Raw genomic sequence first — 72,089 nt, 5'->3', positions numbered from 1 at the left:
CAGCCACTAGCAAATAATTAGAGCATTATATTTTCACATGTCTATTGGGGTAGGAAAATTTTACACTTCAAGACAACTGAATCCTGCAGAGGGCTAGTCAAATGTTCCTCATTAAGTAGGCAACTAGCAAATTCTCAGCTAAGCCTCAACCATCGGCTGCAATATTTTTTTAAAAAAAGGAATAGTACATCTTGATCTCTTCTCCACCCCCCCCCAAAAAATGCAATGCAGTAAATGTGATTTGAAATTGTATCAGTGCAAAGAGGAAATGAAACCACAACTTTTTAGCCTTTTCCTAAAATGTGGAAATTAATAGAGAATTAGCATTTTTCTTTTAAAAGAAAAAGAAAAAGAAACTTTGATAACTTGACAGTTCCTCACTCAGCATACATTCAAGGTGACAAGGATTTGAGAAGCCCTCTTCCCTTGAAAAAAAAAACCGTGTACCTGAAGAACAGGATGCTTTGTCACCGAGGATTATTGAATATTCTGTTCAAATCTTCAAGCCCACATCCCCTCCCACGTGTCTTTAGTTGCTTCTGCAAAACCCAAGTCCTATTTCCGAGATTCCCACACTTCTGAAAGTTCAGTTTTTATCCCCACGGCGCTGGCTGTTTTCTTCTCAGCTATGGCATTTTCTCCCGTTTCCCTCCTCCTCTTCTTTTTTTTAAAGTTGTCACATCTAAATTAACACAGCTGCTTCCAACTGCCCTCTCCTCACCTGACAGCAGGGTAAAATAAAAGGATCTTGGAGATGACAGATCAGTTTGGTTTCATGCCACAACAACAGCCACTTGATGACTAGAGGGATGTTTTCAAGTATTGACTCTCCTTTGCCCCTCGCTTTTCTTCTTGCCCTAGTTCTCTAAGGCTTTGCACACTGCCCAACTGCTTTTCTGTGGAATAAACCTTCACCTTGGTGAATGAACAACCCTTCAGGCCTCCTGTCAGAATAATACACAGAAAAAAGCTGCTGCTTTGGATGAAGAGTTGAACCGTAGGCCGAGTTGAAACCCAAGTTATCCTCTTTGGGGTTTCAGTCCCTCCTCTTGAGTTGAGAAGTCTCCAGCACTGACAGTTTTACTCACATGAAATCTCCGTCAAACAAAGTTGGTGTATTCCCAAGAAGCTGACATGTGGAAAACAGCAATAGATGAAGGAACTTGGGGTGAGGCAGGTCAGGGAAATCAAGTGTGAAATACTGACAAAAGACCAGACTTTCCAAAACAGAGTGCCACAATCAAACTTTCTCTCTGTTTCTTCTTCTCTTGTTTACTGTTAGTATTCAATCCAATGGAAAAGCAGTGTCTTTTAAGGAAAGAGAAGGTGGTTGAAGAATGAATGATGTAGGGAATTCCCTGTACCAGTTTCCTGCTCTTGTTGGCTACATTTTCCTGGACAATAACTGATCATTTAAGAGAAAACTTTTAAAATAAGGTTGATTCCTTTGGGGCTTTCAGATGAGATGATCACAATTCCTTAAATTTTTATACCACAAATTTAGAATAGAATAGCAGAGTTGGAAGGGACCTTGAAGGTCTTGTAGTCCATCCCCCTGCTCAGACAGGAAACCTTACACCACTTCAGACAAATGGTTATCCAACATCTTCTTAAAAACTTCCAGTGTTGGAGCATTCACAACTTCTGGAGGCAAACTGTTCCACTGATGAATTGTTCTCACTGTCAGGAACTTTCTCCTTACTTCTAAGTTGAATCTCTCCTTGATTAGTTTCTACTCATTGCTTTTTGTTCTACCCTTAGGAGCTTTGGATAATAGTTGACTCCCTCTTCTTTGTGGCAGCCCCTGAGATATTGGAACACTGCTATCATGTCTCCCCTTGTCCTTCTTTTCATTTGAAGTTTTATAATTTTTATTTGGGTGGTAAGGGCATTGTTTTCAATGAAAATGTCAATTAAATGTGCATAGCAGGAGAAAGTTATTCTTCCACTTTGTAATAAGGAACCTTGTGTGAATATCTTGTCTCTCAGTATCATCAGTCTGCAACTTCCCAGGTTTTCAAACACTCAGTTTAATTTGAAGGAAAGACTTCAGGAGGAGAGTTTACTCATGGATCACAAAATGGAAGAAGGCTGGAGTGAAATGATAGATTCCTGCATTGGCTTGCAGCTTTATCTGAAAGAAAATTAGAAAGTAACATCAGGATGGAGAGCAGAATCGAGGGGGGGCATTAAGGTAATTGGAGAATAGTTCCCATATCACTTTCCCATTTTTCTGTTTAAATTAAGAATTAATACATGCTAAAAGCAGCATTACATTATGTTAGGACAGAGAATATTGTTTAATTTGGTTAAGCGACCTGAAACCCCCAAGATAAGTGTTTCTCTACTGCTGAAAATTAATATTAAGTATTTAAATTGAACTTTATTGAATTTTACTCTAAGAGAGAGATCACTGTTGATCTTAATTTTTCACAAACTTGTGTGCAAAATGTTTGACAAATATATGAGGCATCCTTTTTCATTTAACCAAGAACTTAATGACCCCATACTCCCTTTTGAAGTGGAGTCCGGACAATTGAATGGAGCTAGCAGAGTGTTGTAATGGTCGGATGCCCTTCCTGTCACCAATGCAGTTTTGTTCAGCAAATATATTCTCAGTGTACTAAGAGAGAGAAATATCTGCCTCAACCTAGGATCGAACTCACAGCCTCCTGATTGTGAGGTGAGACCTCTACCTCTAGGCTACCACACAACTCCTTTCATTTAACCAAGAATGTAGCCTTAAATTGGAACTAAAGTGGATTGTTAGATGGGATTCCTTCAATCTTGATTTCTAGTTCACTGAGATGATGATGTTAGAAAAAAAATCAAAACAAAACACAACAGTATAATATTACAGTAGATTTTTTTAAGTACAAAATCTGGCAAGCACACATATTTATCTTTTAATTATTTAAATGGTTTATATGGTTACTCAGCTCACAACAATGAACCTGGCCAACATTCCTAGATTAATGTCTGTCAGTAACAAAGGATCAGGACCATCCATTAGGTTGCAGCATAGAAAATTTATTCAAGCCAATACAAAAGAACCTAGTCAACTACAGTTCAATGCTAAATTGCTACCAGTAAAGCATCAAGAGCAGTTGGATTTTGATCGCTTGTAGGAACCCAATGATTTGAAGATGATGACATGTTTAACTCTGCCTCCCAGTTCTGCATATTCTTTTCCAATGTGACAGAGAAGGCACAACTCCAACCAGATGACATTGATTCATGGAAGGGACCTAGAGCATGCCCTCTCTACTAGATCTGGTAGACTGAAGAGAGGCAGTTGAGAAAGAGGCAGTCCTACAGATAGCCTGGCCCTATATCTTGTAGGACTTTTCTGTCACCAATCAATTAAAAAAGGTAGTGAGATAAGAATCAACAAAGTGATCTATTTTGTCAATGTAGATCAGGATGTAGATCAATGTAGATCTGTTGAGTTGGAAATGTGAGATCAAGGGGGGGAAATAGTTTAAATCTTGGAGCATAGACTTATATAAATACCTATGTAGTATAGTGGGAAATGCATCTTTGCATCTTTGGCTTCATTTTCGTTGGCAATCAGTCACTTGACAGTGAGATAGGCAGCATAGAAAATGAGTAAACATATAAATAAAAATTAAGAGTTCCTGTCCAGCTGAGTCATATCTGAAATCTACTACTGAGTAAGCCAAATCCTGAGTAAGGACTAAAGTTTACCACTTGATTTTCACTAGTATGAAACTTGACATATAAATTGTAACACTGAATTTAGCATCCTCCATAGAAGTTAGTTTAATGCTAATTACTGTGCCTTGGTAACTGATATTTGCATTTACCCTGAGAAAAGCTTAATAGGCAATTGACCTTGAATCATGAATATTCATCAAATGATTATAATTATTCTATGCCAAGTGAAAAGTGAAACACAAATTACAAGTTAAAAGCAAGTTTTAAAATGGGTGGTCTTTTGGTAGGTTTAATGAGAAGCCAAATGGTATGTCCAGATCATCAGAAGGTGAAAACATCTGCATTTCGTATTTGCATTATCTCATCTTGCATCCATACAAACTGGTACTCAAATGGGAGAGAAGTAATGGGATAGTGTAAAAATAAAGGTTTAATTAAATAAAAATTTAATAAACAAATAAACAGCAAAATGTAAGTTTTCTGTGCAAGTTCCCAAGGAATTGCATCAAAATGCATTACCATCACATAAATAGATTTTAAACAGCTCTCAGTTACAGGAGTATTTCAGGCATAGTTTCCGTGAAATCCAGAGGTGGGGCTCCCCGTTTGGCTTGGCTTGGCTGAACCGGTAGTGGAATTCAGGCCTGGGTCACAGAACCAGCAGCGACCCAGTCTTGCCACGCCCCCTGAACTGGTTCCCTCGCCACTGCTGGCCCGCCACCATTTGGGTCTTTAGTGACTGCGCATGCATAGTTCACTATAAATTGTTCTGCACATGCGTGAAGAACCATTTACATTGAATAGCGCACACGCGTGCAGCCATTACACACGAGTTGGAAACTGATAGTAAAACCGGCAGCAACCTATCCCTGATGTAATCAAAACTGTACATAGAAGCAGAATGAGGCTATTTAGTTTTCTCCAACCTCCAGATAAGTACGACTGCAACTCCCACAAAGGAGTTCACACCGTCATAAATTCACAGCACAGAGTGAATAGGAGTGAAAGTGGCCAGAGCTGAGTTCATTTTGTTGAAGCCTGGCCTTTGTGTAATCTTTTTTTTTTACTTGTTACAATCACTGTATGATGATATCATAACCAGCATGGTTCTCTACTAGGAGAAGAAGGTGTTAGAGCATGAAAGTTTTGATTTTGGAGTTCCTACTTTAATTAATGGCCTGGATTGGAGACTGGAAAATTGGACAAAATCTAATCCTTTTCATTTCAACAACCATGGATCCTCTTTCTTTGTAGCTCTTACTCAACATCATCAGAATATAAGATTTCACAGCCACCATTGGGGAGGGAGGAAAGGGGGGGGGTCCCATACTGTGGAAAGGGCTCTTTTGCATTAATAACAATTTAGAATTAGTTGAATTAATGAATTAATTCTAACTCTGGAAGAACCCTCGGAATTTAAACTTTGTCTCTGAAGACAATGTTGAAAATAGCCAACTCTGCTTCCACCCTCAAAAGCCTCACCTTTGCATCACTCACATTTCATATAATTGGTATAATTATTATTATTTTTTTAAAAAAAGATTTTACATCAAGTTGACTAACCACAGAAACATCACAAGTAAACAGAGAAATATGGAAGAATGAAAGTGAAATGTGTAAAAGAATGAAAAAAGAAAAAAAAAGATATCTAAAGCAACTTCTGATCATCTTTGCAACACTTACAAAGGTGAATAACAATTTCTCCCTCCCAAATAACTTGTGGTGGTTCCCTTCTTCTCATAAATAATTATTTTGTCACTCAGATTTCTTAACGCTCAGCCATTTTCAACCTGGAACCTGGGGTGGGCTTCAAAAATTTTAGTAAGGGGTTCTCTGCACGGTTGCTGGCTGGGCTTGGCCATGGTGGGCGTGGCCTACTTGGCCTCCTGCCCATGGCGGCAGGAGCATTTTTGCCATCCCTGAGCTCCAGAGGTTTTCCTCAAGCCTCCGGGAGTATGAAATCGGCCTCCTGAGGCTCCGGAGGCCGGAAATGGGCCCTTTTCTTGTCCTCCCAAACTTCCTGTAGGCCCATTTTTCACCCTCCCCAAGCATGCACTTTCCTGCATCCAAAAGAGGCCGCATGGGGACTCCTGGGAGGGGAGGGGTGGTGGGTGGGACCAACCAGGAGTTGGATTTGGAGGTTCTCTGAACTGCACAGAATCTTAGGTAGAGGTTCTCCTGAACCCCAGCAGTCCACCCTTGCCTGGAACTGAATTATTATTTTGTCATTCTGTCAAGTCTTACTGCATGTCTCAGCCCAATTCCCCTCTCCTGCTCCTTCCCAGTTTGTGAGACACAACATGTGCTCTCCAAGCATTCCTGGAGCACTTAAGACATTGATTTGGCGCATAAAGAATTAAATTTGACTTCTGCTTGGTAAGAATAGGGTTGCGAGCTACTTAATTTAGAAGCATCCCAACAGGTAAAACAAATAAATAGCAAAATTTTACCTTGGTAAGAGGTTAAAATTGTAGTGGGGGAAAAAAGATTTTTTCTAATGTAGTTTTAATGAAGTGATATAGGGGATTTATGCCTGATTTATCACTGTTGAATTAATCTCTGAGAGGTCTTCTCGATTAATTTTAGCAGAATGTAAGAATTCAACCTGATTGATGTGTTAGCATGGGGCCAAAATGAGATCAGAACGTATGGAGAAGAAACAACATGTACTTAACCCTGAATATTAGGCGATCAATAAAAGGAGATATTTAGGGGGAAAATATAGTTGATGTTCTTTTAGTGATGATATATTTGCAATAGAAACCACCACCATCATCCTCTCGCTTCTCATTTTAAGAAAATAGCCTTAAATCAGCAGCCTTGTTTCTTTCCTTGCAAATCACTTAGCTATGTAATACATGTTAGAACAAATCCTATGTTAGTATAAAGAGTGAAGATGGTCCTGAAGCAGTACACAAAATCTCACTGATTTGTTCCTGAAGACAGGTGTAAAAATGAAGAATCAGAGAAGCGATCAAGCATAAAGCATCAAGATCTGTAACACAGTTGTGTTTTTAATCCATTTATTCACTTGCGATCCACAGCCTTCACTGGCTGCTAGTGCTGGAAAAAAACCAGATGAATGCTGTTCACAGTGGATGAAAACCCAAACCTTTTTTTTTCAGAAATCACCTGGTTGAGGTTATGTTTTAAGCTTATGGTGAAATTAGGACCTTGATCACATACCAATATGTGCTTTACCATGGCATGGAACATTTAGAAAAAATTAAGCAGATGGACATCTGTCGAAGTGTTGATGACAATTATTTTCTGAAAATAACTCTGGGGACTATTTGGAACCCATTCTAACAGTTGTAAATAAGGGTGATATTGGATACTAGCTGTCATTGTTTCGAGTAATGAACTCTGGAAAGCCAGGACTCTGACAGTTGGTTCAGGTTCAAGAGATCCTTTATTGAGTTCATCATATTGGCACTTAGAAAGGTGAAGCTAGCTCTAAATTATACCCATGCTTAAAGGTAAAGTTTCCCCTTGCGCAGATATGCTTGTCATTCCCAACTCTAGGTGGCTGGCATGACTAAATGCCAAAGGCACACAGAGCACTGTTACCTTCCCACCAAAGGTGCTTCCTATTTCTCTATTTGCATTTTTTACATGCTTTCAAACTGCTAGTTTGGCAGACAAGTAATGGACGCTCACTCCATTACGTGGTGCTAGGGATTCAAACTGCTGAACTGCTGACCTTTCTGATCAACAAGCTCAGAGTCTTAGCCACTCAACCACCATGTTTCTTGCTTAGGGATAGTTAAAAGAATGAAACCTCCCCACCTCCTTTTGTCTCTCAGATCTGGGCCAATCAGCCCAGATGTAGGTTCCCGCTCAACTTCAACAAGTGTCCGTTGACATGACCTTGGTACTCACACCCACTAGTAGATGTTATAGCTAGCCAGCTGAGGCACCACATTCCTGAGTCCCTCCATTCTCCCCCCTCCCACTTGAATGGCAACCCAGAAACGAAGCAGAAGTAAGTATGGCTTTAGCTGAAATCATTTTGCAAGTTGACACTAGCACTATCTGGATAGTCAGGTTACAGACTGAAAATCCCATTCATAAGAAGGAGCTTAGATCATTTGCATTTACTTAGCCCGCTATCTCATATCTGTGGATAAAATGAAATGCAAGGTAGAGAAAAATTCCAAGCCATAAGCAATTTGCAGGAAAGTGGATGACAGTGTTGATGGGGAAACTATTTAGCTAAAATCCTGGGCTTAGTGCACCTGACTCATTTTCACCATGGTGAAAATTAGGTGCCGGGTGTGGTTTGCTCTTTTCTCTGCCACTTTCACTCTCGTTTCAGTTGATCTGCATGATTCTCACCCTACTTCTGGCAACATGTGATCATGCGAAAGGAACAAATGCTTTGCCATATAAATGCACATATTTTGAGTAGGTGGGCTGAAATGTTTTGGAGCCTGTTTCAATCCATTAAGATTTGCCAATTCTCGAGTTACAATTTGTACTTACGAGCTGTGCTGGAATTTGGCATAAATGGACCTTGACGCCTTTTGTTCACCAAATGCGATTTCCCCCCCCACAGCTGTTAGAAATAAAGGGTTTCCCGGAGGTGAGCACAATTTACCTCCTACAACAAATAATGGAGGCTGTTTAACAGGACTTTAGAACACCATGCCTCCTACTTAGGTCTGTGTTTACTTATACTATTTAACAAGTGAGTAAGTAAGTTCCTCCCACCAAACAACTGATGCAAAATAAATGCAAGCAGAGTTAAAAGTAGATTTCTTGCCAGGCTCAACACTTAGCATAATATGAGGTTGAATCCTTAGATCTGTAACAGTGTGAACCAATCATAGGTTGTTGCAATTATAAATGAACTAAATGTATAACAGACAATTTTAAGCTGTAAGAAAGTCGTTCTATACTATTAATGGTACTATTACCATTGCAAGAAGTTTTGTTGAAAATTTAAAGAGAATTGTAGAGATTCCTATTTAAACAATCATTTGTCGGAATTTGGATGAAAGTGATTGAGTGTTATGAACAGAAGGTACAGATATGAGCAGACAGAAGGTTTGTTAAAAAAATACAGTTGGATACAGAGAGAGTCAGAGGACAAGAAACTAACTGAATATTCACATTGCGCTAAGCATTGTGATTTTGTTTTGTTGTAAATGCAGATATTTTATGAAGTATAAATTGTGAATTATCCTGATATTTGAACCCAGTTAATTGTGGCTCATTCCGCAAATTATAATTAAAATAAATCTGATTCAGGATATTACGTTGGCCAATTGCTAATATGGAAAGAGAACTTACTGAAAGCATTATTTGTACTTTATTCCATAGACTGTGATATATCAACCCAGATAGTGCCTCTTTAGGTTTGATTTAAAAAAGATGTTTTCTTAAAAGAAAGTCCTGCTTCTTTGAACCAGACAAAAATAAAGCAGTTTTATTTCCATGTCAGTCTATCCTGGACCAGATGATTATAGGTCACCTGTTCTTTCAGCTTCAGAGCAGCTACATGCCCAGGACCTATATCTACCATTGAAAAATCAGAAGACTTGCCTATGGCTTAGTTGTGTAATGAGAAGAAGGAAAAACCTTGAGGAACAGAAGCAAGTGACTTGCAAGACTGATGTTGATTCTCGAAGATAGACCAGACCTGAACCAAAGACACAAAAGCTAATAGTGTTGTTATAAAGTTTATATGTGCTCCTCTTTTTTCATCTCTTTGTTTTCCTGATGTCATATCTGAGATGCTTTGTCAAATTGCATTTCTGTCCTAGGCTCACATTTCTTTTATCTGACTTGGTTACACTTTTCCTCCTGTCCTACAAAGTTATTCCTTCTCCAAGGTTATATAACTCGTTATATTCGTACAATAAGGCTGAGAAAGAATCCTCCTCCTCTTGCTCCATAAGGAATTTCATGTATTAGAAACAAAATAAAAAAAGTCCTACCTCGTCATCTCAAACCCTCTCAGGTTCAATCTCAAACTGTCTACTGTGGACCTCACCCCATTCTTAAGAGGTCCGTAAAGGGGGCGTGCATAAGTGCACCAGCGTGCCTACTGTCCCTGTCTTACTGTCCCTATATATCTGTATCTACTTACTTTGTTCATGTTTATGTTTTACCTATACCTGTTATTTTGTACATGTTTGACAAACAAACAAATAAATAAATTTGTGTCCAGGTCTCCTGGAGCAGTGGCAAATGAAGATGGGTGGTTGATACTTCCCCTCATCCTTTCTGGTAGTTCCCCCCAAAATACTGGATAAAAGTTTTTAAAAAGCAGTAGAGCAGTAAGTGCGCTTATGCATACCCTTATTGACCTCTTAGGAATGGGGTGAGGTCAACAGTAGACAGTTTAAGGTTAAAGTTATGGGGGTTTGAGGATGTAACAACAGTGTCAGGTAGAGCATTCCAGGCATTGACCACTCTTGCTGAAGTTGTATTTTCTGCAATCAAGTTTGGAGCAGTTTAGCTTGAGTTTGCATCTATTGTGTGCCCATGTATTATTGTGGTTGAAGCTGAAGTAGTCATTGACAAGTAGGACATTGTAGCAGATAGTTTTGTGTACTATGCTTAGGTCAGACCATAGGGGGCATAGTTCTAGGTTGTCCAAGCCCAAAATTTCAAGCCTGGTGGCATAAGGTACTGTGTTGCAAGTAGAGGAGTGGAAGACTCTTCTCGTGAAATAGTTCATTGTTAAATAATTAACATTTCACACAAATGTTTTTCCATTTTGAAAACTGGGGATTTTTTAAACTGCAAAAAAATGTTGGTATCAATCAACAAGAGAGATGATGGCACTGTATTTATTTAGCTGGCACCTATCTCACAGGACATGACATGACTACAGGCAACCACTAAAATTCAGCATTGGTTTGGGAATACTAGATCTACTGAATGTTAACTCCGATCATCCCCATTTTTCCTTAAGAAGTAAATTAACTCTCTGCATTAACCACAATTAGCAATGTAACACGAATTCATTCCATCTGGTACTCTTAAGACATTTTCCTTTTCTTTCTTTTTTTAATGAAGAAGCTACAGAAGGTGACACATCTAGCATATTGTTCTTTTCCTCCTCCAGATTACAAAATAACATAGCTGCCTCACCAGCTCTGAAGAGCCAATGAAAGTTGCATTGGTTTTCTTACTGAATACAAAATGTCTTTCTGTATCATCTCTTGGGCGGGGGGTTATATCCGAGTATAAGACGCATTGGAGTATAAGACACACCTTAATTTTTGGGGAGGAAAATAGGGGGGGAAATTCTGCCTACCAGGTATTCATCTGGCTAGAGTCCTTACTCTGGTCAGCTACAGCATAAAGGCTTGCTGGTTTTATCCCCTGGTTGAGCATAGAAAACAGCTTCTAAAGCTCAGCTGATCATCAGTGAAAGAAGCAATGAAAAAAGCAGGCAAAGCATAGAAGATCGCTTCACTCGTTACTGCCTCATTAGGGCTGAAAAAAATCTTTGAAAAAGCTACATTTGGAGTATAAGATGTACCCCACTTTTAGGGGGGGGGGAGTGCATCTTATAGTCCGAAAAATGCGGTAATCTGTTTTATATAGCACTTTATATATGCTATATAAAACAGATTTAAATTTGATGACAAATACACTTCCATGCATTCTTCCATTTTTCCCTTTTCGTGCAGAATTCGGAGCAGTGCTGTAAGTGATAAGAACCTTTCAAGCATTAGAAAATTAAATGGGAAGGAATTTGCATTTCTTCATGATTGGTGTTCTCTGTCTCTAATAGAGAAATTGCCCATTTCCCAAAAGCGATGCTTTCCAAATTCCTAGAGAAAAGTGTTTTTATGTGTATATGTAGATAACATACATAGAAGTCAGTCCCCAAAGATTGTGACTCATATTAGTGTATATCTCTTACAGAAAAAGCAAAATTATTTCAGTTGAGAAAAAGTTGTTCTCAAAAATTCTTCGCCTTGGTTTCTTCTGCCTCCCAATCTTTAAAAAAAAACAAGGATTTGTTAGCAAACTAGAAACATGTTTTAAATTTAAAAATGGAGGAGAAACTCTGAAATATGAATAGAATGATCCATTAGATTACTTCCCAATTCATTTGTGGGTGAAAGAGAAATGGGCATATTTAATCCTGCCTCCTACTTCACTTGTGCTTTGGGATACTTTGATAAAGTCTACTACTGTATCAGAAAGAATGCTTTCCTTTCAGCTAATTCATTTTTTTAAAAAGGGGGAGGAAATGAAATGAGAAAAAAATACAGAGGAATTTTACTGCATGTGGGTGATAGTCTTTGAATTACATTGTGACTGAGGGTATGTGCCCATTTTTTTTATTGTACAATGATTTTACCTAAATCCTTTCTAGTTTAAGTAAAGGTAAAGGTTCCCCTTGCACATGCATGCCAGCACTGTCAGAAGATGTCTCTGTGGTCATGTGCCCAGCATGACTAAATGCCAATGGTGCACGGAATGCTGTTACCTTCCCATCAAAGGTGGTCCCTATTTTTTCTACTTGCATTTTTACATGCTTTCGAACTGCTAGGATGGCAGAAGCTGGGACAAGTAATGGGAGCTCACTCCATTATGTGGCGCTAGAGATTTGAGCTGCCAAACTGCCAAATCTCTGATCAACAAGCTCAGCATCTTAGCCACTGAGCCACCCCATCCCTTTCTAATTTACTGGTCCTCAATTAACACCTTTCATTCAAATGATGACATAAGAGAGCTAGTTTGGTCTAGTGGTGAAGGCACCAGGCTTACAAATCAGGAGACTGGGAGTTCTAGTCCTGCTTTAGACATGAAAGCTGGCTTAGTGATCTTGGTCCAGTCACTCTCTCTCAGCCCATGATATCAGGATTGGCAACAAGTGAGTTGGTTAGTACTCGTCACAACCAAATGGATCAACACTCAGTTGATTAAAAAAAAAGGGGGGGGGCTGCACTAGTGGGAAAATGCTAGGAAGGTGGGGGGGGACTCCTAATGATGATCCAAAAAAGTATTCTACTGTGTTTTTCCAGATCAAAGGAATTGGGGATGGGGACATGACTGCCTTCACTTTAACAAAATAACAAAATACATTCTAAAGCAATATGGAAATTCACATTTTAATTGGAGGCGGTGGGAGTGGAAAGAGCTAGGAAAGTGGAAGATATCAACACAGTATTGATCCATGTTCTGTAAGATTAAGACTATGGTGAGAATATGTCTTTGTTTTGATGATACATTCCCCCCACTTAAAAAAAAATCTGAACTTTATTTATTACGTTAATATCTTTTCCTCAGGAAGCTTAGGGTGTATACATAGTGAACTCTACTTTATCATGGTCCTTTGAGATAGATTAGGCTGCAATATAATTGAAATTTCTTATAGCAATCTAGTTTCATTGCCTCAATTAATAGTTATGGACAATCCCATGAAGCAAAAGTAGACGGCTAGATTTTTATTGAACTATAGACATGTATTACATGAACACGAACTAATTGCAAGGTGTAAGTTGCATTAAAGGTCATTTGTTGTATCCTCATTTTTTACAATTGGAAATTATGTTCCTTTTTAAATTGCAATTAAACTGTCCGTGTTTTATGCATGAAAATCTCTTGCCCGTTTAGACTGAGGTCTCCTTGCCTTTCACACTTGATATTCCAGCAAGGAATTGATGCTAGCGCATAGAAAATAAAAAATGCATCATGTCAACAGGCCACATCCCTCTGTGTTGTGTTGAAAGAATCTAAATGCTTTAGCAATGGCCAGTGATAGTCACCTTGTGTCCAATCAATGTCACACTCTGCTGCCCATTTTGCCAGTTGGAGCATGAGTGTGATCATGTCAAATACTCCATTTCAACTTATATATGATTTCAGGTTTTCTAATATCACCGTTTTGGTGTTGACTTTTGCTCAGTTCTACTGCTGGCTAGAACTCAAAGCTCAGTCACCACCTGCAGAGATCTTTAGAGTGACTACACACATTTATTCCCATTTACAGCCAACTTCTGGAAGAATGATCTTCAGAAGCAGTATTAAGAGGGCAGCATTCAGGGCAACACTTCAGCTGTAGGACTGGTTGATTGAAAGGGTGTCTCCAACAGTTCTGTCTGAATATAACATTTTAAGGCAAGCTCTTTCTTAGTCTGGTTTATTCTGAGCCCAGTTAATATAATTACTGCTTGTGTTCCAAACAGGATCAGATGCTAAATCATTTCATATCTTCTCAGTCAAAGCAGTTATTATTTTACCCTCAGTTTGAATAGACGGCAATATATCTAGCGCTACAGCTCACAGAAAAGAGTAAGTTACAATCCCAGTGATATTTCTGGCTGAAAAACCTTTACAAAATGTAATGGAATATGTTGTTTTAATTCCATGCTTCCTTGATAGCTGTTTATATAGAGCTAAGTAAAAATTATTAGCAGATCAATCAATTAACCAACCAATTTACAGACCCCTCGTATCCAGGACATAAATTGTTTCAACTCTTACCCTCAAAATGATGCTATAGAGTTCTGCACACCAAGATAACTAGACACAAGAACAGTTTTTCTCCAAACGCCATCACTCTGCTAAACAAATAATTCCCCCACCAGTCTCAAACTATTCACTAAGGCTGCATTGCTATTACTATTAGTCTTCTCATTGTTCCTATCACCCATCCCCTCCCACTTATGACTGCAGCACTGTAACATCGTTGCGTGTATCCTTATGATTTATATTGATTGTTTCCTGATTGCTTATTTGTACCCTATGATTATCATTAAGTGTTGTATCTTATGATTGTTGATGAATGTATTGTGTCTTTTTATGTACACTGAAAGCATATGCATCAAAGACAAATTTCTTCTGTGTCCAATCACACTTGGCCAATAAAAAATTCTATTCTATTCTATTCTATATTATTTCAGACATAGACCAATTTAGAACTAATAACATAACAATGATATTTATGTAAATTTGTTGCGTAATGGAGTGAGCTCCCATTACTTGTCTCAGCTTCTGCCAACCTAACAGTTTGAAAGCACGTAAAAATGCAAGTAGAAAAATAGGAACCACCTTTGGTGGGAAGTAATGGGAGCTCACTCCATTATGCGGCACTAGGGATTCAAACCACCTTTCTGCTTGACAAGCTCAGTGCCTTTGCCACTGAGCCACCGCGTCCCTTCTAGCTCATAATATGTGAGCTACATATAGTCTCTTCTATAAGGCAGGTAACCTTTCTCTGTTTTTTCTAGAAAAAAAATATGGTCCCTCCTATTTGCTTATTTGTTTGGTTTACAAATGCTGAAATTCTTATTCTTAGCTAGTGCAGACAAAGCAATCATTTGCAACAGAATGCAGAAATCACTAACCAAGGAATGCTTAATTAAAGGGTCAGCTAAAAGAGATAATTTGTCTCTTATCAAAGCCTTTTACATTACTTATTGGTCTCAGAGAAACACGTGCATTTCTAAGCATTCTCAGCTTGAGCTTTGAGAAAATGTATTGTAGAATGCTCAGTTTTGTGTTTGTTTGTTTTTCTATATGAAGTAGCTCTTTGCATTGTATGCCTGCCCTACACTCATTCCATATTTGCCCCATTAAAATCAATCTCTTTCAAAGTTAGCAGAAAATCCCCTTTTAGAAAAGAAATGGGAAAAAGAAAAAAAAAGATGAAAGGTATTACATATATTTACCTTATATATAATACAAAGTATGACATGCATATACCTTACCTATGTTTAAGGTAACTGATAAAAGTTTAATTAACTTAAAATTAAATCAAATATAGTTTTTGTTTAGCATCACTTGAGGCTTAACGAATGTAGCCCCTAGAATACCATAAATACATTTAGCCCTCAAACACAAGAAAATACAAGTCATTTATGTAGTTTTGATACTATTATTTAAAAGACTTGAAGCCAAATTGTTCTGTTAAACTAATTTAAGAAAATAAAAAAAACTGTACTTGTTTTGCTCAACTTTAAATGCACACGCATATATATATATATATATATATATATATATATATATATGTGTGTGTGTGTGTGTGTGTGTGTGTGTGTGTGTGTGTGTGTGTGTGTATGTATTTGTGTTACAACCCCTGGTATGCCCAAATATGGGAGGAAGCTCACTACTCCCTCTTTCTGTCCTTCGGCTCATTACAGAAAACCATCCAGGCAGAAAACCATATTTTTATTTTTAATGTTGCCTTTACACAAATACACACACACACACAAATACAACACACACACACGTGTGTGTGTGTGTGTGTGTATTTGTGTTACAACCCCTGGTATGCCCAAATATCCCAGTAAGGCTATGGCTAGCTGATGAGAGCTAATTAGCTCGAAATAGATCTATACTAGTCTCCCTTTATTTATTTATCAACACACACACACACACACACACACACATAATGTATGTATGTATGTATGTATGTATGTATGTATATGTATATGTATATGTATATGTATATGTATATGTATAATGTATATGTATAATGTATATGTATAATGTATATGTATATGTATATCTTCTTTCCAATTGTTTGAAGCCATTTCTCAATCTTTGGCATGTTGGAAAAGTAACAATGAATCTACTGATGTTTTTTTAATCCCTCCTTTACACACACATGAAGTATTGTCCTTTAAAGTTTTTGATATTAAAGAATAGAAAAATGTATGCAAGCTGTTTTTTTTTAAAATAAAAAATGAAATAAACATACTAACAAAACAAAACCTGCTGTGTTCAGCTGGGCTCTGTGACTTATCTACCTGAACAATCAAAGTGAGGCTATAAACTTTATGAAAATCCAAAGGTTTCACCTTTCTTTGCTAAAGAATCTCTCCTTTTGGTGCTGAAACAACTTTCTATCTTACCACTGCTTTTTTAAAAAAAACCTTAAAGTTATTACAAGGGTGCCTCTAAATGGCAGTGTCAACGTAGAGTAATCATCGGTGTAATCCTTTTAAAACTTTCTCAGTCATTTCATTTCATAGACGCTCAGCATCTCTTCAAAGACTTGAGTTTTAGAATCCACTTTCATTTTCTAATCCAGCCAGGGCTTGAGAAAAAAAAAGAATCCAGTGTGTTATTGGGACTTTCTCATGCTCGTCTTAGAAAGTTAACAACAAGCATCCCTGGGGTGTTTTTTTTCTTCCTTTCATCATTCTGAATTTTAACTTTGGTTACCATCAGCAAGCAAAATGGACCGAAAAAAGATTAAACTGTATAAATTAATTTCCATAATAGATGTCTCCAGTTGCAGTGATGGCAGCTGATTTAGGACACTTTAAAAAGGATTAGAAAATTCGTTGGACTACAGGCTGTGTTAATGTCATTCACATACAAAACACAAAACAAGTTCTTGAATTAATTCGATTTCTGATTCTGGAAGTTGTTCTTTCCAGAATTAGTGGTTTTTCATCATCATCATCATCATCATCATCATCATCATCATCATCATCATCATCAATCATCTCAAGTTGTATTCCATCATCTTCTAGGACCTTGCCTGCCTTGATTGCCATTGTTGCACATTTGTCAATTCCAAACTGCATACTAATGTCTTGGCTAAATTCTTTTGTGCTTTCAATTAATAAATTCACTTCAGCTTTTGCTTTACCAAACAGCTTCAAATCATCCATGTACACCAAGTGTGAAATTTTCAGTCCTTTCTTTGCAAGTTCGTCTCCAAAGTTCACCTTCTTCAAAATGGTTGTCAATGGTAGCATTGAGAGTATAAAGAGTAGGGGTGAAAGGGAATCACCCTGGAAAATGCCTCATTTAATTTCAACTTCACCCAGTTCTTCTCCATTAGCCATAAGCTTCATTTTCAAGAGGTTCATTGAAGTTCCCATGAATTTTTGTATGTTGCTGCTGATGCCAAAGATTTTCAGGCATTTCTTGATCTAGCTGTGGGGAACTGAATCAAATGCTTTCTTATAGTCTATCCAAGCCATGAACAGCTTGGTTCGTCTTTTCTTTGAATTCTTTAGGATTAGCTTGTCAATCAGCAGTTGGTCCTTTGTTCCTCTTGAATTTTTGATGCATCCTTTCTGCTCTACAGGAAGCAAGTCATTTCTTTCCAAGTATCTGTAAATTTGGTTTGCAATGATACTAGTAAAGAGCTTGTATGTTGTTGGCAAACAGGTGATTAGCCTATAGTTTCCAGGGTCCTTTCCTTTTCCCTTATCTTTTTGGATCAAAAACGTCCTTCCAGTTGTCATCCATTATTGTTGTTGTTGTTGTTGTTGTTGTTGTTTTATTACTATCATTATTATTGTTGTTGTTTTGTTATTGTTGTTTTGTTGTTGTTGATTCATGCTTCAGATTAAGATTTACATTTATACATTTGTCAATTCAGATTTCATAAAACCATTATAAATAACTGCATTCATGATATTATATATTCATGATAATGAACAGTTGTGGCACAGTGGTTAGAATGCTGTATTGCAGACAAACTCTGCCCATAGTCAGGAGTTTGATCCTGACTGCCTCAAGATTGACTCAGCCTTTGATCCTATCAAAGTCATTAAAATAAGGGCCCAGATTGTTGGGGACCCTATGCTGACACTGTAAACAACTCAGAGAGTGCTGTAAAGCACTATGGAGTGGTATATAAGTCAAAGTTCTATTGCTATTGCATAGGAATGTAAGAAAAGCTCGGCTGGATTAGTCCAACTGCCTCCAGCTTCCCTTGAGGCTAAAGCCAGATGCCTCAGGGAAAACTACAAGCAAGATATAATGAAATGCTCCTGTTCATGTTCCTAACAGTTTTCCCGTGTCTGCTTAAAACAAAGAATAAAGACAACATGTAACTGAATCTTAATTTGCAAAGAGATTTGAAGGAGAAATACACTTAGTCACAATAATTATAGTGATATTCATATTCTGCCTTTCCCTGGAGAGTTCCAAACTGCTGTTCATGGATGCTCTCCTTGTATCCTCCCAATAATAGCCCTTTGCAGTAGATTAGACTCTGAGGTAAACTTGTACAATGAGCTTCATAGAAGTGGAGACTATGTACCAGTTCCTTATACCATTTTTAAGCACAATATATTTACTGCCTTCTTTAAGCAGATAACAAACAATGAAGAACAGAACTCAGAGCTTTATGAAAAACAAGCACAATTACTTAAGAATAAATTCTTGGTCTACCCCTTCAAACTCTCCTTGACACTTTGGGCTAGTTAATAGAAGGGATGCCCACACTGGTCACATCTGAAAACAGTGGTGGGATTCAAGTTTTTTTACTACTGGTTCTGTGGGTGTGGCTTTGTGGGCGTGGCAGGGGGAGGTTACTGCAAAAACCCCATTCCCTCCCCACCCCACTAACCTGCTTTCCAGCTCCGTTCTCCTGTTCAGGGCAACAAAAGAAGATCAGCTGGGAGGCTAGGAGGCAGCAGGGGCGGGGCCAGCCTATTTGCCGGTTCTCTGAACTACTCAAAATTTCCGCTACCGGTTCTCCAGAACCTGTCAGAACTAGCTGAATGCCACCTCTGCTGAAAACAAATAGAAAGATGGACAGAACAGAAAAAGCACTGTCTTTCCTTGCCGAGCCTTAGGTGGATAATCCAGCACTAACACCATGGTGAGGAAAGCTGAATATATTTAATAGTGTCACTGGGGAGATACAGGTCATGAAGAACAGACCTGCAAATTGAACAGAATGGCTTTCCAGAGTACTGCACGGTGATTGGCAGTGTATTACTCAAGAAAGCTGTAGTATTTATGAGTGAACATGGCTATAACTTAGTTCTTAGCCTCTTTGGCCTTTTAAGCTCCTTTATCTTTGTGGTCAGAAAGCCACTGCAAGATTGCTTTAAGTACTTGAGAAGGGAATTCTCATCCAACTAGGAACTACTCAGAATCATACATCCATTTGGAATGTAGCAGGACTGAAACATTTTTGCCTTGATTTTTAAAATTCTATTTTTGAAGGCCATCTTATATAAATAGTTAGATGTTGGATAGCTGAAACGGTATAGGGTTTCCTGCCAAGGCAGGGGTTTGGACTAGAAGACCTCCAAGGTCCCTTCCAACTCTATTGTAATACTCTATTGTATTCCAACTCTATTGTATTGTATTATTGTAAATAAGACTTCTTTTGACCCGGTGAGTTTTGGCTGTCTAAATTTGTTTTGAGTATGAAGGCTGGGTTCTTTTAAAATAAATCTAATGCTCAGGTGCATAAAATCCACCTCCCTTTGTGGTGGTCTTAGACTTGTTGCTGCTAGCAGTGGTAGGATTTTAATTTTTTTACTATCGGATCTAAAGGCATGGCTTGGTGGGTGTAACATGGCTTGGAGGGCATGGCAGGGGAAGGCTGAGCTTGGTATTTCCTCCAGGGGGCTGGGCGTGGCTTGGTGGGAGTGGCAGGGGAAAGTTTCGTCCTCCACAGGCTCCAGGAAAGCCTCCAGAGCCTGGGGAGGATGAAAAGCGGGCCCAATGTGGCCCGTTTGGTCTGTTTTTCACCCTCCCCAGGCTCCGGAGGCTTTCTTGAAGCCCGGGGAGGGTGAAAACGGCATGGTGTGGTTTGATGGGCATGGCTTGATGGGAGTGGCTTGGTGGGAGTGGCAGGGGAAAGTTACTGCAAAATCCCCATTTCCTCCCAATCAGCTGGGACTCAGGAGGCAGAAAATGGATGGGGACAGGGCCAGTCAGAGATAGTCATTTACCGGTTCTCTGAACTACTCAAAATTTATGCTACCAGTTCTCCAGAACTGGTCAGAACCTGAATACCACCTCTGGTTGCTAGCCAAAAAAAATGTTCCTTCTTCATCCAACTAGTTGAGGAAAAGTTCTGCAAATGTGTTGTGTCTGAGAAAAATAATGGAAAATCCCCTTGAATATTTCATTAGAAGGCGGTGGGCGGGCGAGATATCATAAAGCCTCTTGTTGAAATGTAGTGGTTTAGGTTATTTCTGATATTTATCAAGGCATGACATTTGAAGAAAATTAGAAAAGGCTCCCCGTGAGTTGAAATTAGCAGAAATAAAAACCCTCCTTGTTCAGATGTGATAACGGCACAGTTTTGAGTGGCTTCAAAGGGAACTAGAGGAATTGATAAAATATAGAGCTGTAGTTTGTTGCTCTCTCTCTCTCTCTCTCTCTCTCTCTCTCTCTCTCTCTCTCTCTCTCTCTCTCTCTCTCTCTCTCTCTCTCTCTCTCTCTCTCTCACACACACACACACACACACACACACGGAGACACACGGAGACACAGAGAGAGAGAGAGAGAGAGTGTTTTTTGCTAGCAATTTCAGAATAACAGTCTGGGGGAAAACACCCAGCAGTTAAATCTACAGCCTGGAGCATGAAATCTTTCTCCCACCTAAAGAGTTAGTTCACCAAGCGGGAAACTGAATGACAGAAGAGATGGGTTTCTGGTTTCAGCCTGTAGAACTCCTACTCTAAGTTCTTGAGCATCCAATCACAGAAGATGACCTTTGGAAAGGTTATACAACTGGAAGACAAGATATGTAATTAACAATAGGAAAATGTCACAAATTAAGAGGACTTAACTGATCAACTTTGGATTGTTCTGCTGCTAATCATGTGATTGGAAAGGAAACTCTAGCATGTCGCATCGATCTTGCTGGTAAAGCCCTCAGAATCTGAGATTAGCTTACTTTTATAATTAATCACTCTTATGTTATCTTCCTGGTCTTTGCGTATTTCTGTGACCTTCAATCGCTTTGCTTCCCGTGTTTGAAATGTTCAAAACTCTTTATTCTGTTTTACTTTCCGATCCTAAATTATGTATTGCGCTTCAGGTTCGGGGACTCTAGTTCATAGACATTCATCTTCTCACTCACAAAGGCACGTGTGTAGTTATTGACAAATTTGATTGATCTAAGGAAGTGTAAAGCTAATGTAGTTGTCCTCTCTTTGGTTTAGCATAAATTATTTAGTAGGGCTGGAGTTGAACAATTACAGCATTTTGGGCCTGAAGGTATGTATAGGATAGTCAGATACAGGATAGTCACAATTTTTCTGGGATGGGTCTGATAGATCCTGAACGGACATTATTCAAGATCTATCAGCATAATGTGATATCACAGCAGTGGCTAACCTTTTTGTTGTTGGGTGCCAAAAATGCGAGGGTGTGTGCGTGATAGTGCGTGCCGGCACCCATGATGCAAAGTGCGCCTCCATATGTGCATGCGTGCACAACCCCCCCCATGCTCCCCCCTTACGTGCCGCACTACTTGCCTCCAAGTTGAGTTTGGTATTTCCTCCAGGGGGCTAGGAGAGGCCACTTTGGCGCTCCACAGGCCCCAGGAAAGCCTCCAGAGAGTGGGGAGGATGAAAAGTGGGTCCAATGTGGCCCATTGGGCCCGTTTTTCACCCTCCCCAGGCTCCGGAGACTTTCCTGAAGTCTGGGGAGGGTGAAAACGGCCTCACTTGGCCCTCCAGAAGGCCAAAGATCAGCTGGCCAGTGTGCGCATGCGTGCTGGATCTGACTGCTTGTGTGCCGACAGATATGGCTGCATGTGCCGCCTGTGGCACACGTGCCATAGGTTCACCATCAAGGTGATATCACATTTTGAAACATGCAACCCTTGTGAGGTTCCTGTGAAAATTTTAAAGTAGTTAGTTTTGTTTTTTCATTAGCAAAAATTAGGAGACAGATTGAAATCCTTTATTTACTGCTTCTACAGCTACTTGGAATATGAAGTTCATAAATGCTAATGAGTAGGTATCACCAGCCCAGTAACTCAGCAGGCAGAAGCATGATAAATTAAGGTGTTGCATATTGTATACTGTAGCAATTAGAGTAGTTTAGAGAGAAAACTGCTGAAATATACTTTCCTCCTACACATCCTCCCAGTGGGATGGATATCTGAAAGAAAACCGAGCAGATCCTTTCAACTTATAATACGTAAGTGTCTCTGAACGGGGAAATGGACAAAAATAGAACTACCTTTGTTTAATGATGATTAATATCAAAATCAAAAAGCCCCTTGATTCCCAGACAGAAACATGTGATTAAACAATAGGGCTAAGCAAGGATTCCCCGTCTATTTTAAGTCTTATAATAACCCATTTTGCTCTTAGTTACTCCAAGGACAGTCTGTTTCTACGTTGGTAGCTGTACGATCACATTATTTACTGGACAAAATGTTAGATTAATATATGAAGAACTCAATGTGTTAATTCCACCAGCCATAGAAACTTAAAGGATGACTTTGGACTAGTCATTATTTCTCAGCCCTCCTCATCAGTAGCGGTGAGGTTAGGACAATATCCATATTTAATAAGAATGTTGTGAATTTAGTATAAAAATTAGAAAGCTAATAGGGAAATAAAATATGACAACTTCCACAATAATAAGGCCGGGGTTAAATTATTTTGTTTGTTTGTTTATAATGGAGACTAAAACATATGAAGAATGGTTACAGGAACTGGGCATGGCTAATGTAGTGAAGAGAAGGACCAGGGGAGACAGGATAGCATTGTTCCAATATGCGAGGCATTGCCATAGAGAGGAGGGAGTCAAGCTATTTTCCAAAGCACCTGAAGGCCAGACAAGGAATAATGGATGGAAACTGACCAAGGAGAGATTCAATCTAGAAATAAGGAGGAACTTTCTGACAGTGAGACTAATCAACCAATGGAACAGAAGTTGTCTTCGGAAGTTGTGGGAGCTTCATCATTGGAGGCTTTCAAGAAGAGATTGGACTGCCATTTGTCAGAAATGGTGTAGGGTCTCCTGATTGGGCAGGGGGGTTGACTAGATGACCTACAAGGTCCCTTCCAACTTTGTTAATCTGTAAATCTCATCTAGAGGTATTCTAAATTATACTCCTTTACACACCGATTTTATTTTTAAAAGTGCCCATAACTTTTGTAATGAAAAAGTTCATTGAAATTGGATTCTATACCCAAAATAGGCAGCAAAATGTTATTCAATATTGAGGAATATCTGTGAAATTTTAGGCAGGAAGGCTGAGGAAACTTTGGAAATAGAAAAGGTAGTGGAAAAGAATAATTAATTAATGTGGGGCTGACCCTAACCCCTTTTTTCAGTATCTGACTTCTGCTCTTTATAGATCATCATCAGCTCAGTTTCCACAGCAAATATTCCAAATTTGCACCTCTTCATGACCACCTATAAAAGGCAATGTGGTTCTTTAAACGAACACTGATTTAAGGTTGTCGAGATCTAAGTGTTTAAGCCTATTTAATTCTCCAACTGAGCCTGTCACCACCCATAGGAATTCTCGATCTTGTACATTTGATATATCACTATCATCTGAAAACTGATTTAATTGCAGCTCCTGAATTCTTGACTATCATGTAATTTTGCATATCTATCATCTATCTATCTATCTATCTATCTATCTATCTATCTATCTATCTATCTATCTATCTATCTATCTATCTATCATCTATCTATCTATATCCATATATCTATATATCTATATATCTATCTGTATCTATATATAAATAAATTAAAGGGACACGGTGGCTCAGTGGCTAAATTGCTGAACTTATCGATCAGAAGGTTGGCAGTTTGGCAGTTCGAATCCCTAGTGTTGTGTAATGGAGTGAGCTCCCATTACTTGTCTCAGCTTCTGTCAACCTAGCAGTTCGGAAGCATGTAAAAATGCAAGTAGAAAAATAGGAACCACCTTTGGTGGGAAGGTAACAGTGTTCCATGAGCCTTCAGAGTTTAGTCATGCTGGCCACATGACCACGGAGACGACCTTGGACAGTGCTGGCTCTTCAGCTTTGAAATGGAGATGACCACTGCCCCCTAGAGTTGGGAACAACTAGCACATATGTGAGAGGGGAACCTTTACACACACACACACACACACGAAAGTATTTCACTTATTAGAACAAAAGCTCTATCAAGTTAACCAGGATCCCCCCATTCCTTGTCAGTGAAGGAAATAAGCTATTTGTTTGTCTCTACTTTGGCAATTGTGCAAGAGCAATTTATCACATTCTGTCACATGCAGCAAGCTGGGCTGTTGGGCTTGTGTGACTCCATCCATCATCTCTTTTTGTCCCACTGACCTTAGTTTAATGTGGATACCTAGGGGCACAGCCATTCTAACAATACACCAAAGAGCTATGTCTTCATAGCTACTCCTTTATTTCATGAGTTCTGAAAGCATGAAGAAAAATGTCATGGAAAAGAAACAAAATAGACATAGAAAAGAACAAGAGGGAGCTTTTCTCATCTTCTAGACATGGTGGGGATATTTGTAATGCCGAGAGCATGCTGTATATCTCTCATAATGCCACTCATAAAAAAAAGCTTCTTACTTGGCTCAGCCAATAATAAAGTGCCTTTTTATAAGGCAAATGATTTCCCATCCTGTATTCTCCCTACCTCTTTGGAATGTTCTTTACCTCTTCATCATACACATACTGAAGGAAGCAATGGGCTGTGACCGTTTTTTCTTTCTTTAAATTTTTCAAATGATTATGGATCCTTCTCCATTCCATAGACATCATATTACACAAAAATGAATTCAACACTCTACACCAAATAGGAAGGAAAAAAATATTAAAGTAAGATGGGAATGATGTGGCATAAATTGGCATCTATAGGCCATTTCTACACTCGTGGATTGACAGCGCTTGAAAAAATAATGTTTCTACCTGATGAAATGGTTGGTTTTGAAATGACAATAAAACCACTCTGAGTTATGACAAAGTTTAAAGACATAATTGCAATACAGACATAGACAGGCAAGTATAAACATAGAATAAAGTTGGAAGGGACCAGAGGTGGTATTCAGCAGATTCTGACCAGTTCTGGAGAACTGGTAGCTGAAATTTTGAGTAGTTCAGTGAACCAGTAAATACCACCTCTGACTGGTCCTGCTCCCATCTATTCTCTGCCTCCTGAGTCCCAGCTGTTTGGTAGGAAATGAGGATTTTGAAGTAACCTTCTCCTGGAGTAGGGTGGAAATGGAGATTTTACAGTAGCCTTCCCCTGCCACGCCCACCAAGCCATGCCTACAGAACCAGTAATAAAAATTTTTGAATCCCATCACTGGAAGGAGCCTTGAAGGTCTTCTGATTCAACCGCCTGCTCAAGCAGGAGACCCTATACTATTTCAGACAAATGATTTTCCTGTCTCTTTTTGAAAACCTCCCGTGTTGGCACACCCACAACTTCTGAAGGCAAGCTATTCCATTGCTTAATTGTTCTCCATTAGAAAATTTCTCCTTTTGCTTCTCTCCTGAATATGCTAGGACAGGGGTGTCAAACTCAAGGGCTGGATCCACCCCATGGGATACTTAGATATGGCCCACAAGGTTGCCCTGGAAACAGGAAAGGACTGGCCTGCAGGGCCTCTGTGAGGGCAAATGTAGCTCGGGAGGGCCGTGGGTTGCCATCCTGAGCTCCATTTTCACTGGCAGAGGGTTGCAGGAAGTTGTCACACCTGAAAAAAGAGCTCCACCCCAGGCGCCCCCAACATGAGTGATGTGAAACTGGCCACCCCCACCCAGGCCAGGCCACCCAGGCTTCTTGAGGTCAAACACAACCCTGATGCAGCCCTCAATGACATTGAGTTTGACACCCCTGTGCTAGGAAGTCAGTGAGGAGGCAGGAAAAAAAAGAATCCAGTAATGTAGCCACAGTCACAGAATATCAACCAAATTACTTTACAGCAACTTTTCCTCCTGTACATTTATTTTAAACGCATCTCATTTTGACCTGGTTTTCTTATTTTCCAGTCAACTTCTCTCAAATACAGGTGGATTTTGTATGGAATCTTCCCAAATAACTGCTTATTATTTACAATTTTTTATAGCAACACCTAATAATAATATCTGTCTGATGTTATTATCCAAACAACGAAGCTTGCTTAAGCCAATCATGGAATTTTGTTCAAAAAGAAGTTTACTATGAGAGTGAACTAGTGAGTAGGTGAGGCCCCGTTGCGTATAGTGGTTAAGACATCAAGCTACAAAGTGGGAGACTGTGAGTTCTAGCCTTGCACAAAACCAACTTGGTGATCTTGGGCCAGTCACTTTCTCTCAGCCCAAAAAAGGTACCATTGGCAAACCACATTTGAACAACCTTGCCAAGAAAACTGCAGGGGGAATTACCGTATCTAGGCAGTTTCCAAGAATAAGGCATGACTGAAAGAAAATTGAGTGAGTTTACAATTTCTAATTCATGATAATTCTCTGAATCAGTCTTTCCAAAGTACCAAACTTAAGAGAACCCAGCATTTGCTACGGAGATAAAATGTCTTAGTGACATAGCAATCTCTATGTTCCAGCCTAATCCTCTCTGTCCCACATAATGTCCAGTAGATGGGCAGGTAAATATTTTGAGAGAGATAAGTTGCTATTCAATAGCCAATGGGATATCTATAGCATATCTTTTCCTAAGGAAGAAATCCAGCCATCATGTTATTGAAGGAATTAACCAATTAAAATCAAAGACTGAGCCAAGATAACCACATCTGCCCCAAAACTACAGATGTCAAAGATGGAAATCTCAGATGGTTGACAGGACAAAAACAGATTTGTTGCCTCAATCACAGCCTTCATGGTGGGAGTTTCAGGGGATAAATTAGTGTTGTCTCTTCATTCTAGTGACACTGTAAATAGAGAAGATTTACATTCCAAAGTAATATCATATTTGGCTTGATTTATTTTGTGGTGAAAGAGAAGTTATTTCCTCAGAATTACAGCCCCTGAGTCACTTCCTGTAGTTGTAAAAATAAAAAAGGTATAAGTTAAAATGAAGCCATGAGCCATTATTTCAAAACAAATGACAATATAAATGCCCCCCCCCCCCAAATAATATCAAGGTTCGGTGTAGATGTACAGTGTGTGAATGTGAAGGGGAATAATATTGTTCCCATCTAATGCCTCCATTCCCCCCATTAAATTTCAATTTAGCTAGGAGCATGTCAGAATGACAGAATCTCGTTTAAAAGCCGCAAAGGCAACTGACAAAAAGTACATTAAAAATTAGATTTAGAATTCAAAGAAGGAAAGCTTTAAATCACTACAGGGATGTCTGAGGGGCAAGATTGATAACAGATGCCATTTAGTACATATTATTAACAAACCATTCAAGCTTTGAAGGGACCTTGTCACTACATCACTTCTGTCTATGTAAATAATATAGATGGAAGATTTTTTTACACATGAAAGATACAGAAGAGAAGGAAAGCAGGGCTTGCATTGAGAAAGCAGGAGAAGGGGAGGGGAAAAAAAAGAAATTATGACTTTCCGTTGACATTGCTACTATAAATAAACCAGACAATAACAGCCCAGGGAATATCATCCTCTTCATCGGCATCACCACCGCCACATCCTAGGAAAATATTCCCATCACGAGAACCAACATTCATCAGGCAAGGCTGTCACATTATTACAACATTTAAATGTCTGAAAGTCAACACATCAAAGTGACAAACGGAAAGTGTTTATCTTTCAAATCCTTCCAGGCATCACATTCTTTCAGTAATCTTTATTTTTTGTTTGTTTTCACTTACCTTTATTCTATTTGGGTAAAACAGTGGTGGTTCTTTTTATATATATAAAAAAATGACATTTAAAGCTGTAGGCAGCTGATGTCTCTCCTCCCAGTGGCATTGATGACCAGATAATAGGCAGATATGGGATTCTTAAATCTGATGTTAATCCCCCACCCCAACTTTCTTGTTATTCTGTCCTGATATCAAGTTCCAAATTAACATTTACTTTAAACCTACATGAAGCGATAGTGATGCTGGGGGCTGTTAATGTAATTTTAAGGCAGCGCGTACTCCAAATAAGAATTAAACCACAGGAAAGAAATGGATTGCCAGGCTGATACCTGTTGTACTATTGTACTATGTATTCTGAGAAATAAAAATTTCTCTTAGGTTCTTGACACCTCGAGTATCTACTAATTTCTTCTGCTTCAAGTAATGCATCATATATTTATTAGCATAATGTCCAACATGGCAGTACGGATAATTCTCAAGTGAGCTCAACATTTCTGTTGCTAAAGCAAGACAGTTGTTAAGTGAGTTATGCTCCATTTTGTAATCTTTTTGCCACAGTTATTAAGTGAAACATTGCAGTCCCCCCACCAAGCTCCATTTTCACTGGCAGAGGCACCATGGGCTAGATCTAAGCATCCCATGGGCCAGATTCAGCCTGCAGGCCTTGAGTTTGATACCCCTGCTGTAGAGTTTTGTATACACCATATTTTTTGGAGTATAAGACGCACCTCCCCCCCCCCCAAAAAAAGAGGATGAAAATCTGGGTGCATCTTATATACAGCATTTTTGGCCTCTTGAAACCCCTTCCTGTGCATCCTGTTTTCCACAAAAATGGACACACACACTTTTTGGGAGGCCTGCAAAGTGCTCCTGGGGGCTGGGGAGGGCAAAAACAAGTAAAAACAGGCACTTTTCACAAAAATGGGGGTGTTTTTTCCCTTCCCAGCCCCCAGGAACATTCTGCAGGCCTTCCAAACTCTCTGCATGCCCCATGTTTTGCAAAGATCAGGCCTGTTTTTGCTCATTTCTCTCATCCCCAGTCCCTAGGAGCACTCTACAGGCATCCCAAATCCTCTGCATGCCCTATTTTTGTTTTTTGCAAAAAAAAAAAAAAATGGGCCCATTTTTTGCAAAAAAACTTTTTTTTACTTTCTGAACCCCCCATGCATCACATTTCTGCCTCGCAGGCCCATGTTTTGCAAAACTCAGTCCTGTTTTTGCTTGTTGTCATCCCCAGCCCCCAGGAGCTCTTTTCAGCCCTCCCAAACTCTCTGCATATCCTGTTTTTTTGTGAAAAACAAAAACCACAAAAAATGGAGTGTGCAGAGGGTTTGGGATTTCTTTCTCGTATTATGCATTAGCCGGGGTCATAATGACTTGTCGATTTGAATTAATATGTGCAGAGGGTTTGGGAGGCCTGCAGAGTGCTCCTGAGGGCCAGGGAGGGCAAAACATTTTTTTTAAATTACCTCTTCAACATCTTGGTGCATCTTATACTCCGGTGTGTCTTATAGTGCGAAAAATACAGTAATTATGTGAGTTATGCATATATGTTTACTTCTCTTTGCCATGTTCTCATCATACACTAAAGAATAAGAATAAGAAATCTTTTTTCCATAGATACCAGTGGAAAGTGACAATGCTCTGTAAATTCCTCCTTGAGTCAGTAGCAAAACAGAATCAGGTCTATGACAAAAGGCAATCTTTTTCTTCCTCGTATTATGCATTAGCCGAGGTCATAATGACTTGTCGATTTGAATTAATATTGCACGGAAGAAATTTAGAGCTTGGGTTTCAATCTTGTGCACCGCAGCCTTTACTTAGCCATGATTCATGCAACGAGGGGAAAGTGGCGCACTGAAAATATATAAACCAATGCTTGTTCTATTCGGCGACTGTTATTAAACAGAGATTTACAACCAAACCCCCATCATGTCTGTGGCTGGCTGTGCTTTCCAGCTAACAAACACGGCAGTCTTCAAGTGATATATGGCACCACATATTGAATCATTGCTCTTTCATGCTGGTAGCATATATTCAAACAAGGAAAGATAAATTCACACTAGTGTGCTTGTGTGTGTATGTGTGTGGGAGGGGGTGAATATAATCCAACTCTTTCAAATGCACGCTTGAACTTCAAGCGCTATGATGGCTGTATTTATAGACTGTCCTTGACTTAAATTTAGTTCATGTTTTGATTGTTCGAAGTTACAACAGCAATGAGAAAAGTGACTTATGACTTCTTTTCACACTTACAACCATTGCAGCATCCTTGGGGGGGTCATGTGATAAAAATTCAAATGCTTGGCAACTGATGCATACATTTATAATAGAGATTCAACTATCTCACTTTTCAGTTCTCATTTATCAACAGAAATTTTGGGCTCTATTCTGATCGTAAGTTGAGGTTTACCTCTACTGTCAAACTGGAGAGAAGGTTTGAATGCCATTTGGGGGTTAATTTCCCTCTCGACCCAATGTTTGAATGTCCCAAAGATGCTTTTTCAAAAGGCAACTTACACTTTATTTGTTTTCCTTGAAGACTTTTCGCTTTTCATCCAAGAAGTTTCTTCAATCAGAACTTGCCTTTTGAAAAAGCACCTTTGGCACAACCAATGACTTAAAATCTCCATAGACATAGATATGTTTGAAAGCTACATAAGTTGGATCTGAATCTGAAGGGGTAAGAAGACCTTATCCCTATCTTGTCCATCTCTCAACTCAGTTGCAGTTTTGGTATAGTTTTTAAACAAAATTTTAATCTGTGTAGCTTAAATGTTTTAACATTTTAATTAATTTCTAGTTGTTTTATAAATTGTAAGGCATCAAGTCACCTCGTCAGGGGAGATTGGTGGCATAAAAATATTAAAAATAAATAAATAAAATACATCAGTAGGTGATATGCCATGCTAAGCCATATGCCACGGTAAGCTTTGTGTACCCATCATATACTGAAGACGACATATTTTATGTAAAACATTCTGTGCAAACTATGCCTTACTAATATGATGACTGTGTTCATTTTTTCACATAATCCCAAGCAAGCCTTGTGGCAACGTAACATAAAGGCATCTACGATGGTTTTAATTTTGTATATATGCACAGATAAAATTATAAAATTAATACTTCCACTCAAGTCTGTGCAACTTTATGCATATATTTTTCATTCAAGTATTACCTTAACACAGATGCTTAAAAATTTTAGAAGTTGAAAAGCAAATTGGGAAGATATAATGTGAAATCCTATCGCACAACCATGAAACTCACAGATCTTGGCATATATTTCAATCTGATCCAACTCAAAATTTTCAGAGATTTTTTTTTAAATCAGAAATTGATGGTACAGCTAGTTGATAAAGCATGACTCAGTTAGAGATAATGAGAGGAATTGAATGAACTGAACAAAAATCACTAGAGAAATTACTGAAGAAATGTAGCATATCAAAACAGGTGAGAATGAGCAAATAAATATTATAACTCCAATTAAAAATGCTGCTTCTAATGAACTGGAAAGGAATAGGGAAATGACTTAGCTTGATGGATTTTGCATTGCTGAATGAATTCTATAATATCCATTAACACTGTTTTAGTTGAATATCTCTACTTGCTAGTATCAACTTCCTTGGAAACCGTTAAAAAAACTGACTAATAAAGTTGCCATATCAACATTTCACTTTGATCAACAGAAATCAAGTAGTTCTATAAAAGCCAAAACTTTTGGAATTTCTTCCGATCCCTAAGTTCTCTACCGAAAATAAATCAATATATTCAAAGCATCAGTTTAGAGGCAAATTAGCCATGGAAATATAAGAAGGATTCATGAAATCAATTTGGAAGGCCTTGTTATACAACCCTAAACTGTTGTAATGTAAAATATATTGTTCCTGGTCCTCCCAGTTTAGAAGGTGTATGTTAGGTGGGGGGAGGTCATCTTTGGCTTAACATGACTAACAAATATAACAGTGAAAATCTACAGTTTGTTTTGCTTTGCTTAAAAAATGTTATTAATATAATATGTTGCTATTTCTCAAAGGCTGGGCACCAAAGAATGGAGGCCTTTGAACTCTGGTGCTGGAGAAGACTCCTGCGAGTCCCTTGGACTGCAAGGAGATCCAACCAGTCCTAGAGGAGATCAACCCTGACTGTTCTTTAGAAGGCCAGATCTTGAAAATGAAACTCAAATCCTTTGGCCACCTAATGAGAAGGAAGGACTCCCTGGAGAAGACCCTAATGCTGGGAAAGATTGAGGGTAAAAGAAGAAGGGGACGACAGAGAATGAGGTGGCTGGATGGAGTCACTGAAGCAGTACGTGTGAGTTTAAATGGATGGTAGAGGACAGGAAGGCCCCACGTTGTCCATGGGGTCACGATGGGTCGGACATGACTTCGCAACTAAACAACAACAACGATTTCTCAAAGACAAACCAAACTAAATATTATTCAGTCTAAACAGGCAGAATTTAACAGCTACATCTATCTTTCGATGAAGAGAAACATAACCAAACACAAGAAGATTTTAAGTCTTTCTCCACATCATAAATGTTTTTTTCCATGTTATATTGTTGTGTTATTTATTTTAATAATCTAACCCCCCTCTCACCCCCAATCTCTATCTTCTTTTGTAAATATAAAAGAAGATTAAACCTACCAAAATTTTCAACCATACCTAAGTAAGTCTTTAAGGCAGAATTACAAATATACAGCAAATATATGCGCACACCCAACCTTGCTATCATGGATTGTCTCTGCCGTTCAATGTTTCCTTTGGCAGGCTTTGCATTTGCAAAATAAATTTTCTACAAGATTTCTCATGAGAATTGGATGCTACATATTTCATTGGGCTAGGGTTCAATAAGTCCTGTTTATTTATGGAAACACCTGCTGTTGTGTCTAATCTCATAACTATCATTGCAGTTCTGCTCTTGTATTTCACACCATCTATTAATTTGATAATTCAGGATTTGACTACACCTGCTCAACCAACAAAGTTAACTAAAATATGTTCCACACATGGACAGCGGTCTATATCCTGTTACCGGATGAATGTCATCAGTTATAAGACAAAGCGGATAAAAATAAGTAAGCAAATGTCAGTAAAAATAAATGATTAACAGAGAATTAATCATGATTCATTCAGCACTACAAAAAGTTAATTGAATGTCCTACAGTCTTCCCTGAAATAATTATGCCCTATTGGAAAGCACAGTTAGTAAATGCTTAATAAAATATTTTGTGATAAATTTGATTAAAAATTGTTCCTCAAATCTGAAGATTTAGAAGAGAGAAGCTATCCATTTCTAGCTGGTGACTCTATTAATTGTGCTTTCCATCTAAATGTGTGTCCATTATATGAAATTGGAAACAACAGAAAATAATGCAAAGATGGTAACCAGAAGGATTACAGAGTTAATTAGTTGCTTATAAGAAAAGTGTCTTTGAAAGATTAATATATGATAAACCTGGGGTTTTTTTTTCTGCCAGATGCTGGTTTTGTGCATAGTGCACATAAAAAGAACAGAATTACAGAGTTAGAAGGAACCTTGGAGATCTTCTAGTCCAATCCCCTGCTCAGGCAGCAAGCCCTATACCATTTTAGACAACTAGTTATGATATTGGTTTAGCTTGCTTTGTTGTAATTTCATTGGGTTATACTGTTTTTTGATGAAAAACTGTAGAGTACAACCCTAACTTTCAAGGTGAAAGAAAAGAACAACCAGCTGCAAAGTGAATAGACTTGTTTTACATCTGTGATGGGTACACCATTGTGAGGCTCAGTAGAATGGATATAGATCTTTGTGGAGAAATTGTAGGTATGTGATAAGTAGGAGTCAACACCAATTTGATGACATATAAACAGTCAAATCTCCTGTATGACTGGAATCGTTTTCTTCATAGAGGTAGAAACTCAACCTATGACCACAGCAGGGATCAGAAAATTAATTATTAAATGGTGAGGTCGTTAAGTGAAATATCACATGACTACACCCAATTTTATGACCCTTTGTGCCCTAGTTCTTAAGTGAATCATTGTAGTGATTAAAAGAGAGATCATATAACCACAACTTGTGATTTTCCTTACTGGCTTCCCCATTGACTTTGCTTATTGATAACTGGCCAGGAAGATAAACAAATGGCAATCACACAACCACGAGAAGCTGTAAGCGTTGTAAATGTGAGGACCAGTCATAAATCACTTTTTTTTCAGCACTGTCATAACTTTGACTGGTTGCTAAACAAATGTCATAAGTTGAAGACTATCTGTGGACAAACAGGTTTGCCACTTAAATATCTTTAGAATTCTTTTTTGGGGTAACTCAGAACAGAGCAAATAGATTTCCCTTAAATATAAGCAAAAAATTTCATGATGGTTAAGTTGTGTCCAACAGTGGAACAGTTTACTTATGGAGATTTTGGGTTGTCCCTCTCTAGATATGTTTTAAGAACATACCTCTCATGGATATTTCAGCTCATTTTCCTGCAGAATGAAGAGGGTTGAATGAGATAATCTTTGTGATCTTTCCAAATAAGCACTTTATGGCACAACAATAATAGGAGTTATGAGAAAAGTGAAATTGTAAGCCAGGCAAAATAAACATACTACAAAGGATGGATTTTTAAAAAAAGTCCTAACAGGAATTTTTTCAGAAGTGTGAGCAACTTTCTACTACCCTAGATTGTCTAATAGGTAATCTATTACCTATTTTGGTAATAGGTATTCCAACCTGATATGAGTTAACTCTGGTTAATGAAAGACATTTCTAAAACATTCAAAATCCAAATGAAAGCTTTTGTCTCGTCTAAGTTATTGTCCATCAAAAGAAAAAAAAAATATCTATTTAATTTTCATTGTTCTGTTATCAAGGACAGATTGGCTCATGAGTGGCAGCTAAATTTGTTGAAGGTATTAGATTGCTAGAGCTAATGCATTTGGAAATCTTCTGAACTTACTTGCTATGCTAGGCTGCCATTCAAAGACTTAATGAACAATTCCCCACTCTTAGCTTAAAAATCATTCTGTCAAAGTAGGAAAGCTTTTGGCAATTGGCACAAACTCCTAATGTGGCAATAGTTACACATGACACCTCCCAACACCTTTATGGCCATGCCATAAGCTACATCTACATGTAAAAAACAGACGATACAAAAACAGCTATTGAACTTCAACACATCTGCATTGTTGCTCTATCCCAGGGGGGTCAAATTCGATTTCTTTGAGGTCCGCATCAGGGTTGTGTTCGACCTCAGGGGCCCAGGGTGGGCGTGTCGAGGGTGGGTGCGGCCAGCTCAATATCACTCATTTCTGAGGGCAGCTGTGGTGGCCCGAGCACTCTGCCACCGAAAACAGGCTCCCGAGCTCCGTTTTAGGCTGTGATGGCCTCCTGCATCCATCTGCCAGTGAAAACGGAGCTCAGGAGGTCTGTGGGCAATCCTCCCACACGTTGTTTTCACTGGCAGAGGCACCATGGGGCACTCCTTTGCTGTTTCCAGGGTGGCCCTGTGGGCCAAATCTCAGCATCCTGCATGCCAGATGTGGCTTCCAGGCCTTGAGTTTAACACCCCTGCTCTATCCCTGTGAGATTTAGCTAAAACATTTGCCCATTCGACTGAAATTCTTCACATCCACACAATGTGAGCATGTCTTTCTTTTAATGTAGCTTTAAAGGGGATCTCCGGTAGAAATGCATAATAGATTAGGATAACCCCAACTCTGATTAATCTGATCTTACACAAGATTTGTTTTTGTTTTTTTAAATATCCCATGTATTTTGGTATTTAGATGTGTTTTGGTCAGCAAACATAGTCTTACTGTATATTTTCCTTTGTTTCCTGGACAACACTGACCCAAAATAAAAGTGTAACTTAACTTAAAAAAAATCAAAGCCAGACATATTCATTTATCTTTCCCAGTTTTCAAACAATAACGCTAGGAATGACAGAATCTGGACCGAAAATATACAGAGATCTGATTTTGAAATACAGTATTTTATTAAGAATTTGCAACAATACTTTTCCCCCCTTCATGCCTCCCTCCTTCAAAAATTTGTAAGCCACACTGAAGGATCCTAGATTATATTTTAAGAATAAAAATAACAGAAATTCTTCCTGCAAGCAATGGTGATGAATTTTTGTATCTCAACTAAGAAAGCCAGCAACATAAGAGTTTTATGTTGTCATTTATCTTCTGATCGCATCAGAGGTGGTTTTCACATAGGTTTACCACTGGTTCACACACACACCCCACGCACGCACACTTGCTTTGTGAGTGTGCATGCCTTCCGCGCATGCATGTGGCTTAGAAAACGTGGCTAAATAGAACGGCATAGAACCGTCACTACCAGTTCACCCGAACTGGTCCGATCCGACTGAATACCACCTCTGGATCTCATCCTGTCACTCCACAGACACAACAATTTCAAGCCCCAAATACTTTCCCCTATCCTTTAAATCTAATATATGGACAATTAATTACAGAGAAGTTTAATATGCTCTTTCAAAACATTTTCATTATCCCTCCCCCACATCCAATCCATTTCCTCCATGGATTCCCATCTCTCGTTAAGAGATCTATTGAATATAATAGCACTCCAGAAGTTAGATGAGCTGCAGATGTTCAGAACGGTTGGTACTCATTAGTTCTAATATGCAGCAGTGGGGAGCCAAAGAAATTTAAAGCCTTTTCCCCCCCTTCCTTTCACTTGATGAAGTGTTGAGATAAAGATATTTCTCAAAACAAGGCAAAACAGCATTAAAGAGCAGCCACAATATTTTTTGTGTACAGTGGTGGCTAACCTTTTTGTCATCGCATGCCAAAAGCATCCACATCCAGCACCCAGAATGCAATGTGCATGTGAAATACACACCCCATGCCCCTGTGCATGAGTGTGTGACTTGCCCATGCCCCATTTTGCGCCTAATAGGCTTCCCTGCAACCTCCCCACCCCCACGCATGCACGCATGCACGTATAACCTTCCACACATGTGCACACTTCTCCCTCATATAGCCCACCCCACGTGCATGCACAGCAAAGACCTGAAAATCAGCTGGCCAGTGGGAGGCATGCATTCCTGCATGGTGGAATTGAGCTGGGGCGATAGCTTGTGTGGCCGCAGAGAAGGCTCTGTGTGCCACCTGTGCCATAGGTTCACCATCATGGATAAAGTAGGTTGTTGGCTCAACATAAACATTTTGCATTAAACTCCTATCGCTATAAAGTGGCAACTCCCCAAAGGTTAATGTTTCAATGAATGTCTGTACTTTTAAACAAAGCATATTTAGCTCATAAAGCATTGTTTCAGGAATTTCCAAAAATCAGTCCTGGTCATGTGACTAGGAGGGACATGAATGGGCTCTCCAGGAACTGTCTAACTGATTCTTCTATAAGCATGCATTGGGATAATTTTTTTCTGGATTTCTCCCCCCCCCCAAAAAAAAAAAAATCTCAAACTTGAACTTATTGGCTTTTTTCTACCGTACCAAATTTAAGTCTGCTCTGTCCAATTTTCTCAGAAATACTCTCTGGGCAGAATTGTGAATCCTCTTACAGGATTTACTACATTGTTGCAGAACAATAGATACCCTAATTAGTGGAATTGTTTATCAAAGAGTAAATGCAAAAAAAAAAAGTATATTTTGAACTGTTTTTACCTAAAGTTTATCGTTTGAAAAAGAGTGGGCTTTTCCTAGTAGTCCTCACCTTTAATTCTGCAGAAGAGTTTTTTATGCGTCTCAGTATTGAATAGATTTAAGATAAAGATCCTCCTAAGATATTCAGTACCACTGGGGAATCTTTTCTTATATCTTATTGAAAGATGAAGCTGAACCATAAAAGCAACATTTCTCAAATTGAATGAGAATTTCTTTTGAATTCAGTCCTCCTGATATTTTGACTCTAGGTGAATATAGCAGCGAAGCGTTTCTTTTTTCTTCCTGATTAACCTAATGCTTCGTGGAGTTACTGTGGTATGGCATCAGATTCCAGAGAGACCTATGGTATATTCCAGATCACATTTAATCAAGTTGTTTAGTTAGAATAAAATGGGGAAAAGAACCTTTCATTTTATTCTAACTTCTGTTGCCTTGACTTCCTAGAAGAATGATGTAGGAGATGAGCAGGTAGACGTGGGGTTGGAGCAGGGGTGAAATGCTACCAGTTTGGGCCAGTTTGCCCAAACTGGTATTTAAAAAATACTACCAGTTTGAGCGATCAGCTGTGTGACGGTCAGCTGGGCCATGCGATTTATATTTGCTAGCAATCGTTCAGCAGAGCTGATTGTCAGATCTTTTTTAAAAACTTTTTTTTTAGCATTTTTAAACTATCGGTTTGGGTGAACCAGTAGTAAAACAATGCTAAAAAGAGTAAAAAAAAAGTTTCGATCATTGCGCAGCACAGCTTATTGTTGCACAGCTGATAGTCGGAATATATATATTACTTTTTAAAAGCATTTTTTACTACCGGTTCGGGTGAACGTGTAGTTTAAAAAGTGCTTCAAAACATTTTTTTTAAAACTTCCAACAATTTTGCGGCACAGCTAATTGTTGCAAAGCTGATCATTGGAACTTTTAAAAAACTTTTTTAGCATTTTCTTTATAACCGGTAGTAAAAAAAAATGCTTTAAAAATGTTTTTTTAAAGTTCCGACAATCAGCTGTTTGACAATCAGCTGTGCCCCGTGATTTATATTCGCTAGAAACCAAGAAATCCTGCTTTCTAGCTAATCTAAATTGCATGGCACAGCTGTTTCCCCCACTCCTGCTGCTCCACTAACCTTTGCAGACTCAGGAAAGGCTTCTTAGCGCCTGCGGTGTGCATGCACGTGAAGTGCGCATGCACACCGCAAAATGAATGGGTAGCAGACTTCAGAGCATTTCACCCCTGGGGTGGAGGTAAGTATGTCATCTGCCTAGAGTCACTACATTCCCATAAACAGTCCCAATCCTTCTTGAATCCTGCTAACCCTTATTTGCCACCAATTTATTATTGAGCTTTAGCTGACTAGATTCTTATATATAGATTTGAGCAATACGTCTTTTTAACGGCAACTTAATGTGTGATCCTGATCCTTTGTAACTGACAAATGGCAGGGTACAAATATAACAAATTATAAAAGCCTGCCCCCAAATACTCATAATGATGGATTGCAATTTTGCAGCTGTCCTCATTGTTTACTTCTGTCATTGTTGTAAGCAGTTGGTGGTCCAAATTATACAGAAACAGTATAGTTTAGGGGGAAAAGATATGCAGCTTAAGCACAAAATTAAACAGGATAGATCATTCTTAAAATATAACAGATTACAAGACCAATAGTGGTTTGAGACTGTTTCCCCACCTCCCCTTAACTTTCACATAGGACTCATAGGAATAGAACAGTACCATGAGTGAACCCACCAAAAGTGGTAAGAATGTTTAGTATATTTCCGGGAAAGTTCCTCAAATGATTGTGCTGCTTTTTAGAAACACAATCAATATTCAAAAGAGTCATGTACAAGCCCACTGAAAGATATGGGATATGAGCAAAAACCTAGGTCTTCTTTACATCATTCTGAGTTGCCCCATCTACTTGTACTAATCAGATTGCTTTGCACTTCATCCCCAAACTAATTCAGCATGACTTATTTTGCTAGACACAGCATATTAGTAAAGAGTCAACCAGAGCTATTAAACATCTCACGAAGGAGGAGGAGAACGAGAAGGAAGAGGGGAGAAGCAGTGCATGAAAAGGATGAAATAATGGTTTCATTCTTTCCAATTTGAAACATCTGATTTAAAATGGATGCTTATGTTCTTCCATAGATTCATTCAAATCCAATCCTCCACCTTGATGCTAGCTCTAGCTAAAGGGATACAATTTGTGAGCCACAAAGACTTAAATGGGATATGTGACTCCAAAACTGCTGTTAGGTATTATGATGCTTGTTCTTGTATAAACCAATATTTTTGTTGCCCTGTTTCCCCTGGGAGGACAAATAAAGTGATAGCATACCTGTACATCCTTCTCATGCAGGGACATAAAAGTATGCTGCTAAATATAACTCTGGCTGGTGAGATCCAGGAGAAGACACTTCTCTGCTGTGATGCTGGCACTCTAGAACATGTTGTCCCCTGGGGTGAGGTTTGCTCCTAATGTCCTACTATTCTGCAAGAGCCTGAAGACCTGGCTCTGCTGATTGGCCTATGGACCTGATAGGGGAGAACATTACTGGAGGCAGCTCCTAAACTAACTAACTGACTACATCTCTTCCTGTGCTTCCTGCTCCATGTCCACCCATCTTTTAATTCATATTATTGAATTTTGCTTGTTTGTTTTTCTTGGTTAACTGCTTTGCAATTGTTATATTTACATGTTTTACTAGGTTTTACTATTGTAAGCCACCCAGTGGTGGGATTCAAATAATTTAACAGCCGGTTCTCTGCCCTAATAACTGGCTGGATAGGCATGGCTGGGTGGTCATGTGACTGGGTGGGTGTGGTCAACTCAACATTACTCATCACACTCAGCCCCACCTCCCAAAAACTCACCTCAAAAGACTCAACAAGGTACAGTTTCCCTCTCTATTTGCTTACTGCTACTGAACATCCAAAAAGGCCCCAAAACAACTTGAAAAATGGCCCCAAAACAGCCAAAAATGGCTGAAAATCACCCCAAAACTGCCAAAACAGGTGGGAGCAGAGTCAGCCAGTGGTGGGATTAGCCGTTTTGCCGAACTGGGCAGAATTTTAAAACAACTAGTTCAATCAAACTGGTCCAAACGGGCTGAATCTCACCTCTGAAGCCACCAAGGGTAGCCCCACAGCAAGATGGATGGCAAATAAATTTAACAAACTAACAACCAAATAGAAATTGCTTAAACACTAGAGTGGGAAAAATTTGTCATGCCTTTCCGAGGCTGGGAAGCCAAGGATCTTACTCTAAGAGAAGGCAAAACAGCAACTGTAAAACTGAGTTGGTTCTTTTCCCTCATCAAATCTTACCAGAGAGTAGGAGGAGGGGGGAACCCTTTCTGCTCCCAATTGGTTGTTTAGAACTTGAGTTTCCTGGGACTTGGTATAGTCTACTAACTTTAGATTGACAACTTCATTTTTGATTCACTCTTTCGTATTAGAACTTCTGAGAGATTTTTCTTCCCTTTTGCCACACTCAAAAATGTTGGTAGACTCATTTATTTAATTATTTTGGCTGATGTTGAACTTTGCAGGCTTCTTATGTGGCAGTTTATACTTTTTCTCTATGTTATACTCAAGAACCTTGGCCATTGAATTTCTCTTAGTTGCGCTAACTTTATTACTGGTAGTGGAAATATCTTTTGTTAGAAAGATTCTTTTCACATTGCCCTGAAAGCTCCAACGTTTCCCCCTGTTTCCTTACCTGCCCACATGTTTCTAGTCTGGAAAAAAAACTTAGGGAGTCTCTCATTATATTTTTCGGGGGATTTAACCGAAGTGCAATAAGAAGACCACCTGTCAGATTATTGTACAATGAGCACATTTGCACAATGGAGACCATCAAAGGGTAGAAGTATACCCACATTTTCAGTGAATAAGAACACACACACTATTTTGGATTGTGCCAAAATTATTTTCACTGCTTGCTGAAAGAAACTTGAAAACTATTTTTTTTTCATCAGTTCAAATGAGATCTTTTTAAAGAATAGGATAATTATCTGCTCAGTGCTGATTATGGTTTTTTTTTTTTTTTTGCAGCACTAGTTTTTATGGCTCTCTCCATATTCAATTTTAATACAAATGTAATCACATTAAAACGGAAGAAGTAGGACCTTCACATTTAGAAGATCCAGAGGGATGATGTGTTTTTACTGGGACCCAATGTGTCATTTTCATCGAGGGAAGAAAACTTTTTTTTAAAAAAAGAAGCTGACAAATTAAATGCAAAGAAAAGCATTATCTCCTGAGTTCTGCCTCTTAGGACACGAATGGAATTGGAAGATTATAATGTAGCCTTAATTTTTCACATCATTAGATGGTTCAAATGGCATTTTGGCAAATTCCTAAAGGCATGTGTCTAATTTCTTCCTCTTTTTTTAAAAAAAGTATGCAGCCACACAATCTGGAAAGCAATTAGATTGATGTTGTAAACTGAATGATTGACCTTGGGCTGATGGAAAGAATAATCAGTGGCACCAATTTTCATTTATTACAATAATTAATGTTGCAATGATCAGCCAGCATAAGCTTCAACCTTTCAAAACGAATGCATTTAAGTGTGCCTACTAGCACAATCCTACGAATGTTTTCTTGGAAGTTAATCTGAGTGGATTAAATAATAAAGGTGTTTAAAATTGCATTCCATTTCTCTTTTGGTTTTGTCTTAAGGTCATTAAAACCATTCCGTTAAAATCATGAACAATGTGATTATCTTTGTGCAGTTGTAATAGCTTTTGTAAGACTAATCATAAAGACACAAAAGAATGTGAATTCTTTTAAGTTATCCGAAACTATTCATTGAGTTCAAAAAGCAAAGGTTCTGTAGGAATTTTTTTTTAAACAAAAAAACAATTAACCAGGTGTGATAATTTATAGCGGATTAAGTAAAATAATCATCCCAAGCATGAGGTTATACCAAGATTTGGGGACAAAGGATAATGGCAACTGGCACCCCCAGTTTGGGGGAGTGAAGCTGCCAATAAAGCATTTAACTCCATACTTGGAGGGCTCAAACTGGGTAGTGAAAGGGCTTGACCCACACATTCACATTTCTCTGTGCAATCCAAACTCTGACAAAGCAAACTACATGGAGAATCCTGCACTCAATCAAAGAGAAGTCTAATTCTCTTTTGGATGTCTAAATGATTGAAAATGAGCATTTGTCTGTAGAGATTCTCAGTCATCCAGGTCATGGTTGTCCCAAAGGTGCTTTTTCAGGAGGCAAATATACTTTCTTTTTTTTTCTTTTGAAGATGTTTCACTTCTCATCCAAGAAGCTTCTTCAGCTCTGACAGGATAGAGGGGAATAGGATCCTCTAATAGAATAATTCCCCACTATCCTGTCAGACACGGTGGCTCAGTGGCTAAGACACTGAGCTTGTCGATCAGAAAGGTCAGCAGTTTGGTGGTTTGAATCCCTAGCACCGCGTAATGGAGTGAACTCCCATTACTTGTCCCAACTTCTGCCAACTTAGCAGTTCGGAAGCAGGTAAAAATGCAAGTAGAAAAATAGGGACCACCTTTGGTGGGAAGATAACAGCGTTCCGTGCACCTTTGGCATTTAGTCATGCCAGCCACATGACCACGGAGACGTCTTTGGACAGTGCTGGCTCTTCGGCTTTGAAACTGAGATGGGCACCACCCCCTAGAGTCAGGAACGACTAGCACATATGTGCAAGGGGAACATTTAACTTTACCTTTATACTGTCAGAGCTGAAGAAGCTTCTTGGATGAGAAGCGAAACATTTTCAAAAGAAAGAAAGAAAATAAGAAAGTCCAGTTGCATCCTGAAAAAAACACCTTTGGGAAAATGAGCATGCATTTGTTTCTCTACCCATGTTTAAGCCTTCATGCATAGGACAGCTGGATGATTCATGGGAGTTTCTTAGGATTAGGGTTTACATTTACATTGGCAGAGTCAAAAAGAATTATTGACAGCTCTTATGGCAGGTAGGTAGATTTGTAGCATACATGTGAATATACATATTATATGGCAAGTAAACCAAAAACTTTAAAGCAGGCATCTGCAACCTGCAACTCTTTGGCAACATACAGCCCTAGGTATGCTATCCTGGAATTGTCTTGGTTTCAATATAAGAGTTTCTCAAGCAAACACACTAGACCAGGGGTGTCCAAACTTGGGAACTTTAAGACTTGTGGACTTCAACTCCCAGAATTCCCCAGCATGCTGGCTGGGGAATTCTGGGAGTTGAAGTCCACAAGTCTTAAAGTTCCCAAGTTTGGACACTCCTGCACTAGACCTATCAAAGAATGTCCATCAGATTTCACATAAAATAATTTTTACCGCACAACATTTTTCAGGGGGAAAACTAGATCTTGGATAATGTATTATGGGTACAGACACTATATTTTGTTGACAAAGCTGAGTACAGGACAAATTTGAAAGATGTTGATAAGGGTTAAAAAGAATGTTTTTGTTTTGTTTATTTAAAATATTTGTATAGCCGCAAAAGCCAACTTTGGACAACTCCCCATCAAAGGTAAGGATCATTTAAAAACCCTAATATAGTTTTAACTTCCCTATTACTTAGAAACATATTAAGTTTAGAATTTTGCTCTGCAAAGAAAAAAAACTCAAAAACAAAAACAAGAGAATAAAGTATTAAATCAGCTAAATCCATAGGGCAGCTTTCTCAAATGAAGGACCAACATTTATAAGACATATACCATATACATAGTCACTGTTGCGATTCCCCCCCTCCCCCCATTAAATCATCAGAGCCAAAAATGCAAACTGATTGAATCAACTCTAATTGCCTCAGGTTGAGTAAACATAATACTACTGGGAATTTAAAATCATTCAAAATCATTTAGCAGGTTAGTTGTTATTTGTTAGGGTCAAACCTGAGTTTTTCATAACTGCATCACTGGTGCAGATTATAATGAAATGCATTTTCCAGAGGTGTCCTACAGTGGTGCCTATAAACGCCACCATTGTTATTGCATTCTCTCTCAGGGGCACTATTTTGCAATTTCATATCATATACAGGAAACCCACTGTGGTCCTGTAATGAGTATATAATTCTGCCCCAGGGTCCAGTTTACCACCATTTGTTTTCATTACAAGGCTTACTGTTTATATTTTAAAATTGTCATTTTTGCTTTGCTCTATAGTGTTAAAACTGCAACGCCACAGCAATATTTTATATGCATTTCACAGGAAAATAAAAAAATAAAACAATAACCCCCCCCCCCCCTTTCGCCGTGACGATTTCCCAGGTGTGTGTAAATTTTGAAAGTATTCTCTGATTAGGTGAACATAATATGAACTCAGCAGTTTTTTTTTTTTTTTTTTTTAAATAGCTCTCAAACAGTCCGGCGTCCATGATAGGAGCAGGGAAGAGAAAGGAGGAAAAATGGAAGGGAAGGAGAAAAAAACATTGCAGCTTGGCTCTTCACGGCCTCTTTGGTGTTGCAAAAATGAAAAGACAAAAGTTAGTCCCAAGATGTGTAAGTAATGCTTGGAAACATTTAAACTTGAATAAAGAGCAGAGAATAAAGAACAGGATCTGGGCATTGCAATCAGTTCATGCCCCAGTTGTTCATAGTAAAGGCTCCTATGTTTTGTTTGTTTCAATAAAAGTAGTAGGACAAACAAATAAAAAGAGTATCAGCAGTCATTTATTTGGCGTGATTCTCTACCTCGATGGAAAACTCCATTAACAGAATCAATTTTGAAGCTCAGTGTGTAGCCCCATCTACCACAGGTTTCAAAGTAATTCCATTTAAACCAGCATCCAGGTGTTGTAGGGATTTTAATTCTTGCTGGATATTATCTCGATTTTGTACTTATCGTGAAAGGAATGTGCACTTTCTCAATAAAAATGTAGCTTGGAAACTACTCTATTATACTCTGTCTACAGCAATGAGCATTTAGATACATAACGTTAGTTATAAAATGGCAGGGTTGTTCAATTCAACAGTTAAACAGTGGAAAAGGTTGAATTTTTTTTTTTTTTTAAGAATTGTGATAGATTTCCTGAAGGCTAGATAATACAATAGCAGAGTTGGAAGGGACCTTGGAGGTCTTCTAGTCCAACCCCTTGCCTAGGCAGGAAACCCTATACTGTTTCAGACAAATGGCTATCCAACGTCTTCTTAAAGACTTCCAGTGTTGGGGCATTCACAACTTCTGGAGGCAAACTGTTCCACTGATTAATTGTTCTAACTGTCAGGAAGTTTCTCCTCAGCTCTAAGTTGCTTCTCTCCTTGATTAGTTTCCATTGCTTCTTGTTCTACCCTCAGGTCCTTTGGACAATAGTTTGACTCCCTCTTCTTTGAGGCAGCCCCTGAGATATTGGAACACTGCTATCATGTCTCCCCTAGTCTTTCTTTCTATTAAACTAGACATACCCAGTTCCAGCAATTGTTCTTCATATGTTTTAGTCTCGAGTCCCCTAATCATCTTTGTTGCTCTTCTCTGCACTCTTTCTAGGGTCTCCACAGATAACAAGGAACTCAAATTGTTCCTTGAGATAAATGCATTTTTATCTTTCAAGATTCTGTATGTGTGTGTGTATGGATATGGGTGTGTTACTGTGTGCATCAGAGATTACAAGTTTACCATGTTATATAACACACACTTACTATCTAAGGAATCATATTGAAACAAAGGTTTGCCAATAATGTATAGAATTTATTTAGTGATGATGACCAGATAAATGTTCCTGCATTTTCTCCTATCAATTCTTGGATTGGCTTTCAAATTTTGTTTCAAAAGTGCAAATATATATATATATATATATATATATATATATATATATATATATATATATATATATATATATATATATATATATATATATATATATATATATATATATATATATATATATATATATATATATATATATATCCCTTTATTTATTTATCAGCACAAATACAACACAAATATAAAAAGGCAACATTAAAAATAAAAATATGGTTTTCTGCCTGGATGGTTTTCTGTAATGAGCCGAAGGACAGAAAGAGGGAGTAGTGAGCTTCCTCCCACATTTGGGCATACCAGGGGTTGTAACAAAAAAACATACATACATACATACATACATACATACATACATACATACATACATACAGTCAGGTAAATTGATCAGAAATGGAAGGGGAAGTGTGAGGTATAAACAGATGTGGTATCTCTCTTTTGAAACAATCTATAACTTTCCTGATTTTCCTTCTTTACATTCAATAAAAATAACGTGATCAGAAGTGAATTTATTCCACAACACATTTTTAGAAGTGATACTATCTGCATTGTTTAGCAAAATCCTACCCTTGAGAAATTGCACAATTTCATAGAAATTATGCATCTAATTTTTCTCTATAAATGTATTAGAGAATCTTAATAGGCCATCTGCATCTAGTTCTAAATATAATGGTTTTTAGAACACATTGTACTTTTCTTTTAAAACATCAAAGATGAAAGTGAAAGGATATTAATGAAGCTGGACCAAGACTTACCTGTCTAAAGAAGTGGAAATACTATAGGAACCGAAGGCCTAGAGTAATCCAGATGTGTTACCCACAGAGCCCATCACTGTCTTGTGAAATGACGGAACTTGAAGTCCAATTTTCTCCAAAACATCTGAAGTCAAAACAAGAAGCAATGGATGGAAAGTAATTAAGGAGAGAACCAACCTAGAACCAAAGAGACATTTCCTGACAGTTAGAACAATTAATTACTAGAATGACTTGCCTCCAAATGTTGTTGGCCCTTCAACACTGAAGGTTTTTAAGAAGGGATTGGAAAACCATTTTTCTGAAATTGTGTAGTGTTTCCTGCTTGAGCAGGGGGTTGGATTAGAAAACCTCCAAGGTCTCTTCCAACTCTGTTAGTCTGTTAAAAACCATCTGGCATGTCCTATATAGTCTACTCTGTGGTTATTATGCACAATCAGTGTCCCTCCTTTGACTTTTTGAAGGAAAGCACAAGAAACAGATGCTGTCGTGGATATTAAGATTCCACTCCATGAGGTTATTATAGAAGAACTGAAGCTTAAACATTCATAACTTCACAAAACAGCAAAGAGAAAAAAAGAAATGCCTGGCACAGGAGGTGGAAATCTATTTTCATCTGGCAAGGTAGCATCATTTTCTTTGCGCAGCACTGAAGCTAGTGTGCAATGCAAGTATATCAACCACCCTTGATAAATAGAAAGATTAAAAAAGAATCCATTTTACCCAAGACACTTGACATTCAGTATAACGTTTTTTTGAAAATCATAAATGTTGAAAGAAGACCTGCAGGATTGCTACACAGATCCTCACTCTTTGGTGTGCATCCTGATACATACATTTTACTGTCCCTGTGCAGAAGATAGACAGACGGTAAAGAATAGAACAGTTTCCTGGCAGTAAATTGGAAAGCCTGCCAACCTACTAAGTGATCATCCATCAATCAGTGTTAATTTCTCCTTAGCTGCAACAAATTCAAGGACTAAACTATATGTGAGAGATTTCATAGTGGCCAATGGTGTATGACTGACTCGTTTAAAATCTGCATAGGTCAACACCAGTTCCAACGATCGCAACGATGGTGATGATGATGATCGTAAATAAATAATTAAAAAATGAGCAAGTTAAAATGCCAGATACAACTGTGGCTGAAGAGAAGAACCTTAGAACAGAAGACAAAGAATTGGAGAAGATCTCCAAGTATCGAAATCAGAAAATCAGAATGAAAAGATAATGGCATAAGCCAGCCAGGGTCATCCCAGTGGTCATCAGCACACAGGGTATCATACCAAAAAATATTGGACAGCACTTAGAAAATCTGTGTGCTGGCAACATTTCCATCTGTCAATTGCAAAAGGCCACACTGCTTGGATCCACACATAAATTATGCCAATACATTACGACATCCAAGGTTCTTGGGAAGAACTCAGTATGTATGTGAAGGCCAACCTCAGCTAAAGAACTGGCTCCATGTTGTTGTAAACAGAGAATAACAACAGTAATAATAATATATGCAAAGAAAGAGAGACAAATTCTGTCGTGAAGGTATATTAGGCATATTGTGCACAGAGAAAAAGATTTCTAATTCTAGAAACATACTCTGTAATTGATTTGAAAACAACTTAAAACCATGGTATAATTTGTTTTGGCTATAGCACTTCCAAAAGAAATAAATTCATATTTATGAATGATGAGGACACATCTGCAACTGAAGTTAAGGATGCTTAATTGTTCACATGGCTAATGCAGCATGTAATATGGAAAAATGCAGCCTTTAATTTTAATAGTCATCTCTGGCAATGTGACTACTGTATTTGAATTTTCTAGTGCAGGCACATTGCAAGAGCAGCTATAAAGATGCAATCCTATATATACAGTTACCTGGGTCTAAGTTTAATTAAATTTGGTAGGGGCTTACACCTCGGGCTTGGTGCATTCAATTTATCATAAGAATCATAATCATAGTTTTTTTGTTCCTAAAAGGTCCATGCCCAAATCAATGCAAAATATTAACTCACAGTATAATAAAAGAGCAAAATTAGAACAATCAACAGAAGTATATCTTCCTACCGCTAAAAGTATCTAAAAATAAGCTAAGAATAAGTAGGAAGCACATTGGGAGACTGCAAAAGTACTTATGAATATTTATTCTAATTTGTTTTCTATTAAATAGTTATTTTTGACTGCTCGTGAGAACATGGCAACCTTTACTGAAGAGACAAGCTCCTTATCACAGTTATTCTACTTATCCTCACCATTCTGTTTCTGTTATTTAAAGTGTTACTTTATTATAACCCACACAGGATTGTGCACATCAACACAGTATCATGGGCATCAATATCCCCACTGCAAGTATATTCTCTCGCCACACTGTCTAAATTATCATATTTGTGAGATTTTGGGATTGTATCTCATGGGGAAACACTGAATAGCAACATTCTTGAAGGAGATGTTATGTTCCCAGGAGATGGCACTTGAGAATCACAGGTACAAAATACTAGGCTGGCCAGCATGATAGACTGCTCATTGCAACGGAGGAGGATTGGACTAGCTCAGAACTTTTTCAGAAAAAAAACACCCAGATTAAGTCACTGTGCATGTTCTGACATAGGCTTCCCCAAAAAGCATGAGGGGGAGTCCTAGTCCTAACAAAACCCCTTTTATTAAACAAATGTGAATTACTCTCATTCACATTCAGCAAAGCCTGGCAAACAGCATTTCAAAGGAATATTTATGACTACAGACCTTATCTATCTTGGAAAGCTGCCATATAAGTATTTTCCAAATGAGGTGCTGTGCAAGGAAAGACTGGGCCCAGAGTTTCTGAGATTCATGGACAGATTTCCACACTCCTGAAATGAATTTAACGACCAAACAGATGAATTGTTTCCTGCAAAAGCCCACTCCCCTTTTGCTCCTCTTTTATTTCCTCTGGAAAGGACCAATCACCTTCCACCTGTGACTTTACTCCCAAGTCTATCCTGATTTCTGAGTTGTTCTTTTCTTCTGGAAGCTCTGCGCATGCGCACACTGGGAACAGGCTCCAGATGTTCGTTTGCCTCACTGATGTCTAACTCTGAGAGCAGCTGATAACTGACATACGGCTCTGGCTTCCTCTCTGCTTCCGACACAGAGCCCTCATCAAAGCCTTCCCCAGATTCCAGGACTGGCCCATGCTCCTTCCCAACCTCCTCACTGTCCAAATATGCTGCCAGCTCTGCTGGATACTGGTGGGCCACAACAGTGCAATCCTGAACTGGAAGAGGGTGGATGGAAGAGATCTAGAGTAATCACACATTAGAATTGCTCTGTGTATATCTGCTAGCTAAAAAGTTATAGCTTTAATCTGGCAAGAATCTGTCCATTCAGTATAAACAAATAAAGAACTGGATTTCATTGGCTCATTGGCTCTCACTATCTCATGTCAGGAATTGAGCCTGTTGCCTAAGTCAGTTTTGTCCCCATTGAGCAAGCCCAACCATTGAAGTCAACCAGGCGCATTTCAACAATAGATCCTATAGCATGAAGCATATCTTCTCCAATCCAAGAGTTTATTTTACGTTTTGTAAAATTGTTGTTGTTATTATTATGGGCAAAAAGGAAGAGGACGATGCATTGGATATGTTCATCACCTTGAGTTCTTTGTCAAACTAAATAAATATAAATAAAATAAACTTGCTTCATTGAAGACACATGTGCATGCACACATACATCAGAGAATCTCTTTTTCCAAGGTGGAGCCATGGTGGTGCAGTGGTTAGAGTGCAGAACTGCAGGATACTTCTGCTGACTGCTAGCTGTAGTTCAGCAGTTCAAATCTCACCAGCTCAAGGTTGACTCAGCCTTCCATCTTTCTGAGGTGGGTAAAATGTGGACCCAGATTGTTGGGGGCAATAGGCTGACTCTATAAACTGCTTAGAGAGGTCTGTAAAAGCACCATAAATCGATATATAAGTCTAAGTGCTATTGCTATTGCTATTTCAACATGGCTGCTGAAACGATCAATGTCATTCAGAATTCTAAATGTGTCAACCCGATGTAAGAAAATAAGTCTTTTATCATTTTGTGTTATTGCAAAAAAATGGACTGTTCTCAGAGATCAGCCAAAACACCGCGCGCTGCTGGGGATGTGAAGGTCAACCCCCCACTCATTTGCAACCAACTGTTTGTTATTTAAAAGCCCTTGTTCCATGCATCAGGAGTTCCTCTTTGACCAGCAGGTCCCTTCATTTCCAATCCAGAAGAAACCAAAGATTGCTTGTGTTCTCAGCCATTAACAATGCTTTTGATATGCAAAGTAAAAGCTGTTTATTAGTAACCAGGAGAAACATCCTTCACTTTCATGCAGGGATGGAGATATAAGACAGATAAAAGAGGTTTCTGTACATACAAATAATGGATCTATTACTTCTCACAGTCACTCAGGTTCAACTAAAACATTTCTGTAATAGCAGTTACATTAGGTTTTATAAAGCAGGTCATCTTATTCACTGTAGGGCACCACCGAGTTCTTCTGGACTGGTTCATAATCAAAAGACAAAACCTGACTGGTTATATATTAAAACTTTGTGTTTTAATTTAAAGTATGAGTCAAATCATTTTCCTGGGATTGTGTAAACCCAGGAGCAACTGCAGCTTCTTTTAGAAGGAGGTGAGGGCATACCTGAACTGAGAAAAGAACTGAAAGCTTATCCAAAGATGTAATGTATTCCTAAAACATACATAGACTGTCCTTATTGGCTGCTGCATCTATCAAATATTTATAGATAAAGGTAAAGGTTCCCCTCGCACATATGTGCTAGTTGTTCCCGACTCTAGGGGGCAGTGCTCATCTGTATTTCAAAGCCGAAGAGCCAGCGCTGTCTGAAGATGTCTTCATGGTATGTGGCTGGCATGACTAAATGCCAAAGGCATACAGAATGCTGTTACCTTCTCACCAAATGTGGTTCCTATTCTTCTACTTGCATTTTTACATGCTTTCGAACTGCTAGGTTGGCAGAAGCTGGGACAAGTAATGGGAGCTCACGCCTTTAAACAGTGCTAGGGTTTCGAACCACTGAACTGCTGACCTTTCTGATCGACAACTTCAGTGTCTTAGCCAGCATGTCCCTTTGTATTGCTGTTTACAGTCCCTCTAAATAACCAAATGGCCAAATATAAAGACACTTGATGTACACTGTGCCCTAATAGTTTTAAAGAAGACATTGGTGTTCCTAAGATTGTCTTAAGCAAATCACAAATTTTATGCTACAAAAGTACAAGAAGCCTACCCAAAAAAAGAAGAAGATCCCAACAGTGATGAGAAGTATATAAAAAAGATTCCAAACTCAACCCAGTATACATGAAAGTTTGATCACTGAATTAGAGTAACACACTCTGCAAAATGAAATTGAACAACCAATCTCTAAGAACTGATGAAATATTACCTGAACTGCTCAAAACCTTGCAGGCTAATGCAGTTTAAGTGCTCATTGTGATTTTTAAGATGGTATAGAATACATAGCATACGAAGAGATTTGAAAAGAGCAGTTTAGATTCCAATATCAGAAAAAGGACAATGCTAAAGAATTCAAAATATTGAATAATTGAATTTATTGCTCATGCTACTGAGATAATTTCTGAGCTTGTTTATTTTCTTGTGGATGCTTCATTACCCAAACATACAATGTAAGAACAGCAACCACCACTATGTAGGACAAATAAGGACTAGGGGTGTTCCAATATCTCAGGGGTTGCTACAAACAAGAGGGAGTCAAGCTATTCTCCAAAGCACCTGTGGGTAGAACAAGAAGCAATGGGTGGAAACTAATCAAGGAGAGAAGCAACTTAGAACTAAGGAAAAATTTCCTGACAGTTAGAACAATTAATCAGTGGAACAACTTGCCTCCAGAAGTTGTGAATGCCCCAACACTGGAAGTCTTTAAGAAGATGTTGGATAGCCATTTGTCTGAAGTGGTACAGGATTTCCTGCCTAGAGGCGAGGTCTCACTCGCCATCTTCAGGCTGGTGTTTTGGGCGTAAAGCGTGATCGGAGCTGCCATCCCTCTACAAACCTTGGTGGGGGGGGGGGGGTGGAGTGCTGGCATTGTTTCAGCAAGTGGATTGATTGAATGTGTGGCTGTATCATGATTGGTAGATTGGTGCTGATTGGTGCTGGCTGTGTGTCCGTTGTTGTTTTGTATTGTGACGGCCTGGGTGGTGGGTGGGGCTCGTTTGTTTACTAGGGCTGGTTTCCAGTTGCCTGGTAGGCGGGAGGTATCATCACGTTTATTCATATTGTGGGTGTTTCTCTACTTCGATAGCTTCCATATTATTCTCTTGTTGAAGTGTTCAGTTTTGGAGATTAACCTGGTTCCTTCAAAATTAACTTCATGTCCTGTAGTTTTAAGGTGCTGAAAAAGGGAGGAAGTCTTTTCTTTTTTTCTTATTGCATTCTTGTGTTCTGCGATGTATGCATTTATTCTCCTGTTTGTTTGTCCTATGTATGTTGCAGGGCAGATTTTGCATGATATTTCATAGACTCCTTGGTTTTCTAGCTGGATTTTGTCTTTGGGGTTTCTTAAGATGTTGGCTATTTTTTGGTCAGTGTTGAAGGCTGTCTTGATATTGTGCTTGTGGAGACCCTCATCTCCAGAACCAAACGCCTAGCCGACAAAGACCACATGAAAACTGAATTACACACTCTCACAAACATATTAATTTCCAAGAGATTCCAAAGAAAAACAATTACCAACCTAATCCAAAGGGAGACTCCCCCAAAAAACCAAGACATAGAATAGGACAACGGCATCACCCTCCTCCTTTACATCAAAGGCACCACGGATAAAATCAGCAAAATTCTCCACAAACACAATATCGAGACAGTACATGTGTGTGTACACACACACTATGTGTACACACACACTATGTAAAAGAGACAATCCACCAGCCCAAAATGGAATAAAAAGACACAAACTCCACTCCACCAGTAAATTAAGTGCTGAACAATTGTGTGAGGAACTCAATGATTGCCTAGCACAAAATCAAGTCTTTGTTGATATCGGGACAGGATAATCAACTATATGATTAACTTAAGTCATCTGCCAAGAACAAATTACTCTTGAGCTCAAATGTCCAGTTATGCCGCCTTCATAGACCTGAAAATAGTTTTAGATTTGATCATTAGGAAAAGCTTGTGGGACAAAATAGTAAACCATCCGCAGGTACCCATTTAATTAATGGTGTTTCTGCATAGACATGTCAATGGACAGCAATTACATCTGCAGCTTTTAGTCCCAATTCCCACCATAAATGGAGTTAAATAAAATTGCATGTTGATTATCCTTTTTAAAATGGTCTCATTACATCAACACCTTATTCCAAGCTCTAACAAAAAGTCAAGTTCACTCTCCAATTTTAGCAAATAAACCAATAGTTATGGGTGATATTGGTTATCTTGCCCCTGAAATGAATTCAATAGAGTTTAGGAGCCTTAGGTGCTTATTGTAGGGAAGAAAAATTAGAAATGAATTATTATCAAGTAAAAGTGGTTGCACTTATAAAACAACACACTAATGTTTTCCCGCAATTAAAAAAAATCAACAATATAATTGAGTAAATTAAGACTTTTAAGCACTTAGGAATTGTGTTCCAATTTTCTAATAACTGGAAAGAGCAGAGAAAAGAACTCCATTTCATCTCATGCACACACAAAAAACCCTCCAATGCAATAATTAGATTTGCCAACCACAATAGAAATAATTATGTTCCCACTCTAATCATGTTTTTCAGGTTCAAAGTGCTGAGCTTAATACTTTATGGTGCACAAATTTATGCCTATAAAGGTACAAAAAACAGCGAGAGAAAACCCCTGGAGGTAATTCAATCCAAGTTCTTAAGAGCACTGCTATGTGTCTTTTGCTATATTTCAAGGAAGCTTGAAGAGGGAGACCCACCAAAGGAGCAACTTACTGAAATACTAACTAAATTAATTTTAATGAGAGACTTCTATGACCTGACTCCTCCAGGTGAAACTAGATTACATCTTTAGATTCTCACTGATATCACAAGGGTCTGGAAGGATCTCACAAGAGATCAAGCAACATATGCTGGACCTAGACTTGGATCATACCCTAAATCAGAAGGATACCTCCCTCCCTCCCTCCCTCCCTCCCTCTCTCCCTTCCATCAAAAAGGAGCATGATGGCTCAGCTGTTAAAGACACTGAGTTTGTCAACTGGAAAGCTGACAGCCCATGTTTGAGACCCGAGTGCCACGCGATGGGTTGAGTTCCCAGTATTTGCCCCAGCTCCTACCCACTTAACAGTTCTAAAGCAAGCAAATGTGAGTAGATAAATAGGTAGCATTTAAATGTTACAGCATTCTGTGTGCCTTTAGTGCAGGGGGCGGCAACCTTAAACACTCAAAAAGCCACAAAGGTCCTAACCGGAAGCCCCCCCCCCCTTCAATTCTGGAGTCAACCAGAAGTCCAGTTCCCACATCATAGTCTCCTCCTAGCACAGTGTCCTTTTTCCTCTGCTGACCAGAAGTCGGTTCCCCCACCATAGAGTCTCTTCCTAGTGCGGCATCCTTTTTCCTCTACCTGTCCTAACCCTATCAATTGTGGAGGTACCAGCAACAGGGAGATGCAGCAGAAGGATGAAAGAGCCACATGCACTCCAGAGCCATGGTTGCTGACTCTTGCTTTAGTGCATAGGCATGCTGGAAAAGGACCACAGAAAATGTCTTCAGATAAAGATCCTAGAGTCAGACACAACTGGACATAACTGGAAATCTTAACCTTTACCTTTTCCTTCTATTATATCAGGGGTTAGGGTTGATTTCATTGAGGGCCGCATCAGTGCTGTGTTTGACCTCGGGGTGGATGGATGGGCATAGCTGGAGTGGGCATGGCCAACTTGACATTATTTTGTTTGCTATAATAGCAGCAAAGAATGATGAAACCAATTAAGTTCCAACCAAATTGATTTGAATCAATTTATTGAAAGGTATTTTTCCCTCCATCCCAGCTCAACCGTCCTGAGTTCAAATTTGATAAAGTAACACACGCTATCTATTAAAAATCCACAAAGCAAAATTAAGTAACTTGAAAAATCACCACTTTTCCAATAATACTTTGCTGTTGAATATTGCAAGAAGTAAAATACCAGGTGTGTCTAATTTTGGCCCGATTTAACTCTAAATCAACAGAAGGAGAGACTCTCCTGACTTTAATTTGGCAAGGACAGAAACTCCCACGCCATAGTGTTCATATGCCTGATACCGTGTCAGACAAAATAAATGGTCCTGATGTTGTTGCTGTTTTTTTTAATTGCTCCATTAGCAGAATTATCCTAATGGCTTTCTTGATTCGGCTATTAGACAGCTTTAGTTACAGGCACAAGTTAGCAAACAACAAGGAAGGCATTTCCTGCTACATAGACACTGCCACTTCACCTGACAACAGTAGAATCTGTGTTCTCTTGAATGTCTCTCCAGATGGGACATTTGCCTGTTGTAGTAGTTGTTGTATTAGAGCAGAGTTCTGCAGAAAACTTTAGACTAGATCCGAAAGTATCCAATATTCTTCCACTTCACAATCCTGTGCAAAATTGTTATGTATTCTTTTCAGGTCTGATGAATATTCAAGAGTTTTTAAAAGTACAGGTCGCCATCACGATGAGAACCATAATGTCCATTTGCTAGGCAACGTGGTTGTTTAAGCGAGTTGCGCCCATTTATATTAAAATAAAATAAACATATTGTATTAAGTGAATCCCATTGTCATGAACAAAATCCAGGTTCCCCCATTGACTTTGCTAAGTCAGAAGCAGCTGGGAAGATCACAAATGATGATTCCATGACCCCAGGACGTTGCAATGGAAGTAAATACACGTGGTTACCAAAAGCTCAAATTTTGATCTCATGGCCAGTTGCAAATGCAAGGACCTATCACAAGTGATTTTTTTTTCAGTGCCAGTGTAACTTTGAACAATTGCTAATGAATGGTTGTAAGTCAAGGACTAAGCACGTACTGCGTGTATGTATATAATTTCCACATGATGTATCTTTTGCCAATACACATTGGGACAAATTGTTTATGTACACACATACAAGTAACTGTAATTAATATAATCCATTAGAAGACACCTGATTCAATTTTCCAATTTGTAAATTGATTCAGATATTGAATCAGCTTTGTACAAAACCAAAGCTACTCAGATCATTATTTTACATCATATGATGCTTAAACTTTAAATTTCAGTATGCACACACACACATGGACTATATACAGCCGGTACTGAATTATTTGTTGTAAACATTCCAGCCTGATTTATTTCTTATCTACCCTATTTCTAGTCTGGATGATTAATTTATGGCCTGATTTAATTTGTTTTCCATGGGAAAAATACTGCTTGCTAACTGCTTATACATGCTTCTAAAGAGTTACCCTGTGGTAAGAGGGGTGGCCAATACATTTTACAAAATAATAATAATAATAATAATAATAATAATAATAATAATAATAATAATAATAATAATAATAATAATAATAATTTACACTTAAGTGTTGAGAGATATCATTGAAATATACAATTCTATCAAACAGCACAACTAAAAGATTAGGTAAGTTTCTCAATGTAGCCAAGAATGTCCCTCAAACTGATCTTTGCAATCTGCACTCTGCCAAGGAGGCAAAATATTTACATAGGGTTTTAATTTCTTGGACTGGGAAATGTGCACAAACAAGCATGGGAGAAGCTTAAAGTGTGTTCCATAAATATTTTTGGAAATCTTTAAAACTGAGAAATGTAAAGAGTGTAAAGGTTGCATTAGAAGAGATCAGGGTTGAGCTGTAAAGTTTTGATGATGTTACCTAATCAAGTAATGATTCATTTGAAAGCAAACAACCAAGGTCAGAGAGCACCAAGGGCTCCAAAGTGACAATTGCAGATGTATCAGTGGTGGGATTCATTTTTTTTTTTACTACCGGTTCTGTGGATGTGGCTTGATGGGCATGGTGTGGCTTGATGGGCCTGGCTTGATGGGAGTGGCTTGGAGGGAGTGGCAGGCGAAGGTTACTGCATAATCCCCATTCCCTCCCAATCAGTTGGGACTTGGGAGGCAGAGAACAGATGGGGGCGGAGCCAGTAAGTATTTACCGGTTCTCCGAACTACTCAAAATTTCTGCTACTGGTTCTCCAGAACTGGTCAGAACCGGCTGAATACCCCCTCTGAGATGTATCCACCTTAAGCATATAACAGTTGTGTTTTTTCTACACTTAATCAGACCACAATCTGCTATAGGCAAATCTAAACTGAATTCAAATTCCAAGTATCCTTTTTTTTTTCATGTTTGATGTTTACTTCATTTCACAAATAGTCCTTGAGCTAATTTCAACTACCTTCTGCAAGAATTTAGTTCAGGCCCTGATAAAAGCCTAACTATTCCCTCCCAGTCATCTTCGGCTTGGAAGAAAAGAAAGTTTTTCCCAATCATTTGAACAATGAGTTTCACACCTTAACAGGAAGGGGGAGGGAGTTGGTGTCTGCTATATGGAATATGTACATTGAGGAACTGAAGATTTTTTGGGTTTGTTTCAAACCTTACTGCTTGCAAGTCCATTGCTTTCTGAAGCAATATTGATATTGGTCAGATTTAAATAGCTGTCTATTCATTGGCAATTTGAAATGAAGACATTATCAGATCAGTGTTTGGCTTTCCACTATCAGCAACCAAAAGCATCCAACTCCTTTTTGAATAATTCTGCAAATGACAGTAGATTGGATCATTAATTTCCTGCTCGAAGTTTATTAATGATAAGGTGTTCTGCTCTAGGTGCTGTTATTTTTATTGACAATGTTGAACAAGTACATTTGCTCAGGATCTGTGCTGGCTTGCAGCCAAAACAAAATACTAAACTCTTGCTTTTGTCAAACAAAAATTATGGACACATTCACATTTCTGTGGATTAAGAAGACAATTCAATTTCTCCATCATGCCTAGGAAAGCACTAGGTTGTGAAATATATCCCAAGTTAAGAGTATATAAAATAAAAACAAGTCCAGTGTCACTAGTCACAATATTTAAATCTTAAACTCGCATTTGCAAATACAGAAACATAATGAAATGTTACAATGTTGGTCTCTTCTGCTTAAGATGCTACCCAAGCCACTGTGTGCCGTTTCATGGAATCTTCACTCAAATTCTCTGTTTACAAAAGGTGAACAGGAATAGTGATTTATGCCCTTCTATCGTGGACATAACCAGAATAGAAGGGCATAGGACTAAGGAGAATCTCTATAGATTCGCATGTAATAGAGAGAGGGAGTGAACTTTTGATAGAATCATAAAGCTGTAGAATAGGAAGGAACCACAAGAATATACGAATCCAAAGCTATCCGATATTCAGGAGCACCAATTAATAGCAATAACAATAGCACTTGGATTTATATACCACTTTACAGTGCTTTACAGCCCTCTCTAAGCAGTTTACAGAGTCAGTCTATTGCCCCCAACAGTTTGGGTTCTCATTTTACCCACCTGGGAAGGATGGAAGGCTGAGTCAACCTTGAGATTTGAACTGCCAAATTTTAGGCAGCCGGCAGTCAGCAGACATAGCCTGCAGTACTACACTCTAACCACTGCACCACCACAGCTCAATTAAACAAGTCTTTTAGAAAAATGCTCCAGAAATACTCACAATTTCCATAAAGAGATTGTTGGAATCTTATCTAGATCTAGACATCAGGCTTTTTTTTTCTATTCCTTTTGTCTAGTTATTTCTAGACTCAGTTTCTGCAACCCGGAGAAATAGTTCTTTACCTCTTCCCTCTAGCTTCCCTTTACATACCTGAATACGGCTGGCATGTCTTCCCTAAGCAAGTTTAATTGAGCCCAAGACATTTCAAGCTACATTTTTCCTTAGCCAGCCTTTAGAGCTCAAGGGAAAATGTATATTGCTCCATTCCACCCCAGGCAGCCCATTTATGTTTTGTAACATAAATTAGTCTGAGAGATAGCGGCTGGTCTGAAGTCACCCTGTGAGCATTCACAATTGAAGGTAGATTTGCCCTGCTTCTAACCCAACCCTTTTATCATTACACTGCAATGACTCCCTGACATTTCTTTAAAATGTTGCCATGGTGTGAAGAAATTAGGCCCGAGATTGGTCGTTTGAGCACTCCGGAAAAAAGCCACAGTTCAAAATAGGTTGTGCTGTGGACTAATGTAGGAAATAAAGCCATCCATAAATAATGACAGCAGCCCCAGTTTTGGGACTTTATGCAATTTCTATAAATATTTGAATTCAGTGTATTATGTAACCCTTAGTGATCAACAAATAACTGGAATAGAGTTAAAGAATAATGACATAGTTTTTCAAAAAAAAAAAGTGTCTAATAGGTGAGTGAGAGTAAGGTAAAGGCATTTCTTGCTTTTGTCCAATATTAAAGTAAAGGTAAAGGTTCCCCTCACACATATGTGCTAGTCGTTCCTGGCTCTAGGGGGCGGTGCTCATCTCCGTTTCTAAGCCAAAGAGCCAGCACTGTCCAAAGATGTTTCTGTGGTCATGTGGCTGGCATAACTAAATGCCGAAGGCTTATGGAGCGTTGTTACCTTCCCATCAAGGTGGTACCTATTTTTCTACTTGCATTTTTTACTTGCTTTCAAACTGCTAGGTTGGTGGAAGCTGGGACAAATAACAGGAACTCACTCTGTTATGCGGCACTAGGGACTTGAACTGCTGAACTGCCAACCTTTCTGATTGACAAGCTCAGCGTCTTAGCTACTGAGCCACTGCATCCCACATGAGTGACAGTAGCAATCTCCATTTTACTGTATTGACCCAGATCTTTTGTATTTCCCATGTACATTTCTTTAAAAGGGGAAGTTTCTTCCTTTTAGTCTTATAGAAGGTTCTGAAAATTTAAGGAAGTTATTTTTTTAAAAAAAGTAAAAGAAACTAGAGAACTAGTCTTTTGTGTTCAGTAAAGGCTATTGTGAAATCTTTCATTTGGAGGCAAATCAAATATATTCTGATTTTTTTATTTAGATGAGATTAGAATTCTTTATTGGCCAAGTGTGATTGGACATACAAGGAATTTGTCTCCGGTCCATAAGCACTCAGTGTACATTATAAACAACAAGTGATAAATCATGATTATAATGATAAAATATATTTTACAATCTTTCTTGCCACAGTTGTTAAGTGAATCACTGCAGTTGATAACTTAGCAACCTGGTTGTTAAGTGATTCTAGCTTCCTCATTGACTTTGCTTATCAAAAGATTGCAAAAGGTGATCACATAACCTTGGTCATAAGTATGAACCAGTTGCCAAGCATCTGATTTTTGATCATATGATATGGGCATACTACAAAGGTTGTAACTGAAAAAAGGTCATAAGTCACTTTTCTCAGTGCCACTGTAACTTTGAACAATCACTAATGAACGGTTGTAAGCCAACAAATACGTGTATTAAGAAAGTTTGGAGCATGTTATAAGTAGTGCAGAGACTTCTGCAATTTGTTTTGAGATAATATTGGACAACAGGGACACAGTGGCTCAGTGGCTAAGATGCTGAGCTTGTCAATCAGAAGGTCAGCAATTCGGTGGTTCAAATCTCAAGTGCCATAACAGAGTGAACTCCCATTACTTGTCCCAGCTTCTGCAAACCTAGAAGTTCAAAAACATGCAAGTGGAATAATAGGGACCACCTTGTTGGGAAGAAAACAGCTTTCTGTGCACCTTTGGCATTTAGTCATGCCAGCCACATGACCACGGAGACATCTTTGGACAGTGCTAGCTCTTCGGCTTTGAAACAGAGATGAGCACCACCCCCTAGAGCCGGGAACGACTAGCACATATGTGTGAGGGGAACCTTTACCTTTACTTTAATATTGGACAAAAGCAAGAAATGCCTAAATAAATCAAACAGCAACTTTCAAAAGAAAAATTAGAAAGGAATTCTGGGGAGGCTAGAGGTAAGAGTGGCAATACCTAGCTTCAAACAATGTGAGCAAGATAGAAATAGGGATGGCACCTAGAGAAGAAAAGTCATTAAAATTGTGTTGGTAGTATACCTCTAGCATTAGGAATGCCATTGGTTTGTCATTTATTTGCTCTCATACAATCACACTTATATGTCAGGCCTGGAAGCCATCTTTTGCACTGGGCCTTCAGGCCTGCCACATTTAATGCTGTGGGAAAATGGGAGGGGGGATTATGGAGTGTGGGAGATATATAGTCATAATAACATTACTTTCTCAGAGGGTCAAGGACATCATGCCCTGCACTTGGAAGGGCGTGACTGGGGGGCATCTACAGTTGGGACAGTGCCTGATTGCTTCATGTGATGGACATGTGGGTGCTGGGCAGGGACTTGAACTTCCATTTGGCTGGGGAAAACCTGGAAGCTTTCAGATTCGGGTTTTCCCAGATGTGCCAATATGACACCTCTAATAAAATGAGAAAATTGGGGGTATTACTTGGAACCCTGACACTGGAATTGGGTGCTGTGATAGCCAGAGGTGGGTTCCTATTGTTTCGGCCCGGTTCAGCTGAGTAGGTAGTAACTCGGCCGCCCACACCCCCGAACCGGTTTTATCAGCAGTGCCGTAGGCACCGCCATCTTGTTTTTTTGCTTCTGCGCCTATGCGCCTAGTGTGCATGAAGCATGCCCATGCGAAGCACGTCCCTGAGCAAAACACAGTAAAAGAAGCCGGAACCCACACCTGGTAATAACCCATATTCTGACACCTCACTTTTCTACTGACCACATTTTTTCTTCATCTGCATTGTAGAAATGCATGGCCCATGAAAGTTGGTTTTTTTAAAAATAACTCTTACTAACAAGGAAAACAGATTTTCCCTGCTAGTTAAATGGGACATAAGAGAATATACAGTAGGGCTAGGCTTCTTTTGCATTCCCTGATAACATATATATTTTCATTAAAAATACAATATAAGATAGAACTCAGCATAGCAGGGAAGACCCTAACTAGATGCTTTATCTTCCTGCTAAGGTTCTTGCCTACTTTCTTACTAATGTTTCTTGTAATGGATTTTGAGAATAACCTTGAGGAAGAAGAGGAAGAGCAGCAGCCAAGACAGATAAAAGAAACCCAAGTCCAAAGCAAGAGTGTAATTAGAGAATATGTTGGACCTGACCCTCCCTAGGATAAATGGAGGGAAAGTGGAGGAATATCCATTACTAGGTTATTTTACTGTAAACCTATAATAAAAGTAGTTCTAATATTTATAACTTTGGTGTTCAATTTTGGTCTGGCCTGAATGGTTGGCCATTTTTAACAGTTAAACTGGATTTGGAAAAGTGACATTCAACTAGAAGGCTGAATAGAAACCATATTTTCTATTATATACAGTAAAATCCCTTGGACTGCAAGGCGATCAAACCGGTCAGTCCTAGAGGAGATCAACCCTGACTGCTCTTAGAAGGCCAGATCCTGAAGATGAAACTCAAATAATTTGGCCACCTAAAGAGAAGGAAGGACTCACTGGAGAAGAACTTAATGCTTGGAAAGATTGAGGGCAAAAGAAGAAGGGGACGACAGAGAATGAGGTGGCTGGATGGAGTCACCGAAGTAGTAGGTGTGAGTTTAAATGGATTCCAGAGGATGGTAGAGGACAGGAAGGCCTGGAGGAACATTGTCCATGGGGTCGTGACTTCGCAACTAACAACAACAACTGTATTATTGTATTTGGCCACTTACCATGTTTAAGATACTATGGTACAACAAAATAGAGATATTCACCAAAACAATAGCAATAGCACTTATATTTATATACTGCTTTACAGTCCTCTCTAAGTAGTTCACAGAGTCAGCCTATTGCCCCCAACAATTTAGGTCCTCATTTTACCGACCTCGGAAGGATGAAAGGCTGAGTCAACCTTGAGTGGGTGAGAATTGAATTGCTGGCAGTCGGCAGAATTAACCTGCAATGCTGCATTCTAATCACTGTGCCACCACAGCTCTTAAGAATAATTATTTGCCTAAAATCATCTCAGGATTAGAAATATTGCATAGATGAACTGACCTCAGGTACAGTTTATAAAAAGGGAAAAATTCCTCAGTTTTAAAACTTATCTGAAAATTTGTCCTTAGTTTTACTGCAATGATTTCTGCTTCTATTAAAATTCTTTGTATATTTCACACGATAACCTTGAAAACATACACATGCAATCAATTCAGATGACACTTGGATTCATCTTAGGTGCACCAAGCATGAAAAGCCCTCATCCAAGAAATTTTACTTGACTTTTTTCCCTTCTTTTCTCCTCTCTTTATGTTTTACCTTAACACTGCAAAGCTGAAAGGGTTTTTTATGACTTATTTTCAAACAACAGTGAAGAAATTTATATGAAAGATTTAACCTGGATGTTTACATTGTCAGTTGAAACATTTCTACCTAAGACAATGCCAATGGAACTCTTAAATAGGGTACAAGGGAACACAGTCCTTTAAATCCAAAGCAATGGATGACTTTGAACAATAATAGATGTCAGCAGGTAAAAAGTAAGGAAGAGAAAAATAATTCACAAAGAAAGGACCGACCTCTACTTCCTACTCGCATCAGATTTTGGTTTTTGTTGTTGTTGCTGTTACATTTCAGAAAATTTCCTTCAGTGAAATACAGACATCTTTGTGAAGTAACTGTTGAATTCTGACAACATGTGAAGACATTTACACACAGAGAGACAGAGATATCTTAACTATATCTTTAAAAAAACACTCATGGACAAATCTGTCTTATGGAGATTCTCAATTATCTAGGCCATGGTTGTCCCAAAGGTGCTTTTCAAAACATTTCTTTTAAAAATGCTTTGCTTCTCATGCAAGAAGCTTCTTCAATGAGAAGCTTCAGATGAGAAGGAAACATCTTCAAAGGGGGAAAAAAACTGCAAGAAAGTCCAGTTGCCTTTTGAAAAGCAACTTCGGGTCTTAGAGAAATCATTCCAAAATATGCATGTATTTTGCAGGTGTTCAAGTATATAAGCATCAACGTTTATCTTAAGTATTTTTTTTTTCAAAATCCATACCAAATGCAATCAGCCTTTATCAAAGCAAACTTTGTTTAAAAAGAAAAAAAACCTCCCCCAAAGTAACATGTCTCACCTGACTATGATTTGCATAACTGTAACCTAATGAATGGCAACAATAAAAACATTCTTGGTTGGATTTGGAAAAACTATGCACAGGTAATTGCAAGGAAATTGGATGTTGCTGATATAGATAGCAAAATTTAAAACTGAATCAAGGTGGCACAGTGGTTAGAGGGCAGGCTACTTCTACTGACTGCTGGCTGCCTGCAATTTGGCAGTTTGAATCTCACCAGGCTCAAAGTTGACTAAACCTTCCATTTTTCTGAGGTGGATAAAATGAGGACCCAAATTGTTGGGAGCAATATGCTGACTCTCCAAACCACTTAGAGAGGGCTGTAAAACACAGTGAAGTGGTATGTCAGTTTAAATGCTATTACTATTACTATTTCATGAGAATAGATCTAATAGATTAACCTCAACTGTTTCAATTGGCTTTAGGGAGAAAAATACAATCAGTTATGAAAACAAGATCCTTTTAAGGTCTACCATCAACACTTCAGAATATATTGGATTTGTGGAAAGGATGCTGACTACCATAGAAAGTAACAACAGCCAGTATAAGCAACAAGCCAACTCCATCAGTATCTTTTCTAAACAGTAATATGTAGCAGAAATATCACTAATAATGAAATAGGAGATATCTGAAGACACAGCTATTTCAAGTTAAAGAATGATTCAGAAGCATATGGATGACCTGCAGTAAGATACAGCATAGTCCATTACATGTTGAAAATTTGCCTAGAAAATTCCCATCCTTTGAAGGCCTAGCAAGTAAATAAGCTGAGACATATACTCGGAAGTACATTTAAGTATAGTAGTCCAATCAGAACAGTTTTACATTAATATAAAGCTTCCACATATACAAAAAGTCACTACCTATCTAACAAGTTATACAGAATTAAGGACTGTTCTACAGCACAGATGTATGTTTTAACTAAACATTAGAAAGAAAAGTGTCCAAGCAATACAATGTGTACCACATCATGTTAGAAAAGTTCCTAAAAAGTAATGATAATAATATCAAAATAATATCAATAATAATTTCAATGTACAGAAAGCTAGTTTGGTCTAGTGGAAAGCATGAATTCCAGTCCCGCTTTACAACCTCCTTCTGAAAACCTTACCAAGAACTCTGCAGAGTCTAGTTCAGGCAGTTGCCAGGAATCAAAAATGACTTGAAGAAACAATAAATAAATAAAAATAAATCAACATGCACTATAACCATGATGGCGAATCTATGGCACACGAAGCCATGTTGCCCGGCATGTGTGGCCTTGCTTGTTTCTCTTCTAGGTTTCTGGCGTGCATGCACGCATGATCATCAGCTGTCCTTCATGTGCGCAGCAGTGCCAAAAACATGCGTGCATGCATGCCGGCCAGCTTATCGTTGGGCATGCATGCGCGCTAGAGCCCAGAAGTTAAGCTTTTCCAGAGCATGGCCCTGATGAGTGTGTACGCTTACGTGCATTGATTCCGTGTGACCTTTTCGGCACTTGGTGCTGAAAAGATTCACCATCACTGCACTATAAGAATACTTACACCTCCCAAACTTACCATCCTATCTGAATATCCTGTATGAATACAGCCTGCCATGCAAAACATCATCAGGCTTACCTGTCATTCAAGCACAAAAACTAAATGGTTCACCTAGTTGGATGATGAACCTATCAGGTGCAAAAGACCAGGTACACCTGTGAAGGTTCGATTCAACTGATTTCTTGCTAAAAAGCCCTTGCCCAGGAATCTTTTCAGCACCTGCTTGGAGTTAGAGAAGGGTCAATGGCACTCAGAAGGGAGTTGGACTTAATTCATTTGTGGCTCTGGAAGGATTCTAGGCTGTAACCCGTTTTCACTCCACCTCCAGGTTCTGGCATCCCTTCTTTTGCGGAACCATAAAGAGTTGAGTTCTTATATACTACTGGTTGAAGTGCAACCAGGCTAACAACATGCAAGCAAATGGTTAATTGAACGTGGTTTATTAATCATCCCAATTGCTTAGGCTGTCGCAACCCAGTCAGAAACAAATCAATGGGTCATATTTCAGCTTGGCCTTTGTGCAAATCTACTTTAGCTATGCCTAAATCCAGATCAGGTTTGAAAATCCTTGTAATAATTAAGGAATGGTTTTGACAAAGAGTTTGCACAATAACTAAAATGAAGATGTCCTCAAGCCAAGCTCCACTTTGAATTATGACAGAACCATTCCCTTTTATAGAAATAAAACGAAGTATAACAATATAAACCTCTTGTGGGAAAGTAGCTTTTGTTCCTTGGTGCATGAATTGGACCATTATTATGCATTATTTCTTTGGGTATAGCAAATTATGTGATTAATTTTAGTCCATTTTTAAAAACTAGGTTTAGTGTGTTACAAATTATTTGTCTAGACTCACATATGAATTTCTTGTGCTTAAAATGCAATAATTTTAACTGCTGCAGTATTATATATATATATAAACTCTTATTACATTCGTTTCTTGTTATTTTCAAGTCAAATGGACCCTCAATTTTATTATTATGGAAAATTCTTTAACTCCGTCTCCTGTTTAAAGAAAACAGCACTAAATGTACTTTCAAAAGAATGGAATTGTGTTTCTTAAAATAGAAAGCCTCCTGATGGCAAATAAGGGTGAAATACAATAGAAAAGAATAGAATACAAAAGAAGGATATATTTCTAGCTGTACTTCATGGTGTTTCCTATTGCGAACTTTCAATTAAGCTAAAACAGCTTTTGATAATTGCCAGACATAATAATTCTGAAAGATGACTTCATACACAATTACTTCTTTATAACTCAATTCTAATGGCCTGGATAAATATGAATTCAGCTTTTCCCTCTACTTGAATGAGAAGAAATATTTTAGGATGGAATTTAATATGAGGGCTGTTCTAACACAACACAATTGAATAAGTCAGCTAAGCTCGGATATATAAATGTTAAAGAGTTTTTAGTGTTAACATGTGTGTGTGTATCCCTAGCGCCGCGTAACTAAGTGAGCTCCTGATAGTTGTCCCAGCTTCTGCCAACCTAGCAGTTCAAAAGCACGTAAAAATGCAAGTAGAAAAATAGGGACCCCCATTGGTGGGAAGGTATGTGCCTTTGGTGTTTAGTAATGATGGCCACATGAGCACAGAGATGTCTTCAGACAGCGATGGTTCTTTGGCTTTGAAATGGAGTGAACACTGCCACCTAGAGTCGAGAACAAGTAGCACACATGTGCGGGGAAACCTTTACTTTTACCACAATCCTCACTATTTTTTTTTTTAAATTGCCCAGGTTTTTCCCCCTTGGCATGACCAAAAAGATAAGTGTTTGTAGCCATCTGTTCACTTTTTCCACAGAGCTCTTAGAAATGTAAGAAGCTCATTCCCTTATGCCTTCTTCCCAGTGAAAAGAGTAATAAAGACATCCAGCTATCTCTCAAAGGATAAGGAGCCATTGCTCAAATGTTAATTGCTTTTCTTTCGCTTTTGTGATTGTCTTCTCTTTACAAAAAACAACAACATGCACATCAGATGCAGCTCTGTTTTTATTTATAATGGTTTCCGGGTTTCTGTGCTTTATGTCACAGGCCACTCTGGAGGGAAAGAAGAAGGCAACCTGCTGCTAAAGAAGGCAATCCATACATTGCAAGCCAACATTGAAGCAACCATCTATGCAAAAGGTCTGCAAAGTGGCCTTTGAGAAATTGTCCATTAGAGTGATAATTCCTCCAGTTTCACCTGGGGAAGGAGAAACTAATCTAATAAGTTCTTAAAGGCCAGACTCACCCTTAGGAATAGCAATAGAACCAATACCGACAAGATAATTTCTGGTCTGGACAACACTTCTTGGCGCAGCAGCTGGGGATGGTGAGGTGGAGCAAGGAAAGGTCACCTAGTAAGTACAACTAAATAACAAAAAGAAACATCTTCCTGTGTCCTAAAGCTTGAAGTCGATTGATCTTACTACATACTCAACAGAGATATCTTTCATAGATGCTGGAACAGACCTCAGAGGTTCTTCTAGTCCACCCTCCTACTGAAGTCAGAAGCCTTATACCAGGGGTCAGCAACCTGCGACTCTGGAGCTGCATGTGGCTCTTCCAGTTGGGGGAGGAAGCATGGCGTGCCAGGAGGAGACTCTATAGCAAGAGGTGGGTTTTCCGGTTGGCTCCACAATTGATAGGGCTTTCAGTTAGGACAGGTAGAGGAAAAAGGACACTGCTCTAAGAGGAGACTCTATGGCGGGGGAACCAGACTTCCAGTTGGCAGAGGAGAAAGGACATGGTGCTAGGAGGAGATTCTATGGTGTGGGAACCAGACGTCTGGCCAGCTCCAGAATTGAATGGGGGGGGCTTCTGGTTACGACCTTTGTGGCTCTTTGAGTATTTAATGTTGCCGACCCCTGTTTTATACCATCCCAGTCAAATGGTTGTCCAATCTATTCTTGAAAACCTCCAGGGATAGAGCACCCACAACCCACAAAAATGGTTTTGTGTGTCATCCATACAGGCTTAGACTTTATCTTTAACTGAGGCATCTGACAGTTACTCATATGCATTTTAAGACATCCTTTAAAACATTTATTTAGTGTCTATATAATTTTATTTGCACATCTATTTCTCCACATCTTTTGAGTCATGAACCTAAGTCTCAATTTGAATAGAACTATATAAAATTCAGCCGGAATATATTTTTGTTCTGTACTATACCCAATGGGTGATATTTTCTCCCAATAACTGTTCTATGAATTCCTAAATAAATTCTACATCAGCTTCACAACTCAAAAACTCAGTGGAGAATACAAAAAACAGGTTTTTTATGACTTAATGTGCAAGTTTTACATTTTTATTTTCCTTTGTGAATAAGGAACCATTTTTATATATTAGCCTTGCTGTAATCTTCAAATTAAACCATTAGTCTCTGTCCACCTTGAGTCCACATTCCCTGAAATTAAATGGCCAATGAATACATCTTGCTGAAGACGGGAAATGTTTTGTCCCCAAAAAACTTTATTTTAACATTTTTTCAGCCTTAGTTGTAACAGGCTGCAAATTAGTGTTTGAGTTATCAAAAAAAAAAAAAAAGAACCAAACAGGATATCCAGCTGTCCCCTATCAGCATCCAGGACATTCTATAACACATCAAGAGAAATGCTACTAACAAAGCCAAATACTTTACAATGCATGTTGTAATGTCAGTTTGAGCCCAGCATAAATGAATTGCTAAATTGCTATATAAAGTTATACAATCATCATGACTTTAATTAAAATTCACACTAGGAATTATCTCCATTTCTAGAAAAACTGCATCAGAGCAAGGAGTACCTAGACAGCTAAATAAAGACCTACTGTATGAGGAAATTTGTTTATTCAGTGAAATATTACTACTATTTATCACCTCATTCCATACCATTTCAGATTGTTTTGTTATTGCGCTGAGGTTTCAGTGGACATTTGAATGTAGCCAGTTTGGGTAGAGCAGTAATTTAGGTCTTTTTAACATTAAGTTTACTTCATCTTTCCAGTGCTTGAAATAGCCACCTGTTCTTCATGAAATTAGGTTCACACATCTTACTAAGTCATGGCTTGCTTAAAAATGATTTGTAGAATAAACAATAGTTGGCTAGATTTCACACAAGATGGCAATTTATGAAACATCTGGTTGCCCATATCATACTGTAAACTAAAGTCTGATAGGATTTACCTCTGAATGTTTACAGCATAATGACTGTATTAGTTTGCCTTTAAATCCCACTCCAATTGTGGGGCTTAAAAGCATCAATTGGTGTGGCATTTTAACAATGTAAACTGTCCTTGAACTGGAAAAAATTGTTGGCTGAAAGTTGCTCACATATTTTGGAGACAATAAATGTCCGTCTCATCCAATAACAACCCTTCATTTAAATGGACATCAGCTAAAAGATGGAAGGTAGAAACTCTAGTCTTCCTGGTTTACTCATAACATACAACAAATATAAATTTGTGTTTGGGGTCTTATGATGCCAAGAACATTTGTTTTATGATCTTTGTCGTCTTCTTGGAATGAACTTGATTTAGTGGGCTTTACAAACTTGAATGAAAAACAAGCTCACAGAATGATTTTTGAAAACATAGATCAGCTCATTTTATGTATAATAAATGTCTAAATTTTAAGATTACAACTCATTCTCCTCCTTTTCATGTGTCACTTCTTTTCAACTGTAGTGTTACACAATCCAAGCTTCACCTATTCATAAAGAAAATGTGTTCTTTCATATAAAAGTGCCTGTAGGTTTCACTTAACATTTTCTTAATTCTCACAAGAGAAAAAACATTTTAATAATAAATGGCATATTTTATCAAAAGCTAATAATAGTATACAAGAGCTACAAAAAATTAGTGTATGTTATTCAGACCTGGTGATTTACATTGGTTAGCTCTAAAATGTTATTCTCTATTAATTCGTTCTAAACTAGGCTTCCCAAGATCATGAAGCAGACTCCTCCTCCCGATAAAACCTCTTTTATTTAAGTTAAAGGGAATTCCTGTCCAGCAAACTCCCAGCAAACAGTCTTTCATGAGATTTCACAACTACAGACCTTTATCAGGCTTGGAGAGTTGCCAGGCCAATTATCTTCTAAACACCACACTGTAGCAGCTTGGCAAGAAGTCAGGAACAGATCTTCACCCAAATGAATTGAACTAATTGTCTCCTGCAAACTCCCCTCTCCTTTTGCTCTTTATCCCCTATGGGAGGGGCCATTCACCATCCACCTG

Source organism: Natrix helvetica (genome assembly GCF_964273705.1).
Source record: "Natrix helvetica genome assembly, chromosome: 10".
NCBI classification, from domain to species: domain Eukaryota; kingdom Metazoa; phylum Chordata; class Lepidosauria; order Squamata; family Natricidae; genus Natrix; species Natrix helvetica.
The sequence above is the reverse complement of the archived record's forward strand: the minus strand, read 5'-3'. Positions refer to the sequence as shown.